We start from the raw sequence: 72,089 nt of genomic DNA, 5'->3' as shown, positions 1-72,089 counted from the left end.
GCATCCAAATCATCCTTCAACAGTGAGCATTTACAGTATGGTGTCCAGAGAAAATATACTAATGGAAAAAAGAAATGCAACATTTCCTGGAATGAGAATACTATAGTTATAGCTTATGTACTTTCACAAAAAGTTGTCAATTTGTTTTAAGCCCTCTGACCAGCAATACAGCTTGTGTAGTGAGGCATTGCAACTTGCCAATCACATGAAAGCTCATTAGTTGCACTTTTACCCAATGAGATCCAAGTGAAACAATTCCTTGATCAAGTCACCTTTAAAAAGGCCTTAATTCAAAGCTTAGGTCACTGCAAAAAATGGCCACACTTAGTCAGTTTTCTGGGCATTCCATAATGCCTCGAATGTCACCAGAAGCAAAAGAGACGGCCATTGGCCTGCTGCAGGAAGACATGTCATGTGCCAGCATTGCCAGACACTATGGAGTAAGCCACTCCACTGTGTCCTGACTGCAGAGAAGGTTTCAGCTGACCGGAAGGACAGATGACCTTCCAAGATCTGGGCACCCTTGAGTGAACACACCAGAGTAGGTCTGTCACATCAGACTGGTCCATCTGAGAGATCTTTTCAGATCTTCCACCCGTACTGCTGCTGAAACTGCCGGCAGACAATGCCCGCATCAGTGACAGGACAGTGAGGCTCCATGCTGCTGGCCTTAGAGCAAGACAACCTGTCAGATAACCTCTGCTCACACTTCCTAGATGTCACATTTTGTTTTACACCTGAGGGCATATAAAATGTTATAAAATGTTATATTATATAAAGTGTTTTAGAACACTTAGGAAAATACATTAGGCAGACAATTCAGACATTCTTTCAAATAACTAGGACTGGAAACATGCTCCATGGACTATTTGAGGTCATTTCTTATTAAACACAAATTATTAACATGAACATAAAATGCATTTTAAGTGGTGAATCTATCTGCTTTTAATAACATGCAAAGTGAAGATGACATTTATCCATGGTCTTATTTTGTATTGAGTAAACCATGTGGCATGAAGCATTACATATTTTCTGTTTATTAAATCTATTTAATAACATAAATCTGTTTTAATTATTGCACACATGGATAAGTGAGTTTCAAACCAGTCATAAATACAGTAATTGTATATGAACCCTTACAACAATAGCTTTATTAAGTGATAATCTTCATTGTATTTAAACTTTAAAACTTTAAACGTTAAACTTTTTCACCTTTTGACAAATCCACCAGGTGTCCCAAGGTTTATATTTTTATACCTTTTAATTTTTGCATTTGTATTGCCTTAAGCAACTGTCTATAGATCTAATTTAAAAAACACTGCGGTTTTTCTCAAACTCTCAATGAGAAAATTAAGTTTTTCCATATATGATTGAAAAAGATTGAGATAGAGGAAAATTTAAAAAGAATGAATTAACTCTGCAGGGGTGAAATACAACGAAATACAAGGTAAAATCAGACACTTTTTTTAATATGCACATCCTATAAACATGTTTCTGCATATAAAAAATAATTTTGATTGCATGCCAATTTGTGTACAAAGTTTTGAAGAAGAATGATGAAATAAAAGTTTACAATGAAAGACATTCAGTGTGCTTTGATTCTGCTTGCCCACATTGTAAAGCTGAGCTCTTCTACTGAACCATGAGAACAAGCATGCTGTGTACATGAGAAGAAGCAAAACATATAATTTGGAATCTAAAATGCTTTCTTTTAAGGAATTACTTCAGTTCCCTGTCATGAACCTATTTGTAATTCATTTTGATTTGTGTTGTCTGATCATTGATTGTATTGCAGAAGTCATTGGGGTTGACGTTATATTAAAAGTTAGGGTAATCAAACCCCACTATAACATGAAATTTAGAAAGTACAGTTTTTCCACATTATTTCTCAACAGATAAAAGTGAAACCTGTCTATGGGCTATGCCTAAAGCTTTTCACCTGACTAGAAAGGCTCTTTCAAAACAAACATTCACATGTTTGTGACCCATCTGTCCTAGAATTATAATCATAATTATCTTTGGGCTACTAAAACATTCAATTAATGAGTCATTGTTTTTGGAATTCATCACTGGCCACTTATTATACAAGCATAATTATATTGTACAGCAGATTGAAACAGGTAGAAATCACACCTACCTTACCAAATTGTGTTCAGTGGTTATACTAATTCCAGAAGGGTGCTTTAAATTTCTGAGCCTACACAGAACTGAGCAGAGCAAAGGAAACTAATCACACCAGTGTATGAATGATTCCTTTTCTTCAGCCACTCAAAGGTAATTTTTACATAATAAGCTTATAAATGTAAATGCAATAATTAATACATAAATGTAATATGGTTTATTACCACACCATTATGTTTACATTAGTGCAGAAGTGCTTTAGAGCATTTCAAATTGTCTTTTCCTCTGTCTCAGTGAACGTTTTCTAATGCATTTTGCTTAGTTGGTAACATGTCTTATTTCTGCTGATGTGCAGGTGTGCTTATTCTAACATGAAGAGCCTCGTTATTTTTCTTTGCTTTTTTGGCATACTCCACAGGGCCAAGGTGAGTGATACATCAAAACTATTTATCACATATAGAGTATATATCTATTATATTATCATATAGAAAATGACTAATTCTAAAAGTAATCATTATAATTCATATTAATTGTTTTGAGAAATATAAGAAATGCCCTTTTGGTGTACATTAAATGTACTAATTATATGATTAACAGGGAAATTTAAGTAAGATGTTTACATTCTACAGTTTTTTTAATTGTTATATTTTAAGAAGTAATAGTACAAGGAAGCATGGAAAAAGGTACATCAATAAAATAATGGAGAAATAATCAATAAAGAGACCTAAAGGGTCTTTAGTTTGAGTATTCCAAATATCAAACGTTGAAATCAACTAGTTCCATTAAAACACGAGAGTGAATTTTGCATTGTAAATGTTAAAAGTTTTTAAACTTTCTTTCACATTATACAATATGCTGTACATTTAAAGTTTTTTAACTTTATTTTATTTGTTTGTTATTTTGAATTACAAAAGTAATTAGTAATTAGTTTTAGTTATTTTATTTTTCATTTTTAATGTTGTTTAAAGGAGTGTAGGGTGTGTATAGGGGTTTCTTCATCTGTAAATAATAGTATGCACGTTAACAAGGCTTAATTACAGAGTACAACTAAAACTAAAATCAAAACTAAAGACTAAATATCATGATTGACTTTAAGGCTTCCTCAATATTCTTGGCATTGATGGTCTTATTGTCATATTGATCTGATAGCAAAAGACCTCCTTCTTGCCTAAAAAATTATTAGGCAAATTGACAAGGAAGATTAAATTCCTAGCTAACAGGAAATTAGATAAAATCTGCACAAATTCAAGGGTTTCAGTCAGATACACCTCTGCATCTATTAATTAATTACTCCATAATTAAGGGCATTGATTAACATATCAAAACTACCTCTAAGTGGGTGACTTTTTTCAGAAAAAAAAAAACAAAATTAAACTTCTGTATGAGTACTGTGGCTAAGTGTACTTTTTGTGTTCTATTAATTTTCTTTTGTTTTTTTTTGTCTCTTTTCCATTTTAAATGTATGTTTATTGCTATATTTACTTTTTTAATTTAGTGTTTGGATGGAAAATATAGAACAGTTCCAGATGTTCAAAGAGTTTTGAGATCCAAGGTGTCAAGCCTCAAGCCCTCTTTTCTAAATGCTCCTCGTGCACCTTATCCTTCAGTGTTTGTGATTCAGCCCAGAAAAGCATCCCCACCTCCACGTGCAGTGACCAAACCACCTGGTGGGAGTTCAGTACCTTCTGCACCAGCAGCCTCCCAGCCTTCTTCCTCCAGACCACTTTTTATCATCCCGTCTGTGGCTTCTCCCTCTTTCCCGTCCCAAACTGGGACAGAGAAGCCTCAGGTCCCTCAAGCACCAGTAAAGCCTGTGGTCAGCACTTCTCTTCCAGCACCTGCTGCAGGACCACCAGTTTTTATTTTCCCCCCTCCCTCCCGACCTTCAAGACGCACATCCGCCCCTGCTCAACGCAACACCGCGACGGCAACTATTTCTTCTCCCCCTGTTCCGCCAGTATTCATATTTCCCCCGCCGGCACCTGTTGTCCATTCACAACCTGCTCTTGTCCCTTCCTATAGTCCTGCTGAGCCACATACATGGGGAGTTCGTGCTCCTTCCCCAGCTCCATCAGTCTTCATCTTCAAACGAAAAACTAAACCACGGACTGTGGCACAACCACCTGCCCCTGTACAACTACCTCCTCTGGCTCCCCCACCTCCAATCTTCCTCTTTCCTCCAGCTTCTCTGCCTCCAGCTCAGCCTGCTCCTCCCCCACCTCCTCCTGCAGAAGCTCCTGCAAAGGTTCCTCCACCACCTCCACCACCTATTTTTATATTTCCCCCACCACCGCCTCAGCCACTACCTCCACAACAACCACCGCCCCAGCCTCAACCACCACTGCTGCCACCACAACAGCCACCGCCCCAGCCTCTGCCACCACCGGTGCCTCCACAACAGCCATCACTACCAAGGCCACAACCAATACCAAAGCCACCAATTGCTGTTCCAAAGCATCCTTCACAAAGCTCTCCTTCTCTTCCAGTTTTTATCCTTTTCCCCCCATCCCCAGAACCTTCCCCTGCCCCGGCTCCTTCCGTCCCAGAGACCACGGAACCATCACCATCTCCTTCTCGTCCCGCATCACCAAATATTTTTATCTTCCCGCCTCCAGCTTCAGCTCCTGATTTGTCAGCTTCTTCACCACCTGCACCCACTTCTGGTGATGCGCAGGGGCCCCCTTTTCCAGCCTCTGTCATACCAGCACCTGCACCTCCCCCACAGATATTCATTTTCCCACCTCCTCCTTCTGTTCCAGAAATCCCAGCCAGAGACCCACTTATGCCTTCAGGAGATCCTATATTTTATGGGGGAATACGTATATTTCCACCTTTTCCTGGATTCTCTGGCACTAAACCTATAAGCCCAACATTGCCAGGAACAATTCCCACAGGCCCAACACTCCCTAGCATGTCTGTACCCACTTCTCCATTTTTAACTGGAACTACTGGACCCACAGGTCCACCTACAGCTCCAATAATTCCTGATCCTGGGAGTTCCACAGGTCCTGTATTAAGTGGTCCTGATCCAATCAGTCCAAAAGTGCCTAATGCTGGACATGTAGGCCCAGTAATTCCTGGAATTCCCATTGGTCCAGCATCCCCAGGTACAGCACCCACAGGTCCATCAACTCCCGGAGGAATACCCACAGGCCCAACACTTCCTGGTACTGTCCCTACATTGCCTAGTACTGTTGGGCCCCCAGGCCCAGTACTCCCTGGAGCACTTCCCATTGGCCCGCTATTCCCCAGTGGAGGACCAACTGGTCCTGCATTCTCTAGTAGGCAAGCTGGTCCTGGCACTCGAAGTGCTCCAGCTGCATCACCTCCAATTATAATATTTTCACCTTTTTATCCCCCTCAGGATGGTTCTGTTGAGCCTGAACCGGCACCAGCTCCTCCTGCCCCTCCAGCTCCAGCTTCTCCAATAATAATATTTTCATCATTTCCATCAGCTCCTGCCCAGGCTCCTTCACCACCTGTTTCTGGTTCTGCTCCTGTCTCGCTCCCTCAAGGATCGAACCAGTCACCTTCACCACTACCATCACCACCTCCAGACAAAGGCCCTTTAACTTCTCCTGGGCAATTACCACCCATCTCTGCAGGCCAGGGTTCACTCCCATCCACAGGTCCATCCATCCATTTAGGGTATAAGCCAGTGAATCCAGAATTAGGCCCTACAGCTGTGGATCCTGCAGAAGCCCCCTGTGAAACAATTCCAGACCAGCCTGGAAACTTTCCTTCATCTGATCCTTCAATATGGGAAGATAATCTTTCCCCAGTCTTTGTGTTTCCGCCTCCGAACAATGGGCAGTCAGGTGATCAGTCGCCCCTCTTCATTTTTCCACCTGCCCCCAGCCCACCCAGTCCGTCACTTGCTCCAGCTCCATAACCCCCTTCTCAGCCCATTTTTCATATTCCCTCCAGCCCCCGATTCATCTTCTGCCTCTCCCTCTGGTGCTTCTTCATCTATAGGTCAGGAAGGCCCACTTTTCATTTTCCCCAAAGCGGCAGTATGAGGTGATACAGCTACAGAGACAGCCTTTGGAGGTCGTCTTGTTTTTAGACCAGGAGCATTTTCTTCTTCAGTGCCTGGTGGTGATCCCAAGCAGCCAGGAGAACAGCCAGTGCCCACCTCTGGAATCACAGGAAATGGAGCAGCAGGTCCAGTTCTCATCTACCCAGGAGCCTTCTCGCCAGTTCCCATGAACAATTTATCTCCAGGTCCCCTGGAATTGACTTTTAAGAATGAAAAAGCAAGGTCTGTCCCCAAGTTTTCCATCAGAAAACCAACTGCCACGGTATCTAGAAGAACAGGTGACATGCTGAACAGAAGACCTTATATCTACCGAAGAACTAAGAGAATGGTTCCAAGTCAACCTGTAATTTAGACAAAATGAAATATATTGTCCATTTTTTCCACATAAATTAGTACCTAATAGGTCTGTGAAGAAGGGACAGAATGTTCTCCTGATTTCCGCTATAGAAATATCCTCATGTACCTTTTTTACACACAGGCAATAATAGAGAAAATTCCAGCATTACAGTTTAAAATAATTTCTAAACAGTTGAAGTGTTTTAAGATGTTTTCCTTTAAAGCCACTAGATACAATCAAGTTTAGAATTGTTGTTATTATTATTTGGAGAATGGTCAAGTAATCCAATTATGTTAGATTACACTACGATCTGTTGCTTGGATGCAGACAACACAATGGAATTTGAAAGAAATGCTGCTATCATTCAATTTGACTTATATAAGATTACTTCCAGTGTATTTTTAAGTTTTCTATTTGAGACATCTACACTATTAAAATTGAGTTTAATGATAGATAAAATAACTGAGTTTAGCATTCCTTGCAGTCCACCTCTGACAAAACATCATGACAAGGCGGTTCGAATGAAGTTGTGTATCTGTTTGTGTATTCCCAGTCTTATGTGAAGCAAAGGTATATTAATGAACAAAACTTTGCACAGAATTTGTACAGTATATGATTGTGTGTCCAAAGACACAACACTATACTTTCAAAACTTTTAAATTAGCAACCTGTGCATTCAGATTAATTTTAATGTTTTTTTTTTGTTCAGTAATATCATACATAATATTAACAAAACAAATGGTAAACTGGAAAAATGTATACATTACAGCAGATATGATCTTCAGCAAATACAAAAGAAGAAAGATAAAAAGCTTTTTCCTTTCTTAAACATTAGAAAAATGTCTTTAGAATGAAATGATTTCATGCTTTTTTATTACTGCAGTGTCCATTTTTGTAAATGAGTTATCCAAAAGTATATTGATTTTAAACTTGTATTTGCCAAATAAATTTCTGAATGTTTTTCACTTAAATATTTTTGAGACCTGACTATTGTTCATTTTCTTTAAATGCAAAAAAATAATTCAATAAAATACTCAAAAAGTTAATTTGCAGGTTTGGTTACTGTGTTTTTGTTATACAAAATAATCAATTTTAAAATAATTCATTTATTATTATATTTTTATATATGACGTTTTGTAATTAATCTGCATCCAAATAAAAGGGAGAATAGCCTAAATTCTTCATAGTAGTGTTATTCATTTAACATGATATATTTACTGGTGCTCATTACCAAACCTTCAGGACTTTCATTCTATTTTTTAATTTTTTCATATCCCCAAATAATCAATGACTGTCAAACGTATTTTCTAATGAAAACCGTTAAGAACATAAAAAATGTTACAAATGAGAGAAGCCCCTTCTGCTCATGCAGAAGACCTGCAGCTATCAAAGATCTGGGGTGCCGATCGCCATTTTATTTCATTGCCATCATCCCCATTGGTGCACTGCTAGGTAAAGGCTTGTCAAAGACATTTGCCTCTGCTGACCTTCCCCTTCGCATCATTTCCACACAACATCTTCATTCCATCTTCCCTTGTTTCCTGAGACCTTGCTGTTAGTCTTTGCCATCTCCTGGGATCTACTTCAGAATTTCCTAATATTAAGTAAATTCAATCCATTCTATTGCTTTGTGTCCAGATCATTGACATCTCATTGCTTTGCTTTTAGAGCTAACTAATTTATTTGGCTGATGCTTTAATCCAGAGTGATTTACATTTTGCCCATTTATACAGCTGGGTATTTTACCGGAACTGTTAAGTTGAAGTGCCTTGCACAAGCAGTCTCTGACCTGGGATTTGACCCCACAGCCTAACAGTCCTAAACCTAAACCTATCCACTGCTCACACTGTTGTCTCATGGCTCTTTCAATAATACCACAAGGTCCTATTCGTTCTATAATGCATTTAATAACTAGCCCATTTCTCCCAAAACACGCCTTTCCATGCTGGTTTCTGTTGCAGTTTACCATATTAGTTTACTTTTTAATGTATAACACTATGTACTGTACACTGCTCATTTTTTCTGAAGTGTTTTACACATTTTTTTAATAGTGGGCATCTTCTTTGTTTATTATTTTAACAACAATAATAATCATTGGCATAATAACAGTATGTATTTGAACTTGAGTTAGTGAAAATTAAGTAAAAAGCTCATTGCTAGATGACAATTAAAACACTTAAAAAATGTTGCTCATTGCTGGTTCACTATACAGTGTATACAAATAAAAGAAACAGCTATAAAACTGAGGCTTCAAATAAAAATAATATGGGACAAAGCAGTGTACATTATATTATGTAATCATTTATGATTATGTTTAGGTCCAAACTGATCTGATGGAAATAAATGATTAAGTATTCTGATACTGTACATAATTCCATAATGCATCAACTATTATACTGTCCATGTCATTATTAAAGCTCATGTAACTTGGAAAAACCAGCAATATCCTGACTTCAACAAGATGCCAGAATGTAAACACCACAACCTTTGTGTGCAGAAGGGAGCCGTCACTCACTCTTCAGGTTAACACAGGAATGCAAGTTCACAAGACAAGTGGCTCTACATCAGGAAAAAACAAAACAAAACAGAATATCTAAAGTCTTTTTTAAAGTAATTGTAGTATGATTAAAATATTACCATTACTTCAAAAACAGAATATCTAAACTTAAAATTGTGTCTGCGTCGGTGTGTACTCTGTGATTGACTCTGTGATCCTCTCCAGGTTGTATTCCACATGGATGGATGAATGGTAGTATAAAAGCATGGCATCCTCTCAAAAAATTAAAATAGGATATCTTTTATTACTACTATCCTATTTAAAGAAATATATGATCAGTAAAATTGTTCTCCATAATTGAAAGACAGAATGAGACAAGATAATTTAAATACACATGAAACTGAGAAGTTTATTTATTTTAACAGTAAAAAACATTTTGTGAAAACGTGTTTTTTATCCAAGAATATCAACTACAACATGTATGTCTTTAACCCAAGCTACTTTTTGGTAATTGGGTGAATTTGCATTCATGTGACAAAGAAGAAAAGGTTTTGAGTAAGGAGTTGAGAAAGGTACTTCAGAAATGTTTTCTGGAGTCATTTAAAGGTGAATATAATGTGTTCATCAACCGTTCTCTGAAGTATTCAATGCAGCATCAGATAGACTAACTATGTAATGTGCTACTTCATATGGCAGGAATTCATATTTGGGTAATTAAAAAAAAAAGGAAGCAAGGAGTTATAGTCACACCTACTGTCCCAGATGTGTTCATTTGCCATACATTACCAGAACGTCTGCTTTCACATTCAAGACATGCATAACTTTGAACTGAAAGAAGCTTGTGAATTTTCACTGTCCTGAAAGACAGTGCCTACTTCTTCTGTCACCAAATAAAGGTAATACTTTAAATGAAAAAGACTTTTTATGTATTAAATAATGTTTATTTAGATTATATTTATTTTATTAACTTAGTACAGTTTCATAAAATAAAAAAAATGTTACTACTGTTTTTGGGCTCTATGTTAGTATTATTGATTAAGTAATTTCTGAATAATATTATTTAATAATGATACCGACAATTTATTTTCATCTTAAATATGTGAAGTACATACACTTATGTAATTATCCTGCTAATCCATGGAATGCATTTATTTGGAAATGAAGAATGCTTTCACACAGCTGATTTGTGATATAATTATTCATGATGTTACAACATTTTCTTGTGTTAATTTATAGACCCAGTAACAGAAGAATGACGAATTTAATTATTTTCTTCTGCCTCTGTGGCATAGCTCCCAGTGTGCTGGTAAGCAAAATATTTTATTATTGCTGTTAGTGTTTTTATGAAATATATACATTACACAATCAATCATATTGCATCATAATCAAATTTTAATCTTATATTTTGATATGAGGGAATGCATTGCATAATTATTTATTCATTTATTAATGGAACTTAGAAATCTGTATATTGTTCATAACACTTTTCCTGTCTTTTTTTGGAAGATCAATCAATACACAAAATTGTATCTGTCTACTAATAGGTAAAGGCATAAGAACGTAGTTATTGTTCATTTCAATTATTTACTCATTTATGATTTAAGCTCAACAGATTTACAGTTAAGGATCTTCACACACAGATGGTATTCTAGACAAAAATAAAAGAAAATTGCAGTGTACACTGTTGATATGAACTGTGAATATGACTGCTTAGCTGCCAAATAATTTGCTCTAATGTACCAGTTTGATTTATGTTCAAATGTTTCTTTCATCTCTCTCCAAACCCGTAAAAACTACATTACTATGATGTGTCTCTGTCATCACTCAGACAGGAGAGAATATGTTGGTGTAGAGAACAAAATATTGGACTGTTAAAGTTGTGTATCAGCATCTTCTAAAGTCAAAGCAGAAGTGCTGCAAATAAGTTGTAAAGAACAATGTGACAAGCCATTCTCGTTTACTTGATGTTATACTAAATGTTTGGGTTTTCTCAGTTAAACTCTTGTCTACACTTGCTGTCAAACTCATTTAGAGGGGATGATACCAAACAGCCACGAGAACACCCTCTACCCACTGCAATCAAGATGTATGAATCAGTCTAGATTGTTTGCCCTAGAGTAATGATTTAAATTATTCAACAAGATTGGACATTGCCATGGTACTTACATACTTATTAATTGAGTTCAAGAATGCCTTGCTGAACAATAGCATACATTAGTAAGTTAAAGCATAAAGATAATCACATGTTGTGTTTAAAGAGTTTGATTCCAGCATTATCAATAGAAATTAGTTTACCCCCAAAAAGTATTATGCCTCTGGTTTTCATATATATTTTCATATATTTTGTAAGAAAGTTTTACTGTAAATAAATAGCTATTGTTCTATTTCACAACATTTTTGTGATAACTGCAGGAACAATTAACAATTAACAATTGACCAATTAATTCAATATAATGCCAAACCCAGGAATGTTCAGTCCTAGAATTTGCCAGCTAATTTAAAATATTTCTGGGTAAATCTAACATTTTCAGAACTGAAAACAATTTATTGACATTTTCAAGAATTTAGGTGAAACACAAAAATAACAGCAGACACTTTAGCCACCAGGACCTAGGCTTGGAAACTCCATCTTATATCTGTTCTTTTTGAAGGTCAAGTGTTAGAACCACAGTGATAGCACTTCATATAGTTACTGTATAATGGCAACTCATCTCAGTTGTCAATATAACTAACAAACTCTGATTCCTTTTGGTTTGCAATTGCTCTTTCCATGATTTTGTAGAGTGAAGTGAATATTCTAAATTTTCTTGAAATTCCATTAAAATAAACTGAAATGTATCATATAATGTTTCTATAGAAATTCCTGAATGTTTTATTATTACACGTCAAAATATGGTATATATTAAGTAGTTCTAAAATGATATCTGTCTTAAGGTGCTTGAAAGATTTAGGGACTTTGCTCCAATGGCTTTAAGAATATTCATTTTGGGGTGCACACACAGACTGCTCTCCTTTTTATGCAGGGCTTGAAGGACCAGCACAACAAAATCTCAAGACTTCAAAAAGCTCTGAGGCATCTTTCATCCAACCGTAAACCCTCCACTCAGACAGCTCCCTTTCCTCCAGTGTTTATCATCAGGAAAAAGAAGCCCACAGGGTCGCCGTCCACTGCCCCTGCCCCTGCCCCCACTCCACCCCCCCCGAAACCAGGTGCCCCTCCCCCAGCAGCACCAGCAACTTCTCCCATCTTTATATTTCCACCCCCTTCCTCGCCCCCTGTAGAGCCGAGGCCAAAGGCTCCACAAGCACCCCAGCCGCCTGCCATGCCAGGCTTTCCACAGATGCCATTCTTCAATGGTCCAAATGCAGGTTTCCGAGGGGCTTCCATTCCTTCGTTTTCAGCAGGTTCCACAGTCCCTCAGTCACCAATGCTTCTGCCTCAATTCCAGCCTCCAGCTGCTGGATCATTTGCAGGTGGTACCACTGGAACCTCTTCTCGTAACTCCCCATATGTTATCATTATTCCCCCACAAAAAGGTCCATCTCCCAGTCCGAGTCCCTCGATGCCAACAGCCACGGCTAAGCCCCCTGCTGTTTCATCAGCTTCGGCTGCTCCTGCACCACCAAACATTTTCATTTTCCCACCCCCTGCCCAAGTGTCATCCCCCTCTCCATCACCGCCTCTTCCATCCAGTTCTTCCAATGTTGCTCAGGGAGCCTCCCTGCCTGCGTCTGTTTCGTCACCACCTGCTTCTGCTCCACAGATTTTCATATTTCAACCTCCAGTTAGGTCTTTTCCCTTTATTCCTGCAACTGCAGGCTTTGGTCAGACATCAATATTGGGTCCTGCTTATGCTCCAACAACATCTGCTTTCTATAGGGGAATGCTCATTGGTCCAGCATTTCCAGGGACAGCAGCCACACTTCCAGCCTTCTCTGCTGGTCCTGCCGGAGCCCCGGCACCTACAGCCCCGACAAACTCAGGAGGCCCTGCACCCACAGCCCCGACAAACTCAGGTGGCCCTGCATCCACAGGCCCAACGTACTCAGGTGGCCCTATACCCACAGGCCCGACGTACTCAGGCGGCCCTGCACCCACAGGCCCAACGTACTCAGGTGGCCCTGCATCCACAGGCCCGAAGTACTCAGGTGGAACTGTACCTACAGGCCCGACGTACTTTGGAGGCCCTGCACCCACAGGCCCAACATACTCAGGTGGCCCTGCACCCACAGGCCCAAAGTACTCAGGTGGCCCTGCACCTACAGGCCCAACGTACTTCGGAGGCCCTGCATTCACAGGCCCAACGTACTCAGGTGGCCCTGCACCCACAGGCCCGACGTACTCAGGTGGCCCTGCACCCACAGGCCCGACGTACTCTGGAGGCCCTGCACCCACAGGCCCGACATACTCAGGTGGCCCTGCACCCACGGGCCCGACGTACTCCGGAGGCCCTGCACCCACAGGCCCGACGTACTCAGGTGGCCCTGCACCCACAGGCCCGACGTACTCCGGAGGCCCTGCACCCACAGGCCCGACATACTTAGGTGGCCCTGCACCCACGGGCCCGACGTACTCCGGAGGCCCTGCACCCACAGGCCCAACGTACTCTGGAAGCCCTGCATCCACAGGCCCCACATACTCTGGTGGTACTGTAAGACAAGATGTTTCTGGCAATAGTGCAGGAGCTCCATCACCTCCAATTATTATTTTTCCTCTTTTTCCTCCCGCACAAGCCTCTCCCCCTAAGCCTCAACCACCAGTCCCAGCAGCTCCTCCTCCAGCTCCTCCAATAATAATATTTTCACCATTTCCAACAGCTCCTGGCTCAGGTACAGTTCCTGCCCCAGCTGCTTCCACTTCTGCTTCTGAATCTAGCAGTCTTGTACCCCTTCAACCTTCAATTTCTTCACAATCCAGACAACCATCAGTATCACTCCCCACTCCTGAGATAAGGTTTCCCACACCTGCTGAGCAACCTCCACCACCCCCCATTGCACCTTCTGCAGACACCCCTTGTCCCTCGGGGGCAGATAGTGATTCTCCTTCAAGTATCCCATCTCCACCTAGAGGAGATGATATCCCCCCAATATATGTCTTTTCATCATCCAACAATGGAGAGACAAGTGACCGGGCACCAATCTTTATTTTCCCACCTGCTTCCAGCCCACCTAGTCCACCACCAACACCAAGCCCTCCTTCACAACCCATTTTCATCTTCCCTCAAGAAAGCACCTTGCCTTCTGGATTCCAGACTGGTGAGGTGATATCTGGTGGACAGAGAATGGCAACCTTCTTCCTCTCTCAAGGAGCAGCAGCTCCAGGAACAGAAGTGGAAACAGGAGTAGGCACAGGAGGAATGGGTGAAACCAAACCTACACCTCTTGTGCCAGCCACAGCTGCCACTCCGACAAAAGAAAGTACTCAGCCTGTATCTGGATCCAAAGCAGAGTCAGGACCTCCTAATATTCTTATTTTTCCTGGGATATTTTTACCAATTCCTGAAAAGACAAATACACCAGAGAATATGGTTGCAGCTCTGAAGAAAGATACATTTCCTCAGGTTCCAAAACAGGCTTATGTCAGAAACCCACTGGCCATTTCTGTAGGAAGAAAGAAGACTAAATAATATTAGGGAAAAGAACATGCACACAAGCAAGAGAACTAAATGAAGGGCAAAAACACTGTATGTTGTGTAAGAAACAGCATCTGGGCTCTTGAATATGTTGGAGGATTCTTCACTAAAACTGCTTCATACTTGCTTTCTTTGTATTACGTCTATATTACTAAGTTATATACAGCTATAAGAACACAGCTATAAATACATGACAACACAAAAGATTTACTGAAAAACTAAAGGACTTTTTAAAGGTTACTTTGCTGAATGAATTTTTTTGTAAACTGAAGCTGACCTTATTAAATGTGCTAGTTACTTATAGGCAAATACAGAAACACAATAACATGATGATCTTAATAATTTCCAATCTATAATTCACAAGAATTTTTTCATTACTTATGTTATTCATTTTTACTTCTAAAATGCTGTAAAAATGGTGTTGTACAATTATGAATCCATAATTTAATACATTTGAATTTACAATTTGAAAAAAACTAAATTGCATTTAATCACTCAAAGATCACAAAGAACAGCAATAAATAGTTTGCAAATCTTCACTGGTCAGGGCTTCTTTTCCCCACCTTTAAACCTGATTACACTTATATGAAAATGCATTAATGAATACTGAACTGTTGTGCCTGCTTTCTATAATAACTAATAAATATTTGAAACAAGCCAAATGTCTCAGGAGGCCAGTGTGTGCTCTTTTTCTTCTCACAGTTAAAACCAGAATCTCCAGAGCTCTACACCTTATTGTGTGCATTAAGTGTGACTTCTTTAATTTAGTCTTTACTGGGCAAAAGCTGAAAAAATACAAAATTACCATGTTCTCATACAAAATAATGACACCTATGTTGAGCAGACACATGACAGGTTAGTACTTAGGTACTGACACATACATATTATATAGATGTATACACATTTTATAGTGAATATATTAAGACACTTTTATGGATAAAGATAATATAAATGGATATATTATTTTATGGATTAAATAATATAAATGTTAGCATTTACTTATTTGACCCCATCCTGTCTGCTTGCCTGTTCTCCAGTTCCCCGGGCAGATGCCTCAACAGCCTCTCCAGGTGGTTGTCTCACTCTGGATTCTGAAACCTGTCTGCACCCCTGTCTTTGGTTCTCAACACCAGGATTCTGCTCCAAAGTTGAATTCCCGTTCTCCTTCGGGGCTCGGCAACAGGATCCTGTTCCAAGGCCTAGATACCTAAGCGTCCTCCTTTTATTCGTGAGAGCGTGTCACAAGATCCCTCTCCGAAGTTGAGGTTGCCCATTTCCTGTCTAAGGACTGATTCACCATGGTTGAGATCCCTGGGCTGGAAGCTGACCACCCTCATCTTTTGTCTACTCAGACTCTGTTCCAGTATGCTCCAGTTCCAGGACCTCACTTAACACTGCTTCCTCTGAACCTGATGGCATGGCAACCCCAGACCTCTGCCCTGGATTCCTGGATGTTTTTTTTCTGCTGACCACCCTTCCCTGTGGTTCAGTCCCACTTCCAGGAGGCAGTTTCTGTTGCCTAGGATCCCAGGGCTCTGTCTGTATAGCCCCCACACCTCCTTAACCATGGCTCGGTTTTGTCCTGTCGAGTCCTGTCCCTTGCACTTTATCTTTTCTCTGTCCTCTTTCCAGTCACCCTTCTGGCTCCTCTTTGGTTACTGTGGTTGCTTTCTTGGGTCAGGACTCTTTTTTATTCCTCATCCTCATGTCTCTTGGGCTGTCTGGGTTCTATTCTTTCTTTTTCCTTTTTACCTTGTTACCTTCAAGTGTCCCAGCGAAACCTTCTTTTCCTTCAAGGCATCATGTTAGCCTAACCTCCTTGAGGATTCTTTTTCCTGGACTCTGACTGGGACCAATCCCTGCAGCTGTGGCCCAGGGCTTTGGTGAGAGGTGAGATGGATCAGCAAAACCAAAGAGCTGATCGTTGACTTTAGGAGACAAGGAAAAGTCCACTCCCCCATCTACATTGAAGGGTCTGCAGTGGAGATGGTGAATAACTTCAAATTCCTAGGTGTTCACATCTCTAAGGACCTCACATGGGCACTCAACATTTCCAGTCTTATCAAGAAGGCACAACAGCAGCTGTACTTCCTGAGAAGGCTGATGAAAATATGCCTGCATCAACGGATCCTCAGCAACTTCTATAAATGTATAGTGGAGAGCATACTGACCAGCTGCATCACAGTCTGGTACGGCAACTGCACCGCATCTGACCGTAAGGCACTGCAGCAGGTGGTCAAAACTGCCCAACACATCATCGGCAGTGCCTTACCATCCATCCAGCAAATCTACAACAGCAGGAGTCTGAAAAAAGCCACCAAAATTATGTCTGACCCCACTCAACCCAGTCATAACTTGTTTGTGCTTCTACCGTCTGGTAGAAGGTTCCGGACGCTCCAGTTGCACACTACAAGACTCCAAAATAGCTTCTTCTCTCGAGCCGCCAAGCTGGTGACGCCCCCACTTCCTCCCATCATACTGTACTCTCCTCACTTCTTCCTGTACCCAAAATGACTGTACTCCTACACCTCTACATACACGAAAACTGAATGTAAGCCGAAATTGTACTTAAAACTGTATTAGTTGTACTATAATTAATAATAATTAATAATTGCTTACACTTATATAGCGCTTTTCTGGACACTCCACTCAAAGCTCTTTACAGGTAATGGGGACTCCCCTCCACCACCACCAATGTGCAGCATCCACCTGGATGATGCGACGGCACCCATAGTGCGCCAGAACGCTCACCACACACCAGCTATCAGTGGGGAGGAGAGCAGAGTAATGAAGCCAATTCATAGATGGGGATTATTAGGAGGCCATGATTGGTAAGGGCCAATGGGAAATTTGGCCAGGACACCAGGGTTACACCCCTACTCTTTTTGAGAAACGCCCTGGGATTTTTAATGACCACAGAGAGTCAGGACCTCGGTTTTACGTCTCATCCGAAGGACGGCGCCTGTTTACAGTATAGTGTCCCTGTCACTATACTGGGGCATTAGGACCCACATGGACTGCAGGTGAGCGCCCCCTGCTGACTCCACTAACACCTCTTCCAGCAGCAACCTTAGTTTTTCCCAGGAGGTCTCCTATCCAGATACAGACCAGGCTCACACCTGCTTAGCTTCAGTGGGTTGCCAGTTGTGAGTTGCAGGGTGATATGGTTGCTGCACACACACTACTGACTATGCCAGTCAGTAATCAATTAATTGATTACCACCTTTCTGTTTCCATTTCCTTTAACTTTCCCTTTCTCCTGGCGCATCCTAGGTCTCAATCAGGGGTCTACTTGGGTGTTCCGCCAGTCTCCGGTCTCTAGCACTTGGGTTCTGATGCATTACCATCATCACGCAGCTGTAACCGGATGCAGCATTAAATAAATAAGTTAAAGTAATGTAGATACATTTGATATGCAGAATGTGGAACATTTTTCCCCTTTTTGATTTTGCATGGTAGTGAATATAATATTCAGGAGTACAGCGATACAGGTTTCTTACAAGAATGTGCTCTGCACACACACATACAGATGTAGAGAGTATAGTATGCTTTCTGTTTATTGCATACTTTCCGTGCTACTCTTATGTCTGTCTCAACATGCGCTGCAGTGCACCAGGAGCCACAAAGAATAATAAGAATAACAAAGACACTAAAATAAGCTTGCTGCAGGTGAAAATTGCTATACTTTAGGATTGCAGATGAACTCATCCAGATTCTTAAACTGAACAATGAATACTCATTCATGAAGTGTTAACATTCTGAAAAAAAAAACATATTCTCTGAAATACAGTGAATGAACATAACCCTGTGGAACACCCTAAATATGTGGGATAACTTCAAATTTAAAAGTTTTATGGTTTGCCTCCAGGTTGCCAAATTAGAGCCAAACCAGTGACAGGAAGTACCAGGGTCTCTGATAATTATCCTTGTGATCCAGTAGGATGCTGATTGACAGTATCAAAAGCAACATCTTAGTCCAGAAGCAGGGAACTATTCCAGAATCCAGAAGTCATCAAGCAAAAATAATTTTCCAAGAAAGAGAAATAAACTAAAATCTGGCTAAATAAACCAAAATCAGCATAAATACAGCAATAGACATAAAAAAAATTCTGAGCTGATGGGATAGAATGAGTCCCACTGTGGATGAACATTTTTTATTGTTCATCCTGAGTCAACCAATACATGTCCCTGCAGATGTACTGCACTTCCACAGAACCACTGGTTATTTCATTAATGATAGAAATGGTAGGTTTTAGTACATCTCACATCAAATAAGATGATGGAAAAACTAAAACATACAGCCTGGAGAATACAGTTTATCACCATTTTACTATATAGATATGTAGATCCATTTTTTATAATTTATTTTAGAATACATTAATTTAATTTGAAACTTCATTTGGTGTTAAGTGATAATACAAATGCATATATATTTAAGCAAAACATGCATCAAGTTATCATTATGGCTCTGTACTTCCCCTATTTAAAATCAGCCATGTAAAACAATAAGCAGATTCCAGCAATACTTTGTGGTAACTGTGGGATTCAGGCTTGGTTCCAAACTAGTATTTCAGAAAACTAATGATAGCCTGATAGAGACATGCAAACCAAAGAGATAAATGTGTAAAGCTAAGAGTCATCTTGTTTTACGAGTTACATATATTCAGATTAATAAACCTTATTCTGTAAAATCTTCTAGTATATTTATTTTAAATGATTACTTAATTTGCCTCCACTGTTTTTTTCCCCAGTACATTAATGTTGAAGTTCATAATAAATTTAATGTATTGTTAAATTAAGTTGTGCTGATTGGGAATCCTTTTGGAAGTTATAGTACTATCCTAGAGTCTTTGTTGTATCAGGACAGTTTACTGTTTATGTGTAAACATATAGCTTTCTAGCTATGCAATGTTGGAATATCTATCTACTGTAGATTAAAAATCTGTTGTTGAGATACTATATTGCCTAGCCCAGTTGCCTTAAAAATACAATTTCAAAGAGAATTATTTTGGACTCCATTTTTTTTATGATATTTTGAACCTGTAGTGGTCTTCAGAGTTAACTTGTTCATATTTTACTTTTTTTAAGTTTTACATGCTGTCATCAAGAACCCTCAGAGTAAACACACTGATAAATAATTGAATAAACTTAAAAATATCTAGACAAAAGGCAATGATGTATATTGTAATTAGCAACACATTCCACAAAGATGAGAAGAAATCATAAAGTTAAGGGAAACTCTGGGAGAACAATTGTGTGAAAGTATAGGAGAAGGCAGATATGCTGGTCAGTTTTACTAAGAAAGAACCAAATTAATAATTTGATCTTTATTATATTATATTATATTATGTACAGATTTCCATTGGTTAAAATGCACATTATTATACAGTAATTCACCAGCTATTCTGTGCTGAAATTTTGTATTCCATAGTGGTATGAAAAGGAATATTACAGTTCTCGTAACTACAGGCCACATCATGACCTGGCACAATAATGTCTTTTATTTTTTTAAGTCTAGTGTATCACGTCTTAATAAACAAGAAATCATGGTTATTGAAAATTGCAGACCACATAAAAACATGTTCAGATCAGCTCTATAGCAATTACAACAGAGCACATTTATGATCTTTGGCAACATCTTTAAAAAATAACATTATTTAGTAGTGGTTCCAAACCCTGGTCCTGGGGCAATTCTTTGTCTTCTGGCTTTTACCCGTGCCAAGCTCTTAATCTAATTGATTTCTATCTGAGGCATATTGGTATATTTGTTTCCAGCACCCAAAAAGTCAAATGGGATTTGAAATTGGTATCACCACTGTACCTGTTTCTGAGTTTCAGTACTGAGCTCATTTAATTCTGTTCCCTGAAATGTAAGCAAGATAGTGTCATTCCCACCTGTGTCTATTCATTATCAACTGGTCACCTGATAAAAGCTGTTTAGTCAGAAATAATGGCCAACATGCTGAGGAGAGGCTGTGTAAAGTTCTTTGTGTAGATAGTGTTGAAAACAATACCCTTGAACCTGGACATATTCGACATTCAGGACTAAACAAAGGAACAATTTAAATAAAAGTCTAAACACCAAGCAGCTCAATTAAGTCATCGTTCAGCACAGTGTTTCTATTCTTACAGACTTAGCAAATATAAAGAAAAATATATTAGAGTATTTAATAATAATAATAATGGAAAGTAAGAAAGATTTATTTTGATTGTTTAGGTCTTTACTTCAGTTTGGAGACTTTTTTTTACTTAGAGGACATATTAATATTTACTTTCAATGCAAACTCATGTTTTGCATACAAAAAAGAAAGTTAGTTTAGATGGTTACCCTTCTGGTTTGATTTAAATTTTGACTGATAATTAGCAAAAACATTGTACCTTCATACATAGCACTAACATGAATTGATTCATTAACCAAGAATGTGACATTGCAAGATATATACTTATGGGTAATAGTATTCAGATAAGATACAATATGTTGTATCATAATTATATTTATGTTTGTGATTTCAGTACTGTTCTGAGATTGCCAGTGGTTCAAAACTACCATTCATTTTTTCTACTGTTAGATGGATGCCCACACCATCAAAACAGTCAAAATACATAAATATGCTATAAAGAGGACTATGGTCATTTTTGATGTTGTTGTCCCTTTCTGGTAATAGGATACAGTGATGAAAGTCTTTTCAATTCAAATATTACAAATGCAAAAAAAAGTAGGTTTATAAAGTGCATGCACCAGAAACCAGTTGTTTCAAAGTGATGGCTTCAGTAAATACAGTACAGTGTAAACTTTATTTGTTTGCTTTTAAGATAAATTATTTTATCTAAAACCATAATAATATTTTTTAGAACTAGGTAAGAGCATGTATTACCTCTTTTACTACTACTTCTTATAGTTACTATTACATAATGGTAATTCATTGTTTTGATTTACCTTTAAACTGCAGTTTAAACTGCAACAAAGATGTTGCACATGATGGTGTCAATTATGAGGCTTTCTGTGCAATGTAAATTGGATTGTTATGTCTCTGGGCAGCCTTTACTGGAATTCATAAATTAGACACAGAGGGCAAACTCTCATCAACAACCAAGTTCATTTGAGACATTCTGAAGCCCATGTAGGATGACTGCATAATCTGATATTTGATTTGATTGTGAATGAACCCATTTTAAATTGTCAAAAGGGTAAAACAGGAATCTTATACAATCTTACAACTTTAGACTGAACAGGGGTACTGCTTTTGCTATGTCTCCCTGTGAGTTTTAAACATGGAGGAGATGGGCACAGAATATTTTTATAAATATTTTTATAAAATCCCATATCAATACTTTTTCCTCTTTTAGGATCTGCTGGATATCATGAAGGAGGCTGTGATACTTCTATACCTTTATGGTGCAAGCTTGAGTCTTCCCGTGAGTAATTTCTACTTTATTTCTACCTTATTTCTCTTGAAGTCCAGTTTTCTTTCTACTGCAGTGACAACAATTTTAACCTGATTAAGAAGAAAAAACAACCTCATTTTGATAAAATGTTAATTTTCTTAATTACATACTAACTTTATTTTTACTTCCCAGACTCAAATAAAAAAATAACCAGTTTTCTGTTGAGTTTAAATGATCATACGATGGTGTGATAATGATGCTGCTTTGAGAAGTATTTAATTTTGGAAATTTGTAAATGAAGATAACTTTAGTATTTGTAATACTTCTTTTGAAATGCAACAAAAAAACACATTTGAGGGAAAATTATGTAAAATAAATAAATTATCTGGTAATTGTAGTTTTTTGTAATAGATGGTCAAATGATCCCAATAAATATGGTGGTTTGCTGGAAAATTAATTACATTTTGTTCAGAGACAGCACTACAAATCTAAATGTTGAGTGTTGCATTTCAATATTTTTGTGTTTTCTTCCTTTTATGGGACACAACTCAAAAGTTGTATTATCCATTTAAATGCTAATGTAAGATTAGGTGGCATTACACCAAGCTAATCTCAATGATCTGGAGTTGAATGAACAACTGGAGTTGAGAAGAACTGATTTATATATTTGTCATGAAAGATAAACCAAATGCCTTTTTACTGTGTTCGATGTCTGTTTTCCTGCATCCACTAGATGGGGCTTTGGTAACCTTTTACCAGACTTCATTCCAAATATTGTACATACCAAGGCACAATGAAAATGCATTGGTCTAAGGTTTACATTGATAGCTCACTGAACACACACATGTGTGTAAAATAATTTATATTCTAAATAGCAAGCAGATACATTTGTGGATTGCTTGAGTAGTATTGTTCCTATGGATAATAAAATGCATTTGAAATGATTAAAAAGAGTTAATTAAAAATCTCTATAAACGGACAAATTTAAATTAACGAAAGAGATATTACTCAAGAGTAAAATTGGGCAGGGTTAAAAAAGTGTCTGACAGAGTGTAGTTCTTACTTGTACAATATCTCTAGATCAGTATTTGAAAACCTACTAAGGGTTTTTTAAGAATAGGTACTGTAGGACAATAACTGTTCATTCAATTAAAACTGAAAACTTCCTTTCCATTAGTTATCTTCCTTGGAAGAAATAAGCCAAAGCAGGATATTAGCAATACAGTATGGTAAAGCAACATATTTCTCATTTTGTTAGCTGATGCATTAATCCAAGGCAATATACTATTATATATTCCAAATATTCCAAATATTTGAATCAGAAAGAAATCCTTAAACTGCAGAACTGTAAACCAGAAGAAACCACTATGAATAAGATAATTCAACATTACTACTACTAACATTACATAATTCAACATAAATTAATCAAAACAGCATAAAACAGGATAGAGAACTTGAAATACTGAGAAAAATTATAGATACCACTAATTGAATCAAAAACAATAACAGGGAACTGCTTGGGCGCCTATGGCTGGAAGGTTCATATCCTGTGGCCAGCAGAGGAATCCTACTCTGTTGGGCCCCTGAGCAAGGCCCTTAACCCCAACTGCTCCAGGGGCACCATATAAATGGCTGACCCTGCACTCTGACCCCAAGCTTCTTTCCCTGTCTGTGTGTCTCATGGATAGCAAGCTGGGGTATGTGAAAAGACAAATTCAAAATACGAGAAATTGTATATGGCCAATAAAGTAATCTTAATCTTTTATTTTTTAATGCAGATATAGGTGAATATATAAAATATCTATATATATATAACTTTTTATTTTTGACTTTTCTTGTTTAATTGTATTCATACCTTTGACTGGGAACAAACACAGTATATCACACTGAAACTTTATTGAAACTCGGGCTGTGGTAAAAAGTAAGGACATATTCATCAGTTACTTGCTCATCATTCTTTTTCACAGAAGGAAGTTACAATCACTCATGTTTTCATCTACAGAATCCAACACAGATGTCAGAACAAAGCCCACTCATGTTTCGGTTAAGATGTGGTGTACAGTACGTCAGTGAGCAGAGATGTCTGAATACTTTGGTATTGCGATGGTGTAATGTTTTTTTAAGTAGATGACATCATCTCTGATGCACTGGTGCACCAAATAAATCTTTGGTATCTTAATTTGATGGTGTCATCTGACTGTCTGGGCTCTGTTAATGAAATTACATGGATTCTCATACAGTGCACCTTATTAGATTTCCTCTTCAATATTAAGGTTAGCTTTAATAATAAATCATTATATGTTGCTTGTTTCCCATTCAGCAACAGAGAACCGAAAATACATAAACAAAAATTTTAAATTTCTTTGAACACTTGTGCCATTTTGTCATACAACTGTTTGGTTTTTAACATCTTAATGTCTAATGCACCTTGCAATATGTACATATTTGTATACTATATATACTGTACATATGATGTACACAATACGTATGTCATAAATACCTAATTGAAAGGACAGTAAAGTGCTCTTTTTAGTTCGATGTCTTGTAGATTTCATTCATAGAATTTATAGATTTATTACAAATGTATTTTTGATGGTAGAATAATAGGGGAGTTGATTCCAATTAAAAAGTCCAATTATGGGAGTTATTCTAATTACTAGGGGAGTTGGACACATCCCCTGTGTAAGATGTCTTTCCTGTTTTTTTTTCTTTTGAATTCTCCAAACTTACGATAAGTCACACTTGTATCTGTGGGTCCTTACATTGCAGCTGATCCTAAAGGATCAACACAAATTGTAAGTCTCAGTTTCATTACATAACAACAAACTGTGGTCCCATTACACTTTATCTTAAACAGTAGAAACAAGCATGGAGTACTCATACCTGGTGTGTATCTCCATAGGTGTACAAGTCTGACTCATTGTCTCCCTGGAAGGGACTAATTCCTACAGCCTTGCCCAGGAAAAGTCCAAAGGTAAAAGACAGACTCTGCCATTTCTTTTACTGGGGCAGATTTATTTTGAAAGCAACCATTTGCACTGAAAAATTCATCTTGCATGAAGATTAAAATGAAGAAAACGGTGTGAACTATACAGTATAATGTTGATTTTAAGATTTACATTTTAACTAAATGTTTAATTTAAGTTGAATTAATTGATCTTTGTAACTTGCCTCCAATGGATATATGTATTTCTAAATGTAGTTTTAGAGTACTCTGCAAACTACAGGACTTGAACTCAACTGAAAGGTTTGCTGTCAGATCTAGTATATATAATCTTTCTGTTTTATGTTTTGTAGGATATCCAATCTGACTCAAAGCTTCCATCTTTTCAAAAGGTCTTATTTGTTCCTCTGAAGATGTCCACAACACAGAATGTAACAGGAAAACCTGCATTCTCTGTGTCCACAATCTTGTTCCATCTCTCAAAATCCCTAGCATTTCAGCCAGACAAAAAAAACAAACCCTCATTCCTTTCACAAGCCTCTAAGCTATCTGTTGCTGCTGCTGAGCCAGAGGCATCACTCAGCACAACAATCCCAGTGCCTCAAGTATTTATAATGCTTCCTAATTTTGAGGGTGAATCTGTACCCGAGACCTACAACATTCCACTAGTGATTGTGTTTGATCCAATCTCAGGCCCAATTAAATTCACCCCTCATCCAATTCCACCAATTTTTGGAGAATCACCTTCGGATCCTCCAGTATTTAAAATCCCCTCCATTTTCCCTTATGGTGAAATACCAGAGGATATTCCAATCCAGGCCCTTCGGATCTCAGTTCCAAGTTCAAACACCCCCTGATTTTCTGTTCACAATCTGCACTCATGTAATTGGCATTAGCTGCAACAATACAGATCATCTGAAAGGTTTCATTCTAGTAAGTTTTAATTTGTTAAGTGCAAAACAGCATATACAGCCAGTACACCAAAACGTAAAACTACTATGACACATTTGATTCTTTTTGAATGAATCCATAAATAAATAGCGAAGACAAGGGGAAGATTCCAAATTGTACTTAATAAAATATACTGAGAAACAACATAAAAATGCATTTGAACCAATATTTGTTGTATTGTAATACAGTGTACTGTATGTTATGTAAATCCTCTAAATAAAGTGTTAGTGTTAGTTCAGTGTTAGTTCAGAAAAGTCTGAAATATTCCCAACCAGGAAACGTAGGAGGAAAGAATCTTACATACACTATACATTCATTCAGCCTGTTACATCCATGTTACCTTAACATACAGGTATTTGCTCAGTAGTATCTCCTGCTATTGTTAATCCATATAGAGCTTGTTTGTTTCAACATACATGTTTAAACATTTGATCATACAGCAAGTATTTTGATCTCCTTCCAGTGAATCATTACCATCCTAAAAACCACTCACTTTGCGTGCCTTTTCATGCTTCTTCTATCAAATCCTTGGCAGAACAGATTAAATACTATTTTCAAATACTGATGCAATTTTGTTAAACAATTTTGAAAAAATAAGCAAACTGACACAATTATTATCTAACACTGCATCCAAACTGGATACCTAAGACTCAAGAAAACTGCAGTGCATATCCAAGCAGGGATCATGTTTTTGGCAGGAAATAATTTTTGGAGTTAAATTCAAATCTTATGCTGATGTCTTTTTTTTTGCTATTGCTGTTGGTACTAATAATGATAATGTAATGGTCACTTATTTTCTTTAAGCCATAGAAGATATTAATTATATCTGTGACACCAGTTCTATGTTAATAAGTCTTCAAGTTATAAACACATCTAGTTCCATCTATAAGACACACTGTTAGAGTGAATGACGCTTTGGAGAAAGATGGAAAAAGTATACCAATGGCCATTCTGGTTGTCATTTTAGAGCATGGAGTGTATTTTTACCCTGATGTTGGACATCATTTACTTTACAGACTCATGCTGAAATGTATACTTTGGGCTACTTATGTCTTTTGTGGTTGTCAAGAGAGCAAGAGTTCCAAGTCATTCTTAAATAAGAACTCCCCTCAAATAACAAGAATGACTGGAAATCATGACTGTAGAGGAAAGGAAGTGTATTCTGGCTTTATTGTACAAAATACATTGAGACATTCATGGATGTGGTACATCAAGGCAATTGACTAATAGCATTACCATTAAAAATTCAAAGTTAAGCAATTTCTTTGATGACATTCTTTGCCCATCCTTAAATTTCCCAATATTTGTAAAATGTTGATTAAATGTATATACTGTACTTGCCATTTGCAACAATTTGAAGATAAGAACATTCAAGGGCCTTTTTTGTTTGTGTTTTGTAGATTAAAACATCTAAGAACAATGGAAAAGGGGAAGTCACTTATGAATAAAAACAATTTGCAATAGTGACAAATGGAACAATAACAGCAAATATATCTAAAATGCAGGTGTTTTACATACAATTCTCATACAGTACATCTTATCTGTTGAAGCTGACCTTACTTATGATTTATAAGGTCACTATTTATTAAAGTAATACAAATCCTAAAACAACTTCATTATAACTTTTACACTGGTAAAAACAAAAAATAATGTTTTGAGGTGTAAATTCCAATGTAATGTGACAATCTTCAAACCTGGACACAATGCTAAAGTGAAAAGACTCCTTAAAATTTCACGGATAAAGGAGTGCCGGATTTAAAGACATGTTAGAAATTATAAACATCATGTTTTCTAGCAAAAGGGCAATGACCCACTCTTGTCTGTAACCCTTCCATATTATCTCATATACTGTATAAACATGACAACCAGGGTCCTGAAGCATCTTCCCTGCTTTCTGTTTTATGCATTTTCAATGTGTTTACTGTACCTTTTAACTATTTAAACACCATCATATAACCATCATGGCTGTGGCTCCAAAACAGCTAGGGTTACACATGTCTGCAAAAGGCCTTAAACAGGGTACCATGGGTGACTGGTTTGCTGTACCCAGTAAAGGATAATGGGTTGTAAAAATGTCATTTTGAAGGCAAAGAACCCAAAAGACAAACAGTAGCTGATCATTATTACCTACATGAACCTGCCAAACTGGCTCTATCCTTAAAAATCATGGAATTAATACATCTTATGAATGTTTACAAAAATATACAATGGACACAGAAACTTTAAAGACTGCGGTTGGAAAGCTGTAATAATGGGTTTCTTGTCAAATTAGTCATATAATATGAGAAAGGCAAAACATAGGGGAGATTGCAAAATCAGTAGAATAAAAAGCAACATCCGGCATAACAATTCACAGGGAATCATTACAGCTTCAGGTTGACTCACAGATGGGTATATTAATGTGCCAGAGGAGGTCTATTTTCAATGCAGATCACTTTGTTTTTGTGTCTTTTTGGTTGAGAAGATACATCAAGGTAATGATTTTAATTTATTGTGGATACCAGAATAGAGAAGGGTTGATAGAGATAATAAAGTCACTGTCACTGGACAAATCTGCATGTACTATATAAACATTCAATTTAATTAACTAGCCTAGAAGAGAGGAATGTATTTTGCATATCTGTGACAGTTTCTTTAACTTAAAAACTTTAAACTTCCTAATTAGAAATGCATTCTTTTTAGAATCCTTCATTTTCACCATTATGAATTAATTATTGATATTTTATTATGAATCATCATTATTTCTCTCTTGCCTTTTCTTATCATTGTCATTAACACATTGTTTAGACTGGCCTAGTAATTGACTTGATTGCTTGTCTGGTAATACTAATTTTACTGTTGGTTGTGTTTCCTTACAGTTCAGTACAGTTCAAACATGGAGATTATGAAGACCCTGCTTTTTATTTCCCTCTTAGTGGCAACAGCCTCTTCGCTTTCAGTAAGAATTCTTCAGTTTATATAAGTGTTTATAGATGTCATAATAAAATACAGACCGAAATTATGATTTTATTGTCTTTCACTAGCAAATTTTCTCCTGCTCTTAACACAAGATATTTTTTGATAGAATCAGATTCAAAACAAATGGAGCTACTCATCAGCAAATAATTTAATTGTGATTAACAGTGTTAGAATGCAGTATAAAATATCCAGAAAAGTGGGGTAAAGTAATTACCATCTGACACAAATAAGGGAAGCCCAACAGAGTGTTCTCATTCACCATACTGGTTTGAAAATCCCCATTGGTTTTGATTGAGATCTAAAGACATCTGTCTACAAGGAGGCAAGTGTGTTTTGTAAATCGTGTTTCCTTTCTAACAACAGATGTACAAGTGGCAGGCAGAAAGGCTACTAAGGCAAGCAGCACGTTCTCAAAGAAGTTCAGAATCTGGATCAGAATCTGAAGACAGCTCCTCCTCTGAAGAAATCCTGCTGAGGAGGACAACCACCAAAGCTACAACTACAACTACCACTACAGCCACGACCACCACCACACCAAGCGTCACAAGTTGTTTCACTACAGACATTGGACTTGGAAGCCAGACCACAGGCGTGGTCCAGACAACAGACAACAGAGGAGATAGTTAATGTTTTGGCTTAGATGAAAAGATTTTTTGAAACTACAACTGGCTGTTGTTAATGTTTTCATTTTCATCTCTTTGTCTTAATAACTTGATTGTGTTTACTTAATCAGTTCTAGCTTCTAAATATCTAAATTAATCAGATATGATTCACAAACGCAAACTCACAGAGAGGACAGGTGGACAAGCTCTTAGTAAAGAAGTTGGTATCCTCTTAAAGCATGAAATGAGTCGGTTTTAAGCAGCAGCTCCTCTAAACTGCTGATCAAGCAGAGAAGTGAGAAGTACTGTAAGTAACTGTGAGTTTGCTTCTGTCTGGTACCTAAATTTAATTTCCATTTTATATTGAAAAAAGACCTTAATCCGATTTTTACCCGTACTCTTCTTTATTGAAATTTCCATGTAACCAAAAATAATAAAAAGCATTTATTTAACTATATGCCTAAATACAGACTTATTTTTTCTGCATGCATACAACTGTGATACACAGGACATACTGTATGAAAAGGAAGATACAGTATGGTTGGATTATATTTCAGGCTTTTGTTGCAAATCAGAGTGATCACAACGTTTTGGAAAAGGTTTTATAAACCTTGAAAAATCAAAGTGTGATTTATATAAAACATCAATAGGTTAACAGTTGATTTTATGGGCAGTAATGGAATCCCCTAAGCACCGCTGTCATTTGTATGAATATTAATCATCTCTCTAGAAGTCTGAACAGAAAACAATTTCACAGTATTCAGCATTCATTATCTATCTGCAGTTTTTTAGGGTCTTTGAGACCCAAACTGCATTGCATTATTCTACAATATTTACATATTGATCAATAATTTTTCAAGACATAAAATAAATTCCCTTTGTTTTATTAACAAAATCAAAGCAACACATGAAATGTTTTGGTTATATTTAGCAATGGGCCAAATGGTATTGAATAGCGTAGTATAGTAAAGTGTAGTAAGGTGGCTGACTATGTTAAGGACATGCTTGACCAAGCAGCTTTGTTTATTCTTTCAATGTTTTCAGTTTTCACAATTGCCATACTTATTAAGGTCATGTCTTAAGCTCTTCAAAGGACAGCAACATAGCACAAGGAAGAAACATGGCTGTCTGCCTGAGTATGTAAAGTTTCCTACTCTGTTATAATCCAGATGTACGTGCTTTACTCATCCTGATGTTGCGGTTGTTTCCATGACTTAAAATGGGATTTTGAAGGAGGTGGAGCTCATTGGCTTAACAAACTGCTCTGCTATGCTGACAGCAGACTGAGGTGGACTGGGAAGATGGGGTGTTGTCTCTATTGCAGGTTTGCTTGCTTCCTTGTGGTTTCCTCCACCCACAGTTACTATGAATACTTAATAGCAGTTACTTGATGTATTAGAAATGGGTTATTCTGTATATACAGTATGTACTGTATATATAAGGTGCCGTATGCTTTGTTGTATTTATTCTTTTCTTTTGATGTTTTATCAGTCAAATCTAAGGTTATTTGGAGGCTTGTCTTTTGCATTTTTAACATCCCAACCATTAATAAGAGAAATTCAAAATGTCTCATTAATTATATTCCACAATTATAAAACAATTACAGCAGAAACAACAGGAGCATTTCTGCAGCAGCTCCCCACTGTTTCTTCTTGTTGTGCACTGCAGGGGTTGGAGACTGTGACACAGGCGTTCTGAGAAAGAACTGAATTAAACTAAAAAGATCAAATTTAGAAAGATAAAAGTGCACACAGCTCTTTATAATTCTCCAGGAAATGTAGTCACCATTGTTTCTTTGATTTCATCAGTGGTTTGTATAAAAGGAAATGCATTTCACTGAACATAGATAACCTGAATGCTACTGTAGCATTCCCAAAACACTGCCAAAGGTTTATTTCTAGTACTTTTCTGTCCAATAATAAGCACTTACATTATTTTATAATAAATAAGGAAATATCTTTTGCAATACAATGCAAATCACATTTCTGTTTGTCCAAAATATCTTGTTCTCCCTTCACCATCAAGTAGGACTTGACCTTTCATGACAGGTGAAGAGGTTTTCATTCAGTCTAGGCCTTAGTCAGATCAATGTGGACTGGGTTCATAGACCCAGATTAACACCAACCCTGCATGTACAGTACTGTGAATTTAGCAGTAGGTAATTCATTATGTATGCTAATTGGGGTCTGTGAAACTACTGATAACATTGCCTGAGTTCTTGTTGATGGAGTAGCCCCTAGAGGCCTGGTAAGATCACAGCCTTTTCTCCTGGATTTTTCCATGTACTCCTGCACACTGGACTCTTTTTGTACTCAAGCACACCTTTTTGCCAGTTGATTGCATCCTCTGCTGAAAATAATGTAAATGGTACAGCACACGGAGCATTTTTTAAATGAAAATGTGTGTGTAAAGGCTGTATTACAGACCTTATCCTTGCTGTGTTTAGTATAAAAGATGCCATTATATATAGATTGTAGTGTCACCTTTAACATGTTTTAATAACAAGCACCTCAATTATGTAATGTCTAGTTTTATAATGACAGTGGAGCCTCAGGAACAATTACAGTTACTTTGTGACTTGAGGACAAGAGCAGGTTTGGTTTTCCTGCAAAAACAAACCTTTGTCCACTTAGTTAAAGTATTACAGAATTACAATACTTTGTAATAGTGTGTCTTGCATTGTTGTAATAACTTATTTACTTTATCTTTGTTCTATGCCATTGTCTTATCCTATTAAATTCAGTGTGGTTTATACAAACTATGTACCACATTGTCCAGAAGTACCTACAAGATATCTTAAATTTACTCTTCAGATTTCACTCATGCAGAACACACAGTACACAGTATGTAACCTGTGTGCCTGAGACACAATATACTGTACACACTATATTTGTACAGTCTATCTTTATGTAATATTTGTAGCTTTCAAGCACTGTGCAAGACAGGTAAAATATATCTTGTTTTCCATTATTTTCATTTTATGAAACTAATACAGTGTTAGGAATGTATATGGAAAAATATACTGTAAATACATTTTTTTATCAATTCTGTTCTGTCCAAAAAAAATTGAGTTAAGTCTTCCCAAATTATATCCCTGTACACTACATGACAAATCTAATTTATTTAATACATTTCCTTACTGGAAACATGTCAGTGGATTTTTATGTGGATATTCTTTGTAGATATATCAAAACAGGGCTTCATACATCTAGAATAAAAGATTCAGTTTTTTGCTTTGTTTACACTGCATTTATTACATACCACTTTGAAAAAAGTCATGCTCCAAAGAAAATAAGAACTGGTTTGTCCTTAGTATTTAAATGTGTTCATGCAGGGGTTTTCATGTGAATTTTGACTTGGATTGCTGAACTTTTACTGCACCTCCTGGGGCAATTCTAAATGCCTATTTGTGAAATGAAAAAAAACAAGCGTCAATTTTAATTAAAATGTGGTATCTCATCAGAAATGTTCCTTTTGCTACAGCCACAACCTTCTTAGCAACTCTGGGATTCTGCCCTGACAAATACTGTGGTAATTTAATCCAATTATGAAGTTTGTTTTCTTAACAAGGAAAACATTCACCTTCATCAGACTGATGTCTGGAACACAAACAATAGAGTTCCTGGTTGTGGTTACAGTTATGTCATTGGGTTAAGCCTACAACTCTTCTGATCTCCAAAAATTCCAAATTCCATTCCCTCAAAAATGCCTGACAGATATCAATCATATTCTGACAGCAGGATGGAATTGTTTACACTGAGGTTTAAAGACGTTCAGGAGGATAAGATAGGTACAGATATAAAATAAAAGCCAATGGCTAAATAGGTAGAATACTTGGCCTGTATTCCACATACAATCCACTCCACTGTCAATTAACAGGCAAAAACAGTGGCAGCAGGCCAGCTTAAATCATAAAGGTGTTCTTGAATGTAAGACATGAAATAAACTGTTTTGCAAATTAGTTTTTATTTTCACTGGTAGCATCATGCAAAAGTGATTTTATAGTTAAAACATTTATTAATGTGCGCTGTGGTATTCAGTGATAAGAGCCCAGCAGAGTAAGGCAAAGCACAGTGAAGGTATTTATAAGTGAAATACAGTATTTATGAAGCATTTACTGTACTGGTCAATTCAAACCATGGGGAGCCATGCTAGAGTAAACCCCAAATAAATGTATTGTATAATAAGAAATATAAAAAAGAATATCTTTAATAAAGGATATCATAATACACATGCAGGAATGTGCTTTTTGTCCTTCCCCCAGCCAGTTACATGTACAGTATCATACAGGCTTAAAATGTTTACATTTTAAACTGGCTTTTTGATCACTTCTCAGTTTCTTTTTTCCTAGGTATACTTTATTACAATTGGCTGTGTAAGCTATAGCACCTGGAATATTTACACATTTACAAAGGAAAGTCAAATCTATCTTGCTTTCACTGGTTTCCGTTTCCTTTTCTAACAAAATTAGATAATTGCTATCATTTCATCAAGAAAGCTTTTTTAATACATTTTCATAAGATAAATTAAAGGGAGTGTGTATATTGTAAGGTAAGTGCTAGAAATTTAAGTATTTCGGAATTGTATTTCTGAAAAGACAAGTTGCTTTCTTGTCTTGCTTGTCTTTTGTCCTAATACAATTTTATAATGCTTTATAAAGAGTTGTTGCTTAGAAAAAGGTAGTCAACAAAAGAATACATAATGGCTGACTGAGTCATGAAAGAGTATTATAGTATTTTTAATTTATAATAGAAAATGTTATCATCTGAGCAGTAATTAAAAAAAACAGATTACAAGAAACCTGCAGGTGAAAAGAGAATTACTGACTTGTCTTTATTGAACAGCTTTTAATAGTTCACACTACATTCATTTTTAACAGTCTTATAATACACAGCATACCTTATTCCTATCATACTTGGATCAATGACCAGCCTGTCTCACAGTAGAACACAAAATTAACTGAAAATACACATCTCCCAAGACTAAATGGTCTTTTTGGACACTTTGTTTCAGGTCGCATTTAGGGGAAAATATTTAATTTTCCTTTAATCCACAGCTCTATAATTCAGGACCTAATAATTGACTTTGCATCCATCGCTTCTAAGGAAAATCTTAAAATAGATACCCCTAACGAATCTGTCTTAATTTCTTACTTAATTTATACCTGAAAATACATACACAAATAAATGCTGCGTAATACCTTTAAAGATTTCTGCATGCCTAGAGTAAAAAAATCATGTACATGGTCTATAGGACACTTTCAGGAATGCATCTTGCTTGTTAAAAAGTATTCTGCAACATTATTCACTGTGATGTTCTGCAGAAAATTCAATCAATCCATAAATATTCAAGCTCAGAATCTAAGAAATTCTGTTTGGAATTTCAAGGAATCCAACTTATATCTTTGCTATCTTGTTTATTTTGTACTTATTCTTGTGTGTGAGTGTGACAGTAACAGAACTCTTTCTGTTAATCCTCAAAAATAAGGATATTGTACACTGATGTGGCTTCCTAAAACTTTATCACATAGAGTCCTTTGCCTTAAAAATCAAACACCATTTATATTTACACACAGAGTAGGGCTGAATGAAAATTAGTCTATTGACAAGTATTTATTTATACCTCAGAAACTGAAGCCACGCATTCAACAATTTACACAGATACTACCTGAAAAAAATCAAAAAACAAAATATATTCAATAGATCATAAACATGGACAGCTGTGTGACATAATTGTGATGGAATCCGCTTTGAAAACCCACTACATGATAAATGCTGTGTGTAAAATTACACCTACTTTTATGTCTTTGCATTCATTGGATATCTCAGCCATAAGCTAATCTTTAAATGGCAGAGATGAAATTGCAATTATGCTACTGAAAGGTGAAAAAAATATCATAAATAGCATTCCAACTTCAGCATCTGTTGGATAAGGTAAGGCTGTCTTTCTTACATTATATATAAATCAACATATTCCTTTAAATGGCACGCATGGTTTAGGTTATGCTGTGAATAATTTACAAAGTATAGCATTCATTTTTTGAAAAAGGATAAATTGTGCTTATAAAAACAAATGAATAAAAACATGGGGAAAAAGGCTCAGACAAACCCTCTGTACTGCAACATTATAAGCTTAAACCTTGTTTATATTTGAATGTATCTCTTAAATCTATTGTTGGATCATCAAACCGATGTACCACTAGTCCACTAAAACACAGATATTTAATGCTAAGGAAGTAATCCCCATTCTTGTTTGAACACGAGGATCATAAAGAGATCCTATAATCATGTGTATAAACTGTAGAAATCCCTCCTTGCATCTTTCACTGTTTTGCAAGACATGTTTTAAGTTTTGAGGTGAACGTACTGTTACAGTATGTGATGAGAGCAAGTCCCATTCCTATATAAAGAAACCGCGAGTTGTTGCAAAATCCGTAAACTCCTTGTTTAATTATATTTGCCTTACCTGCCAATGTAGTGCCAGTACTGCAGGTGTTGTCTATAAATATAAACAAACTTTTCTCTTTTACAATTCAGTGTTAATTGGAAAGAAAATGTATTTAATGACACATACATTGTAAGAAGATCTGAATATACAGTAAATTGGTATAAATTCGTTAGAACACAATAGTCATTTACCGAGCCGAATTCCTAACAAACACAAACACCTACCTAAAGGTGGAGCTGTCTAATGGTGAAATACAGTATACTGTACCTCGCATTTGTAATCCAGTTAGAGGTAAACAGGCCCTGTAGCTACCTGTAATGCTTTTAGTATCTCCCCAAACATATTGTATATGACGCAAACTATGTAAGATCTGGCTAATTTAAACTAAGTTAGTTCTATAGCTCCTACAGTATATAGGCCATATAGGTTAGTTCTGTAATTGTTATTTTATGCGTGCATCGTTTCGGGCAATCGGATTTTCACTAATTATGCAGATTATTCTAAAAAAATGTAAGATCAAATAGAAACAAAGGGGTTATTAACACCTAAAGAGACCCAATTGTAAATTTAGGCCTGATTTTTCGATTTAAAACCGAAGGAAAAGAAGACATACTCGTATATATTATCATGGCACAGAATTGTAATGCACACCCAGATAAAAATACAAATATTCTAGAGTTTGTTGGTGAACTTAAATCATGTACTGCAAAAAGTGTGCAACACTAGAATTAAAGCGGACAGATACAGTATAAGGGGCAATGGGACAGGTAGTCTCTCGACTTTACACACCAGAGGGCACTGTAGCAGCTAAATATCACCTTACAGCATCGTCTGCTCTGTTCAACACTGATGATGTTAGCGCCCTCTGGTGTCTAAAGTTACTGTCCATGTGAATGTGTCCTCCATGATCTTATTCAAACACTTTCAACAGTAGGACGCTGCACGGCAGTTGGTTAACAGGTTAACGATTAGGTCGATCGATTAGGACTATTTCATTAGGCCGATGAACGTATATGCGATAGTGGATGGGACTTAATAAGCATTGATCACGCCAAGATTTTTTTTTTAATTGGCTTGGGTTTCAAGATGATAACACGCTAATTCATCTTTTTCTCTGTTTTCTTCAATTTATTTAAATTAAAACAATTTCACACTGCCAATATGATAACAAAAGTCATCTGGCAGATACTCTTTCTGCATAGTTGTACTACATGAGTAGGTGTAAAACAACTTTGCAACTCTTTTCATTTGGAAGAAAAGTATCTAAATTGCTATTTAAGTGTTTTATTGAAATAGGGTCATAATATGTTAATAAATTCAGAGTGTTATATTATTAATCTATTTCCTAAGAAAAGTTGTGTATTCTACGGTGCCTGAAAGAAAAATAAGTATATGTTTTTCTATTTATGTATTAATTATGCATTGCTTTGACAGGATTTCAAAATGAAGTCTTTTCTTCTGTTATGCTGGGCATTGGGGACATGCTTGTGTTCACCAGTGAGTAGATGTTTCTTGAAGCTTGTTTCTTATAAAACTGGGGAAAAAAAAATGAAATCTATTCTGAACAATAATTATGAAGGTCCCAAATGTGCTACACTCAAAAATCTGTGTTTAAAGGCTACATGTTACTTGTAAGCATATGGACCTACAATATATACTTACTGTTGATTATACAGTATATGTACTGGTATAGAAACAATACTTCAAATACAAATACTTCACCACAACAATATGCATTTTCAGCAAGGATGTTATTTCTTAATTTGAGTGCCAATTACTGTGTACTGTATATATGTCTTTATGTTTTTTTCTTCACAGGTTGGTCGCACATGGCTACCACAATCCATGACTAAGAGGTGGCCTCCTAAGAACCCTCAGCCCTCTAATATGTCTTCTCCCCAAGTCCTTGTTCTACCAGGTGGTCAAGCACAATCTGGAGGCCCAAATATCTTTGTGATACGCCCACCTGCCCCGGCAGCGACAGGAGGAGGGGGAGCACCAGCAACTCCAGCACCAGCTCCTGCAGCCTCTGCTTCCTCACAAGCTGGTGGGGGTTCCTCTCAGCCATTTATATATGTGATCAATCCTTGTCCCCCTGCTGGTGCAGGAGGTGAATCTGGAGGAGGCGGTGGGGTTGTTGTACTGGGTGGTGGAGGTGAGAGAACAGGAGGATTCGGAGCAGCAGGTGCAGGTAGTGGGGGAGGAAGAGCAGGTTTTGAGGGAGGTGGTGGCCTTGCTCCTATTTTTAGTGCAGGGTTTGGAGGAGTAGGAACAGAAAGTGGAGGATATGGAGGAACAGGGGCAGCAGGTGGAAGGTATGGAGAAACAGGGGCAGCAGGTGGAGGATATAGAGGAACAGGGGTAGCAGGTGGAGGATATGGAGGAACAGGGGCAGCAGGTGGAGGATATGGGACAGCTGGTGCAGGATATGGAGGATCAGGAGCAGCTGGTGAAGGATATGGAGGATATGGGACAGCAGGTGGAGGATATGGGACAGCAGGTGCAGGATATGGAGGAACAGGTGCAGCAGGTGGAGGATATGGAGGCACAGGGGTAGCAGGTGCAGGATATGGAGGAACAGGGGCAGCAGGTGGAGGAAATGGAGGAACAGGGGCAGCAGGTGGAGGATACGGAGGGACAGGGGCAGCAGGTGGAGGATATGGAGTAACAGGGGCAGCTGGTGTAGGTTATGGAGGGACAGGGGCAGCAGGTGGAGGATATGGAGGGACAGGGGCAGCAAATGCAGGATATGGAGGGACAGGGGCAGCAGGTGCAGGATATGGAGGGACAGAGGCAGCAGATGGAGGAAATGGGGGGACAGGGGTAGCTGGTGGAGGAGAAGATGGGGCAGTTGGAACAAGTGGAGAGCAAGGGGGAGGGACAGCTACTCTAGGAATCCCAGGAGCCCCAATAGTAATATATCCACCAGGACCCTCCGGTACAAACATGCCCATCGTTCATTCAGCTGGCCCTGGAATGCCGATTTTTGTCTTTCCCCCATCAGGAGGAGGGACAGCTGGAGCATTTAGTGGTGGCACTGGGGGGGGAGAAGGGTTTTCAATAGGGTCTCCTGGGTTTGCAATAACAGCAGGCGGAGGGGCAGGAGGAGGGAAAACGGGGGCAGGTAGTCCGCAGATTTTTGTAATTCCTCTTGATGGGTCTCCACCTGGCATGTCATTCCAGGGAGGCTTGCTCTCAGCTGGAGGTAGCATTGGTGGTAAATCCTCCAGCGGCCCTGCCAGCCCACCCATAGTCATATATCCCCCCCTCTCTCAAACTGCGGAGGAGGACCAGATAGAAAAGAAGCACTGGTCCTTCAAAGCTCCAGGTCTGAGATTTGCTTCAAAGCCAAGACCTTTGAGTGTCCCCAAAGTAATGCTGGCATCGTCAGCACTGAAAATAGTGAAGAGCCCTTCCTGAAGAGAACAAAGGTGTAAGAAAACAGAAAAGGTAACTACACGTTCATGGCCTTAGGAAGAACTAACCTCAAATAATGAGTTTTTATGTTTTTGAAACTTGCAAACTGTAAACAAAAAGACCACATTTTAAGATGTCTTAATCAATAATCACTAAATAACATTTGAGGTCTGAATGTTAATTTACGGATTCCTTTGTTGAGTTTGGATTTTTCTGTGCTCATAGGACTGCATAATATATGTTGCCAGTATAAAACATGCACAAACCATACAAACCATTAACCAAAAAAGAAGGAGGAATATGTTTTCAAAACAATTCACATGCCAATGCAGTATATACAAAATTGAATGATGTACATTCAGATAGGTCTACTCTCAATTATAGAACAAATATATTAACTTTAAAAAGAAGAATTATAGTTAAATTTTAAAAATATTTTTCTTTCAGATTGCAGTGGATGGCACTGATGTCTGATGTACAACTCTTTATGATCTACGTATGTCACAACCACAATTTGATTATGTTTCAAGTTTCTGGTACATACTGTATACTGTATGTGTGTCTGAAGACTGTGAAAAGAAAATATTAAAAAAAAAATAAAAAAATCGAAATGCCTGTGTACAGTTTCAGTTTTATTAAGTAATACATTTCTTTTTTATAGCCATTTAACCTTATTACATTACATTCTATTACAGAAACGTGATCAAGATTTGCATGTCTTTCATCAGTAATATGCTTACCTGGCTCAACTGAAACATGAAACCAATAAATCCCACAGATATTTGACAGTCCTGTTTGTTTCTCAGAAGGTTCCTTGGGAACTTGTTATACTACAAATATAATTTCATAAATTTCAAATATTTCACATCACACAGTGTCCCAACAGACACATTCATACTGGTAAGTGAATACAAGTGACTTGCTTACTTCTAAGTGAGTACATATTCATTTTTTAAAAGAAAGTCATGAACAAACATTTTTTCAGATGAAGTTATATACAGAAATACTGGCATCATAATACACATTTTGTAAAGAATCATGGTAAGATACAGCATGTTTTATTTTTGAAATGCACTACATTTGGCATGGGACCAGTCTCTTACCTCTGTTGCAACCTGTGTAATCTGGTGACGCTTTATTAAGCCTTAAGACTCTTAAGTCTTAAGCCTTACGAACACTGGGATGTGGGGTCTAGGAAGAGGTATGTGATACTGGGAGACGCCTCCCAAAAGAAAGCGTAAAAGTGTGTTTTGCATCTACAAGTGATGCTAAGAAAACAAATGTTCAATACTGGTTTCCTCCTCAACCATTCTTGAACAATACTGAAAGCAGCTCTTCTGACATATGATGACATTTCTGGATTTGTCATCAGCCCAAATCAGTGGATTCAACACCTGCCCAGTTAATCTGTACTTGCAGAATAACCATCTATTTCACCCAATCCATAAACTGCAGGAACAACCCGTTTTCCCTCTTTTCCAGCCATGCTTGGTATTATTCTGAAGAGGGAGACAGGTGGATTGGAGAGCAGGGAGGGTGGTATGGTGGGAGTGGATGGAGGCAGAAACAGTATGTTATCACAGCCATAATCACACAGTGAAAACAGCATCTGAATTGTCACATAAACACACAAATTATGGCTGATCTTGACCACATTTTCATTCTCTTCTGTACTTTATATCAGGCCTAAAAAAGCATTAAGAGATACAAAAGAATTTCATAAAAAGTGCTTAGAAATTCTAGATTTTCTGGCCCTCATAAACACCTGTGCTGATTCCACTGGGCATAAATCTTTGCTGCTTCACACAAAAAGGACTGCCAGTTAAAGAATATCATTTTACTGGATGAAGTTAAAAAATGTCTTTTATGAAAGTAAATCCTACGGTAAGTATTGAGTGAAACCAGGACAATTGCCATTTCTTAAGCACTTTGATATTTGATTTGCAATATAGTTTGTGAACTAAAGTATAATACAATCTTATTACAGTTCATCAATTCAATGTATTTTATCTTGGAGTGATTCATTATCAATTGAGCTGAGAAACTTCCAAGGTGTGGTTTATGTGCAGTTTTATTAAATATGAGTTACAACATAAAGGGTTTATTAGTTTCAGGTGAGAAAATGTTGCACCATGTATTTTAGTGTGCGTCACTGTTGCAAAACAACTACATTTCCACCCATCCAAGAAAGATATAAATCACGATAACCTGAAACTTCACTTATTAGCCATTGTCAAGAGACAAAAAGGTAAGATATTGCATCAGTGTACTGTATGTCTACGTTTTTAGCATAAGTTTACTAGAGTGTATTTGTTGTGATAGATTGAGCAGTTTTGGTTTGTATTAATTGATATCACACAGCTTTAAATGTAATATGTAGCATATAATTTAATGGCTGTCTTTTTTAAGTCTGGTTTGCTTTCAAGGATGGATTGTTAAATAAAATATCTGTGGGAATAATACTGTACATAACAAGCAAGGAAGGCTTATAAATCTCTGTTGTGACTGGACATAAGAATGTAGAAGATGGTGGAGGCAAAGGAAATAAAACCTGTGTACAATAAAACAGTTTCTGAATAAAATAAATATCTTATCCAGTTTGAAATCCTTTGAGATGCCAAAGTCAAGTATATAATATTATCATTACATCTACTAGGCAAAGGGGATGTAAAGTAGTAAAGTAATATAAAGTATAAAAATAGCCATAATTGCTATTGTTTTGTCCAAGGGTGAAACTTTTTGTACTGAGCATATGCAATGAATCCACTCACAAACGTCTGATACTTTAGGCAAAAAGACCTAAATTAAGTTCTGAATAATATTTCAAGATTTGAATGACTCACACCATAGATGTTTGTATTTACAGTAAATGTACATCAAAACTAATGCTGACTTTTTATTTTCAGGCACTTTTGTCCAACATGAAACACTTTGTGCTTGTGGTTTTGTTTTTGGTTGCAGTCTCCGATATTTCTGTAAGTACTCTGTCTACTCTTCCTGCCATTCTGAGTGTAACCATACACATATATTTGTATTTACTGTTGGCCATAAATGAGATATATTCCATTATCTGTGTTGTTATTCTTTTGATAATATTAAATTAGTTTTCGTAGCAAAACATTTAAAGTATTCAAAGCTGAATACGTTTTTATCTCCCCCTTTCTCTTCCATCTCTCTTCTTAAGAAGTCTAAAATTGCATTTTCTTCTAAACAATTTGACTGGTGTGCTATACTGTATGAGAATTAAAATGGTTGTTATTTCAATAGGCATTCCCAAGATGGTTGCCTCTGCCGGGTTCAGGGAGACATGATGATAGGATGCCTCATCACCATGGGGAGCACCCTAAGTTCCCAGGAAGAGACCCACACTGCAAGGGAAAGACAACAGCTGCGCCAACTTCAACCACCACTGTCACTACTAGAACAATCCCTGTTAAAACAAGTACGACTGTACAATCTATAACCTCCAGCACAACTGTGTCGTCTGCGTCTACTACTGTGTCCAGCACTGCTGGGACGACTGCACCTAACAGAGGGGATATTATGATAGTCTGACCTAACATAGAAAAATAAAGCTGTGTCTGCCCTTTCCTTTATGGAAGTTAATCCATTTGTTTTACTGCAATGTTCTACAGTACAATTCTATGCAGAATAATTAAAACAACAAATACAAACTTTGAAAAACATTCAATATTTTAGGTAAGATCAGATCAAAAAGAGCTTTTTAGTCCCTGCATCTTCAAAATAATTGTAAATTTTACAATTGCTGTTTGCAAAAAAAATTGTTGGAGACTTCTCTCTCTTTTATGTCTTTTGTTTTATTAACACATCTGAAAAATCTCAACAGCTAACTGCAAAACAAAGAACAATATCCTTCATTTATCTATTATACCCTAGATGCCAGCTATCTTAATTTGTAAGGCATCACATCATATTAGAAAAAAAAAATTATATTTTATATTCCTTTCACTTTTTCTGAAAGGTATGGGGATTCAGGATTGTTAACTATGCATTGTTAACATTGTTAAGTAGCTATGTTTTCCTCTTTAGTTCTGGTGTTTTAAGTTGTTACAAAACTAAATTAGGTTAGTAAGTTAAAGTTATTAGTTTGTAAGTACGTAGTCCTTCAGCCTCAATGTATTTTTTAGCCAGCTGTTTGTGTCTTTTACACAATTTTTATTAATCTATGCTATGCTATAAATCTGAAATAAAATCTGTTCTGTCAGCAGCAATGAGTTTGGTTCTTATCTACTATAGGTTTACCATTGATTGGAATACGATTTAATAAATGAAGTATAGGTGGCTCCAAATGTGCTTGCATCCATCCATTCATTGTCATTATTCCTATTTCACATAAAATAAAATAAATGTACTCTGAGATGTTAAACAATCTGACAGCTCCTCATGCTCCCTATCATTGCAAAATCAAGTTTAATTATTGGCTGTTAGAAGCTTGTTCACATTGTTTGTTGAACATTCTCTTTCCACATTCATTATCTTGTGCCATTTTGTTGAACAGAAATTGTGACAGAGTTAAAAGCCTTAATTATGATGTCTGAATAGCAGTATTTGTTCATCTCTATGTGTAACTTCATTATTGAGCAATTTTTATGTGGGAGTTATTGAACATTACTTTACCCAATACCCTGTAAAATTTACTTTTGGTGTATATGTTTGTTAAAAAGTGCAAAGGTTTCTCTGACACCCTGAAATAAAATCAAGCTGGCAGCTTATGCAAACCCTATACAGTAGCACAGTAGCAGCAATAACACTTTTTTTTTATCATACAAGAAGCAAGAGGGGTGTTCTTTGATATTCAACATCACACAAATAGGACATATAGAATTTTTATTCTAAAATTAATAGCTAGCTATTCTATTGTGCCGATGCGTTTATTCTTTCAGCGCTAGCATAGAGCATCCAGCAATAATATGTCTGATATGCTCCTCTTGTTGGTGACACAGCCTGCATTTGCCATCCACATCTTGAGGTTATTCCTCTGATGATAGTGAGTGTTCAGTGCCTGATGTTCAGCTGCCGTGATAAGACTCTCTGTCTGTCCTTTTAGTCCAGAGCTTTGTAGCCATCCAATTATAATAATAATAATAATTATTATTATTATTATATTATTATTATAGTCCTCAAAGGGGAGCATTACAATAGTCCAGACAAGATGTAATGAAGATATGACTTAAATTGCAAAATTGAGAAAACCTTTTATTATTGAACAGAAATTGTGACAGAGTTAAAAGCCCTAATTATGATGTCTGAATATTGTGAGCAGTATTTGTTCATCTCTATGTTTAACTTCATTATTGAGCAATTTTGATGTGGGAGTTTTTTAACATTACATTACCCAATAGCCTGTAAAATTTACTTTCAGTGTACTGTATATGTTTGTTAAAAAGTGCAAAGGTTTCTCTGACACCCTGAAAAAAAATCAAGCTGGCAGCTTATGCAGACCCTATACAGTAGCAGCAATAACACTTTTGTTTTATCATACTAGAAGCAAGAGGGGTGTTCTTTGATATTCAACATCACACAAATAGGACATATAGAATTTTTATTCTAAAATTCTTCCAGGATGGAGGAATCATACTATCAACAAAGATCATACTATCTTGATGTAGAACATTATTCAGGTTTTAATGTGTAATGTTTTAATGTTTTAGTGAGACTGTGCGTAGTGAGACAAATAAATGTACAAATATTTAGAATCTTATTTGGCTGAGGCATAAATGAAAAACATCTTACATTTGTACTTGCCTAAGCACCTGGGTAATTTACTGAAGTCAGCTTAACAATAACCGAGAAGGAAAAAAATTGTCAATAAAACAGTTTATGGTACAGAAAGTTGATAAGGTAGAAAAGGATTTTATGTTTTTTTCTAACAGTCAAAGTTGAAGCTGTTTGTCTGAGATGATTAGAAGGTTATCAAACAAGGGGCATAGGTGGAGAAGGCATGGTCATTCATGCATTAGTTTGGTTCTGGGGATTCAATTTTCAAATTAAATTTTCAAGATTTTAACAACCGGGGTGAAATTTGAAATAGTAGAAGGTCCGTGAGGTAGGCAGGACCATTACAATACATTAAAATCCTCTCTCTGGTGGATGGGAAGCTAATGGAGCTTTGCTAGAATAAGGATGATATGGCCTGACTGCCTTGCTCAAGTGAGTACCCTGACAGTGCTGTTCTCAAGCAGTTTAATTAATCTAATTGTCAGCAGCCATTTCAGGCTGCAGCTCACCACTGGCAGCCCACTGAAGCTAAGTAAATGTGATCCTGGTCAGAACCTTGATGGGAGACCTCCTGGAAAAAACTAAGGTTGCTGTTGGAAGTGGTGCCTTTGTGTTCCACATGTGTGATATCTCAATCTCAGGGTCCTTGTATTGGCTTAATTTTTCAACCTCCTTAAGACAGACATTGGCATCATCTGGAACATCTAAATCGATGAGAAAACATTGCTTCTTGCTCTGATCATGGAGGATTATGTCCGATCGGTTTGCTCCAATGGTAAGATCGGTGTTAACAGCCATGTCATGCATGATGGTGATGTTCTCCGTCTCCACAGCTTTTTCAGGCTGGTGATCATACCAGTGACCAGGCACTGGTAGGCCAAGCTCCTGAAGCTTGATGAAGCTAATGAAGGTATGACTTAAATTGCAAAATTGAGAAAACCTTAGCCAGGAGGTATTTTCCAAATGCAATTATGAGAACTTACAGATGTTTTACACATGATCCAAAAAAATGAGGAAGCATCAAATTTTTGACCATTGAGGACATGGAGATAACATTTCGATGATGACTGCAGTTACTAGTTTTGGCGAAATTATCATGGCTTATGTTGTGGTGCTATTAAGTATGAGAAAATTGTGGCTCATCCGTATCCTGATAATTTTCCAATGCAGTGGACACATCAGGTTTGGTGTTAATATACAGCTGTGTGTCATCTGCATATATGTGAAAGTTAATGCCCCAATGTTGCATAATCTTACCCAGAGGGAGCATGTACAGTAAATGAGAAACAAGATGGGTTCCAGAACTGACCCTATTGGGACACCACAAGTCACTGGCAACAACTCTGATCTTGTTTCTCCAGTAGAAAAGATAGGAGAAAAACCAGGTCAGAGATGTGCCTTGTAGTCCAACATTGCTCTCTGCAGAAGAATATTTTCATCCACAGTGTTGAAGGCTGCTGAGAGAAAAAGTAAGACAAGACATTCGGAGATTGTTGGAAACTTTCACAAGGACGGTCCCTGTGCTGTTAAAGGGTTGGAAACCTGACTGGAATTTTTGAAAGAGTTGGAGGGAACTCATGTGAAACTGTAGCTGAGTATCTACTGCCTTCTAGAGAACCTTTGAGATGAAGTGGAGGTCAGAGATAGGTCTGTAACTGGAGAGTAGGTTGGGGTCAAGTTTAGATTTCTTCAAGAGGGGTTAACAGCATCCGTTTTGAACAGGAATGGCACTTCTCCAGTCTCAAGGGATTAATTAATCAGGTCTGTGGTAAACTGAATCAGAACAGAAGCAGGCTTTAAACACAGGCATAGGAATAGGATCCAAGGAACATGTAGTTGTTTTAATTTTAAGAATAATGTCCGACATTGCAATAGAAAAGACTAACTGAAGGCGGGGCTGGAAGAGTAACTGTGCAGATTGCACTAGTTGAGGAATTGTGCTTGGTTACTAACCTACCAACCAAATTAATGAGAAAACTGGGCAAAATAGTCTCCTTTTGTTTGTGTATGTTCTTATAAGTCCTACATTGTTTGTGCAATATTATAACTAAGCCATTTTAACATGAAGGGATAATTATTCCTATTACGCTCAAGATTTTTCTCCAATTAAAGCTTTCCATTACAAATCCCTGTGGCCCACACAAGTAGATTTACACGCACATAGGTAACTATATAAAGAGCAATACATTTGAACTTCACTAATCTGCTCTCTCAACAAACCAACAGGTAAAATATTTATTACAATTGACAGGTAAAAAATTGTATTAACTTTAACATCAGAAAAAAACAGAAAGGCTGTTTTTTCTGCTATGGTGTGCTTGGCTGAATTGCATGCATGATTATTTTCATACTGTTTTAGGTAAAATATCTACTTATAACACCAGAGCTTAAAGCCTTTGTTTCTCATTTGTTCAATTTCCTGCATTTCCAATAGCAGATTTTATTCTTTATAATATATAGTAACAGTAGATGGAATGGTATTATTCTATGAATTTTGTTTTATCATCATAAATCAGAGAGGTTACCATGATTAAAATGTCTGAGTGAAAATATTAAGAGCCTGTGATGCTGCTTTTTTCATTCTACAGACCTTCATTACATTGTAAGACTTTGCGACAGAAAGAATTGGAAATCCACTCATAACCAAACAGAGGGTTACAGTCAAAGCTACAGGTAAGAGTGATGTTTAAAATATTTTCAAAGTATCCGTTCACAGCTTCTTACCTCTTAATACCTGTTAATATTAATATTAATATCTCTGCACGGAATATCTTCAAAATACCTGCTCAGTTGTATTGTAATGCTGCAAATAGGTTACTTGTGAAATCTTACTATTTCATTTACCTTTTAGCTCAGCTTGAACATTATAGATAATTAAAATGAACAAATGTTTTTATTGATTAGCTGTGAAAGAGAATAGTAGACAGTTCCAGCCCTGTCTGTAAAATGTACTGTAACTCAAAGAACAGTCAGACCAGTGACAGTCTGTCCCAAGACTCCAACAGCACAACCACATATTAGTTTGCCAAACTTATAGATAGAATTTATTATTCAATTTGTAATTTTTAATTATACAGTTAATACTATGAGTATGTATTTTTAATAATTTATATATTATATGTACATATTTCTAATATATATATAATTTACATATAATTTGTAATAATTTCCAGTATATATATATAATACTGTCATAGTTTAGCATGTTGCACACAATAGATTTCCATTAACACTGTACTGTGTTTCTAAGTGTGTTGCCCCGAGGTGACAGAGCTGCAATGAACAAGATGAGCAACACCCATTGCAATCCCACAAAACAAGCTTGTAGAACCAAAACATAATTTAAATGACACATCTCAGAACAGTGAAATTCCATTCAAAGCAACATAAGATTGTCTACTGTAAATATGTATTTTGAGTAGCACATTATGGAAGGAGGCACAGTGGCTGTAGATTTACTTGTGGTGCTTTTGCTGCTCTTTCTGGAGCAGAAGACAATAAGCTAAACTGTAGTCCTTCTTAAATGACACTGCTCCTTTATACTCTGCCATTTTCTCCATAGCAGATTCATGCATAATATGACAAAGGCACAAACAGACAGGGTGAAAAAAGCCTTCCTGCACCCCAGAACAGCCTTAGTCATTTGGTGTTCAGTCATTAATGTGTAAACAAACTGACCTTTCCTCAGAAATCTGTGAGCCCACCCATAAGATAAGATCACTTTATTAGCCATATACAATTTCTTGCATTAGGAATTCGTCTTTTAGCATACCCCAGCTTGCTCTCCATGAGATACAGACACACAGACAGGGAGAGAAGCTTGGAGTCAGAGCGCAGGGTCAGCCATTGTACAGCACCCCTGGAGCAGTTGGGGTTAAGAGGCCTTGCTCAGGGACCCAACAGAGTAGGATTCTTCTGCCAGCCGCAGGATTTGAACCAGTAACCTTCCAGCCACAGGCACAGATCCTAAGCCACAGTGCCACCGCTCTGCCTCAAGATGGCATATGTATAGTATTCTGCTTTTTCAGGCATAATTATAGTCTCTTTCCACCCTGACAGTAGAATAAAATTAACCTTGGTGCAAAGAAACTAAAGAAGGTGCATGTTTACTCTCAGCACTATGCTGGGGTGTGGTGATTGTTCATGGGCACTGCAGAATCCTGTCATAGAATTACTGTATAAGACACTAGCTTCTTTGGCACAGCTCTCTAAGCCAAAATCCCTGCTAACAAATATAATGTATTAATAAAGTCACCTATTTTTCAGGTGATTGCATCAACCATGAAGTTTTTTGTGCTTACTTTACTCTGCGTGGTTGCAGTTGTCAGTGCTTCTGTAAGTATCTTTTAAATAAATACGTTTGCTCAGTTCAGTATAAAACAGCAATGTTTAAATTAGAAAAGGTAATATAAATCATCACATTTTAATTATCCTTTTTATCTGTTTTTTTCCTGCTGCCATTCTTTATTCCTAAATCATTAAAATTTACTCTTTTAATATTTTACAAGTCATGTTTTTATGTATCATTTAGATGTGATAAATCATATTGCTGTTTGTTACAATATTTCCTAAATGCTGTATATTAAACTTTTGTATACAGGAAGAAAATGAGCTTATAGTGTAAAAAATTAATCACTTGAACTTTGAAGAACTTTGCCTAACAGAACCAAAATGATTCTTCTCTTGCTTTGGCGTGATCTGTATTGCTGTAAATCACTGGTATTTGGGGATATTTGAGTTATACTGTTTCTACATTATATTCTGTATATAGAAATTATTATTATATCATTATAATCATAATTGAAATACATACTAAGATACTTGGCAGAAATATATACTTTAACACTCAAACGTCCCCCTTTTTTAAATTAGGAATAATGTAGCATAGTAGATTTTCTGTAGCTTTTGATACACCTTGGCTGTTGTGCTACATGAGAATTAAAAGGGCTTTTACTTCAACAGGCATTCCCAAGAGGGCCACCTCCGCCGGGACCAAGGAGACATGATGATAGGAGGCCTCCCCCCCCCCATGGGGAGCACCCTAAGTTCCACGGAAGAGATCCACACTGCAAGGGAAAAACTACAACCGCGCCAACTTCAACCACCACTGTCACTACTAGAACAACTCCTGTTACAACAAGTACTACTGTACAGTCTACAACTACCCTCACTAGTACTACTGCTACAACATTACCTTCTACTGCCACTACACTTAAGTGATTACTACAGCTAGTAGACTGGTCAACACTTCCCTGTGCTGAGGAATAACACTGTCTCATACCTGCCAAAATTTGTAGATTGAAACCTCTAGTCCATTAGTTCAACCACAATTCCACTCTTCACTATGTGTGAAGCAAGATGTGCAGCATGATTTTTCAGGAATTTCCTTTTCTGAACTCCAGACTTTTTCACAGAAATTGATATTTGACCATGGTCTGTTGGAGCTACATACCCGTTTAATGATTTTACTGTATACAGTATATTAGAAAATTGTATTAAAAAATTATGAGTAAAAGCTGTCTAAGGAATAAACACCATATCTGTGCTTATTAGCTTAAAAAGCTTAAAAAACACAAAAAAACAAGACCCTTTACTAATAGAATATAAAATAATTATCTAGACTTTACTTTTGCATATATATTCTATACTGTATGTCAATTAAAGCTTTGTTGAACACCACTCAGAACTACCACAATATGATGTTTACTGTTTTGCATTGTACAAAATATCATTGGAAGGGAACACAGAGATTGCTGAAAGAAGTCTCAGCATTGTCAATTATGGTTTTTATCAATTTTAGTCTTTCCTTAATTAGAAGACTTATAATTTTTCTTAAATCTGACAGCAGTATGATAGTGGTTGTATTAGTAATATAGTAATAGTATGACTGCTGTATATTGTTTGATATCAAATCTGTAATTTAGTTTAATAGTGTAGTGAGCAAAGTTGTGAAAATGATCAAATATTTACAGTAAACATCTTGCATATGTACAGTATACATGCTTTTCTTGGTGTCCAACAGCAAACAGTGCAAGATCACAGGGAACGGTGGTTATTATTTAGTTTTGCTTGAAAATAATTTTTATTTCTTTTAAATGGTAATGTTATCTCCAGTTTTAGTCTTTGTTCTGTTAAATTGAAAGCTTTGTTTTGTCATCTTTTCAATGCTATGTTTTACAGTAAACAGTCCACTTTCTGTACTGTGAATGTGCATTAAAGGTCTTTCAGCATCAGCAAAGGCTCGGTTGATTTATTTACTTTAAACATCTTGGAATGATAATTCAGAATTGTATTAATGAAGCCCAAGCAATTGAAATGTTTGCATAATCAAGCTAAATCTTAAAAGAAGATTAACTGTAGATTAAGCTCTCCAAAGCTTTCTCACACTGAAGACGTCTGCTTGACATCTTCAACATTTTCATTTTTAATCACATTTACTGTATATTGTGGTGATTAGCAATGACCAAAAGCAAAAGAGAATACAATTTTAAGTGTGTTAAATGAGTGTTTAAATATCTTTGCAGGCCTTACCTTTATATATGCATAGTATATACAGCATACAGTATATATGCCAATTAGTAAAATTTCTCAACTCATTATATGTTTTGAATTATACTGTTACGGAAGCCGGTACTGACTCCCGTGATGTGCGTTATTAAAGACCCTATGCAGACGGCATAATCCGAAAGTAGGTGGAAAAGGACAACGGGGAGGACACGAGGATCAGGGCAGGTTGAAAAAATCAGGGGGTGTGGCCATGGCAAACAAGTCCAATGGAGTCCAAGGGAAAATCCAGGATGAAGTCCAATAGTCCAGAACCGGGTGATCCATCCAAGACAAGACAAAGTTAAAAACCGGAACGGGATCCGGTGCAGGGAGAGGGAATAAAAATGGGATGACGGGGCCAAGCGCTCTGAGCCCCAGACTCAGCTGGGTCAGGACGCCGATAGGAGGCCTATGCCCTCAAGTCGCGGATGTAGGGCAACTTGATGGTAGGCGGGCCTCCGGGCATCCGTCTTCCAATGCAGAGCCAGGAGTAGTGAGAGCTCCTGACTTAAATAAGGAGGGGCAGGATTGGAAACATGATCAACTGAAATGTGAAAGAGCCGGAGCGCCCTTAAGAGGAGGGATTACAATCGTGACATATACAAAGTCTTAATCATGGACATTTCACATCTCAAATTTTTTTTTATTAGAGCTGAGTTTTTGTTTGTTATTTGGTAAAGGTTATCAAGCCAGTCAATTCATTTAGGATATCATAATAACATCATACTTCATACATCATAAGACAAACACACTATTTTCCATATGCCTCTTTTACCACTTTAGATTTCAGTTTTCTCCTCTTAACAGGGAATCTCATACAAAGATGTCAGTTCAGTAGGTGACACTAGAGAGCTAGCAGTGCATAGGAGTGCATACAAAAATTGAGAATTAAATAGCAATCAGAAAGTGCAAAAGTGTAGTTAATGCATAATTCAGTCACACTTTTGTGGTAGTAATGTTCCAGGGAAAGGTCATTAAAGCATGTATACAATATATCTATGCTTGATTTGATTTTCTTAAATTGGTATCCATTGAATTCGTATTTAAAAAACTTCTGTGAGAAATAATAGAATTATAGAATAATTCTCTGGAATTTTCCAAAAATACCATTCAAGATATCCTTTCCATAGTATCCTAGCACTGTTATCAAATAAACATTTCTAATTAAGGCAGAAATGAGTTCTATAATATAGAAAGTTCTTCAGAAGCAAGATAATTCCATTTTACAGATGTCACTAATTCTGAATTTAATCATCTGTTTTTAATTCTATATGGTACTGAAATGCACAAGAAGCATGGAAAAATAGATTTACTGTGGATTCCATATTTTTAGTCATTCTAACTTTAAATGATATACAATGTAGAGTACTATTTTTTTACGTTATAAACAGTGTTATTTTTGAATATTTAAATTAAAATGTTTTAAATGCAGTACTTAGCCATTTACAAATCCCACAAATTCTTATCAGAACAATTTAAGAAAACATTGACAGGCTGTGAGTACATAATCAAACCAGTAGCCAGTGGGGAAAATTGTGTTTGCCTTGAAGTGTGAAACAGGTTCAGTCTTGTCAGCATAAAATAGTGTGGTCTGCAAATCCCGGATCTTTGCATTGTGCAAATGTTCCCTTTCAGATATAAATGTTGGGAGATTATATTGTCTTAAAAATAAACTAAAAATATACAGATTGATATCATTGTTTTAAGCAAATGAAATCAAATACTAAGAAAACATACATTACAAAATACATTTTAATATCAGTAATTTTTGTGATAACTTTCTTTTTACTTTGTGCTTCCTAAAATTGTAGAAATACAGTAGCATACATTTAGCTGAAATAATCTGAAAAGGGAAGGACCTTCATAAAGTCAACATCAAGAGAAAGTCCACATAATTGCACTTGTTAGTCATTTTTATTTTTACTTTCACTACTGCTCTTCCAAATGGCTGCTTTATGTAGATTCTTTTTCACTTTTTATGTCACTTAAAGACATTGGTGTTCCCATTCAAAAATGAATGAACTGTAGTTTCTAAGGCCATATGATAGATTAGTATTTGAACTGTTAAGAAAAATCGAACAAACAGGGAGGGCTCCCTCAATAACATTGCAGCTGGTGAAAAGACAATAACCTGATATTAAGGACTGAAATTAAAGTGAATGCACTGGGGTTTGTGTAAGATCTTCTCTCTCCTGGTTTCTACAGTAATCTCAGACCACAGGACTCTGAAGAGGTGTATACTGTAGGACAGAACACAGTGCACATTCCTATTATAAACCCCCATTTAGTGCATTACATGAAAACATATAGAATAAGAACATATGGTAAATGCTCAAATTATTTAATTTTTATAAAAATGTTAGCAGACAGAAAAAAATAAAAAGCTAGGTTTTAGATAAACCTTTTTTCTCTAATAATGGGTGGTATATCATATTCTTTTATGAAATGTACACGCATTAAATGTTTGCATGCAAAGATATAATATAAGGAAAAAAATAAAACAAAAGGTACTGCAAACTAGATATGGCACTATAATTCTTGTCTTTGTATCCCTGAGGAATGTTTTTTTTTCTTATCTTCACATACTGCCTTTACCTGCTGTGGTCAATATAATCACATACTATACCATACCTGGTGGTTTCACATTGCACAACAACATGACCACATAGGGCCACATAGAACAGAAGGAAAAATAAAGCTAGTGAACTATAATGGCTCTTTCATTTCAACATAGAGATAATGATCTTGGAGAAGAAGCAGGCATGTTCTCTGTTTATGGTTAGCTTGCTGCTTTAAGTAGCACTTCCACAGCATTTACAAGGAGACCAATTCTAAACAGTCAAATCCTCTAAGTTGAAGCCTTCTGATATGAGCAAGTAATTCTCTCCCTGTTTGTTTTGATACTTCAAACAAAGATGTTAATTTGTTAATTGGTGCTTTTCCTCCTTTTGAGCAGTTATGGCTGTTGTCAGCCCTGTGCAATCTGTTTTTTGTCTTTATTGTCCGGCTGCTGGCTCAGTAACAGTATTCTATCTCTGTTCTTTTGGTCTGCTGCTCTCTTATGTCCTCCTGTTTAACACTTTAACACTCTTTATGCTGTTGTAACTTCATATTGATCCTGAAATCCCAAAAAGAACTGTTTCAGGGACATAAGTTGGCCAGAAACTGGTTGAAACTGGTTAAAAGCATCCTCTGTCAATTTTTGTACTATTTTGTACTTATCAAAATGTAGTATTGTCAGCAGATGTGTCTCTTACAACATGGGTATACTGAGGCAGATCTGCCTCACTCCTGCTTCACTCTTGACTGACCTCTTTGGCAGAGTAATATGACCTCTTCTCAGTTTTAAATACACTCCATATACAGTAGTTATCACGTTCAGTTTTTGGTTTGTTTCACTGTTTCACCTTGTGGAAACAGCCTAAGAACAAATCCAAATAAGAGATCAAATGAGACATATTTACAACAAATTCCGTAAAAATGTCTCTTACATTCTGTTCTTGAAATGTATAAAAGTAGTGTTTGGAGATTTATGTTTTTTTATATTAACATACCTGATGGGTAAGACACTGGTTTTTAAATTCAACACCACAGACTTCTTTATGGCTCCAATTAAATTTACACCTTGGGACTATTGGTAAGTGAAGTATGTTGGCTTTGTCATCTTTACAAACATTTGTAACATCACACATGTGAGCAATTTCTGTAAATAGTTGCTGGATCACACTAATTGCCTGCAGCATTAACAAGTAGCCACTGGAACACATGGTTTCTGTTGATTAGGTGTAGAATGCCAGAACTGCTTTTATTATTAAATTTAATGTTGAGATAAAGGCAGACCAGAAGATGGATGAGAACTCATTACAGCCTCAGTATTAAATTAATAACACACACAAATTATTCATACCTTTATGTTTTGATCGTTACAAGAAATAGAGAGGATTTCAGAAAAATATATTTCACTTAGAAAGTCTTGAGACATAAAATAATTTTACTACAGTGTACTAGAAAGTCAGGAAATGTACTGCATATTTCCTTGGTGCCAATAATTTAACCCAGAGCTTTGTGAGTACTTATTGGTATTGATATTACAAATAAGAGGAGGCTTGCATAACCAAAATATAATACAAATATTTTTATAATAACTTTAAGAAATTTCACAATACAACCTGTATAAATACTTTTTATAATGTATTATTATGTATAATACCCTAAATATAACTTACATTTATTTCCACAGATGTTGGCATTTTACTATTAGACAATTGACACATTTTATTTTATTTCAATAGCATTAATTCAAGTGTCTCTCTGGGTCATTTGCCACTAAGGCATGCATAATAACTGATTAGTTAAATATCTAATCTAACCATTATTCAATTATTGGGCAGGCTGAACTTTGCAAAATAGCACAAGTGATTTCTATATGTACTGAAGCAGACTAGCAATACATACTGTAATAATGAAAGAATGCATGATTCAAGTCCATTGGAATCCTTTATTTTATGATCTATACTTAACATACATTCATTGATTCATAATATAATGGGGTTTAAAACAATCTTAGTTGGCTGCAGGCAGATGAAGATGTTTTGAAGTGTGGGGGGGGTAAAGGTGTTTTAGTGATTTAAGGCAAGCACACATCAAGAAACTGAACTGGTGCACTGAAAACTCACTTTGCACAAACACTGCTGAACATGTTTTTGTTATATTTATTAGAACTATTGATTTTCTATCAGTCAGTGAAGAAGATGAAAGTCTACATTTGTTTTCTGATTGTTTTAGACAGCAAAGCCTTTGTTGTAGTAAGTATTATTATTATTATTACTATTATTCAAATAGATTTTTAGCTTTTGATATGGTAACATTGGTAGTTTTAATTATATTTCAAATGTCATTAAACCACGATTTATGCAAAACTTTAAATATGGATAGCATATACCATTGTACCTAAATGTTCTTAAATTTGTCTTATACAGTAGTTATGTTGTTGCTTTGGAGCCAATTGGAGATTTGATCATCTAATGCCTGTGTTTCTTTCTTCAGTAGTAATAAAAAAATATGAACATTCTTTGGTTTTTGAAAAAACATAAACGTATTAGGAGGCACCATATCAAGCTGAGTTTTCCACTAGTTTGAAACACCCTAAGCAACAAACTTTTGAGAAGGGTCTATCATACTTCTACTCTCTCATTCATTAAAGGGACAGAGCTATGTAAGTTTTATTTAGCATGAAACCATACCTAACATATCACTTTTTGTACTGTACATGAATAGAAATGTACTATAGGCTTATGAAAGATTTGCTATGTGAAAAACTCTGTGTACTTACATGAGCACAACACTGTCTTACACGTTTTATGGGGTGTTAATGAATCATGTGAGCTAGTAAACATAGAAACCAGCTGTGTGTTTATGGAGTGTATTTATACAGTACACTTATTTATAATTGTTGATAATCTGACAGTTCTGAGTTGATAAGGACTAATGAGTTCAAAAGGATCATACTTAAGGCTAATTTGTTAATTCAAACTGTTATCTTTCAGAATAAATTTATACTCACAACCTATGTTTGAGAACTAAAGTGAAGCAAAGTCCTCTGCTGTTGGTAAATTTCATTTTGGTTTTCCTTTATACCTGTAATTATACCATTTTTTCTTTGTCCCCTCAACGCAGCCCACAGAAAAAAGGATGCCACTCTCCTCTAAACTGCACATGTCTCCTGGAGGTTTCTTCAAAGCGTCCCCACTGAACAAGCCTCAGTCCCAAAAAGAAACAATACTCTTCCCACTCCAAAGAACAATACCTGTGGTACCCAGATTTTCAGGCACATACCGGAGACACTCTACAGTGTTTGTCATGGGACCTCAAATGAGCAAGAATTCACCTGTTTCAAGGTCTATTCCTCTACGAGGTCCATCTCTGGCTCTGCCGCCAGCAGGCCCTGCACATCTTTACAGACCACAAGTTTATGTATTCCGACCACCTGCACCCGCACCCTTGCCACCTGTTGAGAACAGAGGTTCTCAGCTGCATGCCCGTTCTACCGCGCCAGACCCGGCACAACCGTGTAGCACTCGAGTCGCTGTGAGATCGCCTCCATTGGCGCCCCAGGCCCAAAGGCCAGTGTCTCCGCTCTTCGTTTTCCTGCGCCGTGCTGTTCCCGCTGTGGCGCCTCCTCCGGTGTCGCGTTCAGGTCCACGCTTTGTGTTTGCAACAGACCGCGCAGCCTTTCCTGGTGTATTGTTTGTGCCTGGTCAGAAGACCCTGTCAGCACACTTAACATCTCCAAGACTTCCGCCAGGCCCACAGCCCAGTCTTACAATACGTCAGCCCCAGCCACCATCTCCAACTCTTCCCCCTGCAATAATTCCAACCTCAATGCCCAGGATCCCATCCCTCCCAAGCATTGTAAATCTGCAAGGTCGAATTATTGTCATTCCATATGTCTTTGCTCCTCATAATTGTTTACACAAGCAAAAGCTTATGGCTCACCCTAGCCTCACAACGGGTTCCCCAACTACAAGCTCTGCTGTATCCACTGTTGGTAAAACAAGCGCTCTTGCCACAACTGTAGCTACCACCACCAAAGGAGACATGACTACAGTCGACACAACAACAGCTAGTACAACTATAACAACTGTATCTGTTGATAAAACAACTTTAGCTGAAACCACTATATCTGAAAAAAACATATCTGGCACCACTTTAGCTGCCACTACAACAGCAACTACAGCTGAAACAACAGTAGCAGAGACAACTGTGGCAGATATAACACTTATTACTGCTGTTATTTTAGATGACACAACTACAGCTGAAACAACAGCAGCAGAGACGACTGTGGCCGAGATGACAGTAGCTGAAACAGCTGCGGCAGATATAACACTTATTACTGCTGCTATTTCAGACGACACAACTACAGCTGAAACAACAGTAGCTGAGACGACTGTGGCCGAGACAACTACAGCTGAAACAACTATAGCAGAGACGACGGTGGCCGAGACAACTACAGCCAAGACAATGGTGGCCGAGACAGTAGCTGAGACGACAGTGGCCGAGACAACTACAGCTGAAACAACAATAGCCGAGACTACAGTGGCCGAGACAACTACAGCCGAGACCACTACGGCTAAAAAAACAGTATAATAATGACTTATGTTAGATAGGATTTCCCTCTTCTGGAAATAAGTGACAATACAAAGAATTGCAATTTATTCATGGTTAAGGTAAAAATATGTGGTGCCATTCTAAAAGGCGATTCATTTAAAATATCCTGTTGTTTGTCATTTATTCACTAATTGTGCTTTAACAACTCTGTTGAGACTTTTGGACTTAAAAAGTTATCTCACTGATCCCTCTTGTGACCAATCTTGGTAATGTACACAAATTGAGCTGGAGAAACTTTATTCTAAACTGGGTTAATTTAGGGTCTGCTAGAATGCCATATTTTCATTGCAATCTTTTTGTTAAAAGGATACATACAGTACTCAATATACATAAAACTGACCCACAAATCTACTGTATTTCTGTTTAAAAAATAAAGCCATGACTAGAGGAAAACTAGTCACTGCCAAAATTGCTGCATATTAATAACTTACCCATATGTGACATGAGAAAAGGATTGATGAGACTTTTGAAACAACTAAATACAAAAGGCAGAATGTTGTTGTTTAGATGCAGAATAGTATGTTTTGCGGTGAAAATGTTTTATCTGTCACATGTATAAGCAATGGCACTTTTCTGTTTTGTTTTACCTTGTAAAGAAGCATATAAAGATTCTCTTAATCCCATGTAACACAGTCAGTCATTGTTAGCAAATGTTTTACCGGGCTAAAGAATAATTCAACACTGAGCATAAACGTTTACGGTCTTAAAAATGTACTATTATAAGTGCTACCTGAGTTTGTCTTCCAGAAATCCAATTCTTACATTTACTGTAGTTGACATCTTTATCTTGTATTTTATATTAACTTCCTGTCATCAATGTTTTACAAACCACGTGCTTTGGCAATTTTCCCTCCACTTTTGTTTCATACATTTAAATCAATCAAAGTTTAATAGTAATTCATTAAACAGAAGTTCTTGCTGTTTTGGGATACTAGGCCATAAACATCACCATATGCCTCACCAGTAACACATGGAAACCTAATCGAATCCATCATTAACATTAGTTTTAAAAAAACTTGCTAATTGTAGTTGTGTGAATACTCAGGTGACATTACAAAATATTAATGCTTCAGTAATCTAGAATGGATGTGTTGTTCTTATATACTTTGTAGAAAACTTTTCAGAAAAACAATGCTTTTAATTTTAATACAAACACAGAGGCATACCAACAGTGCAAAAGATGTGTAAATAACAGGACAAAGCTGAAGAAGGGCTTATTTTTAATGTATTTTCAAACAGCAGAAACTAATGGAAACACAGCAACGTATTTCACAGGAGCAATGCACCATTCATTCACATTTTTGTCTTCATAAATTAATGAAGCAGAATAACTGCCCAATTAATCTACTGTAAGTTACTAATCCTATTTTAATAAGCATAAAAATAAGGCCTTAATGATGTACAGTATAATACTGGAAAAAGCGAAACTAGGTTTTCTACACAATATACATTTCATAAATAAGAAACCAAGGGTGTCAATTCTTTAATGGAAGGTCAACATTGTGTGTTGTTCTAGAAGTATGACTTTCTCACATAGTCTTGATCTGCTGCAGTTTAAGAACAATAATATCTCCATTTAAAACCTGCATTTGGACAATATACCAAGTTGAACAATTAAGAGTCAGTAAACCTGAGATTTGATGAGTTTAGGAATTAAGAGTAGAAAACATGACATTAATAAAAAAAATTACAGTTAAAACACGTGGAATTTCATGTTTTATAAGATTTAAATGCATTACAAGAAATGGCGGCTGACAAGAAGTAATGGAAAATGTGGCTAAACAGTTGATGAATTAGGGAAATCTAATCTAAGTGCCTTTCAATACAGTATAATGATTACACTATTTTTCTATTTTTACCACTTTTACTTTTATGTATTTTAGAGACCAAGTGACTGGATTTGTCTTGAAACTGCTTAAAGGAGTTACATCACAAAATGCTAAAACAGGTATTATCACTTTTGCATAGTGTCTGCCTTCAGTTGTTTCATCAAGACAGACTGGGTGGCCAATTTTCAACGCAAAGCTCTATTTTCTCAGGGCTGAACTAACACCACAGGACTTGTTCTACATTGTGACGTGATTTGAAGCACATCAGGAGTACAAAAGGGTATTCTGCTGAACAACTGGAAAAATACATTTCAGAAAACATGCATTTCTGGTTTCCTGTCCCAACATGTATTTGCTCGATGAAAACAAAAGCAACTTCTAACGAGCTGGAGAAAGAAAAATATTTCAGAGTATCGCATAGTAGAATATCCAGGTTTTCCAATATAACTGGTTCTGTACTGCCACTGCACAGGTCATTCAATGCAACGCTAACTGCATAAATCGACTTATTAGATTACTTGAATAAGTATAGGAACATCATACTAAAACAAATGGTAAATTAAAGTTTATAGTACCAGCCAAATATTCTTGTACAAAGCAGGGCTTAACCAAATTGATTGTGCACACTGCAGACCAAATTCAAACACATTCAATGAACATGATTGAAATAATCAATTAATGAATCTCTACAAGATTATGAACACTTTTCCAAATTAGGCTAGCTGTGGGATTGTGGGACTGTGGGATTTTGCTAGCTTCTAGGCAGCAATACAGTGGGCCCATCACTGTGTGTCCTCCTGAGGCATGAGCCCTCCATCCTGCGCTGTGTTGTAGGATCCACACCCACTGCACTTCATTCCCAGCACATGAAAAGGCACTGTGCAGTGAGTCTGGCAGTCGTTACACAATATCTAAAGGAAAAAAAAAGAGGTCAAGTGAACTTCTGCCAATACTATAGCAGAAGACCAGAAATAAATTACTTAATTGAGAGAACACAGTTGGAGAGCCATAGCACTATGGCTAAATTACATACGTGCAATGTCCCACTCAATCATATACTGTAGTCGCATGTAACTCATAAACCAGGGATACAAATCCAGAGGTTACATACAGCATCTCCATGATTAAGATCACTTAACATCTTTTATCTTTTAGCTCGTAATAGAACAATGTGAGTGCATGCAACTAGATAAAGAGTATCTAGAAAAGAGATGCACTACACAGAACTTTATATTTTAAAAGGTAATCTAAGGTAATGTTGATTAATGGTGTCAATACATTTCGAGGGCACAAGTCCCTACCTGAGCAGCTGGTGTGCAATTCACAATGTGACAATGGCCGAATTGGTTCCAATGCTTGTATTTTAGCAAAAAATATTGTACAGTCAAATGCCCATAGAAGACACGGTGGTGTTAATTTTATTCTCTTACAATTTGAGGCAGTCTGAAAATATCAACCTCATATTGAAAAAGGTCTCAAAGCTTTAATCATCCACTTATTAAAAAAGTCACAAATACTATTGTAAAAAATAGCAATGACAATCCACATTTAAGTAATTTGTAACAGCACCCACTGAAGAAACTTGTTATGCATCTGTATATGGGTCCCAGACATTTTACAATGTTCACAGTCTCAATGTCCTGAAGTTATACCCGTATGTCACAATGTTCTCTCAGCGGGGTAAGCATCAGCTGCTCTCAATACAAGTTCTTCCTTATTTTCTCAAGTCTCATCTTTTGTTGTCCCTACCTATGCCATTGGATCCTTTTACATCAACCAGCTCAAGTGTGTTGCTATTGTACAACAGGATTTAGGAAACAAAACATTCCCGCACAAGGCAGAAACAGCAAATTCTGCCTGACATACAGTAGCTGAAATACTTCACACAATGTAAGCAGAACCTATGCTATTGCCTTTTAAACATGACAAAAGACACATGCTAGTATAAATGGCATGGTATATATTTAACAGGACAACAAGGTTTATACCAAAAAAATGATCTTGGAGATAAATATGGACTAATTTACTTGTCTGGTAACTGTTTTCTGACACTCCTAACTAAATGAAAAATTGTTAAGTGAGGATTTATTCACACTAAGACGCAAACACACTAAGATTACCTTTTAAAGCTAAAGATTTTTATTTTCGCAATTTATTTTTCAATGTCAAACGAGCTCTAGACAGTTTCTGGAGAAATAAAACACCAGCTTGTGTTTACTTTTAATATTACCTTTACAGTAACATTCCGATATTCAGTTGGCATTGGAGTCTGCGAGATTTCTTTGTCCAGTTCATCCCAATAGTCTTCCATATTCCAGGCAGAATGCATGCACAGTGGGCACCTGTATGCACTGAGTTAAATTTACTTTGTTAGAAAATTGATTTTAGTTTTTAATGAGGATCGGGACCTTTTAGAGAAAGGAAAGAGTGAGAAGCTGTTACTAAACCAATATTGCATAGAGCATTACATTCACCAAAAGGATTATAAAGGGTATAAAGGATAATGCATACTGTTAAATCACATTGCGTAGTGTTATGCATGAATTTGTGCTCATTTTGTAGGCTAATTAAAGTGATGCATTACCGCTACATCAACTAGGTACAGTGTGTGTTTTACCAAGTGCAAGTCTTGGTTTCTCACATCACGAACTTAAGTAAAGTTTTATAGAGCATAGAAAATGAAGTATTGCATACTATAGAAGCAAAATATGCAAGGAGCAAAACAAAAGGAAGCAACTACAAAAACAAAAGGAAATCTGTTTATTAAGTCAAAGCAAATCAGAAAAGCCAACAATCCTTACAATCTGCTAACTTACCCTGTTTTAGACATGTCTTCGAAACAGGTTCTGGAAAACAGAACAAATGCAGTTGCCACATTACTTAGCGAACAAGTGAAGTTGGTATCTGGCATCTTAACTTGAAGTGCCACCACAAACTAAAGCATTACAAACCAGCTCACAAGTCCTGATGCAGGATATATATTCAAAACCTCGGAAATCCCTACACAACAACATGTACCAAAATCAAAAGCACTTAAAAGTCCAATGCGATAGATGCTTACTATCCTTACAGAAATGAAAACTACTTCATATTATTTCAAAGCTGCCCTTGTGATCCAAGGTTACTGGATCATAGATGGATTATCAAACAGTTCAGACATGAAGCCGTGATACCTGAAGCTCAGACTGGACTCCAAGTGTCATTGATGCTCGAACTAACCAGGAGTCAGTTTTTAACTGAGGGACTGGAGCTTACTTGTGAAGAAGGTGACCGCACGGCAAAACATGTGCGCCAATCCTCGACGTATGAATATCCTAAGGAATAAAAGGAGGTGGGAATCAGACATTTATATCTGTTTTGACAGAAAATAACTTATAAAGGGTTCATTTAAAGGGGAACTGCAAAACACATTTTTTGTATTCCGGGGTTAGAAAGAATCAGAATTGATGAGTGCGCTTTAAACTGCAATAAAAGCTAGAAGCACACAGTAACTTGTACAACCTCCAATTTACATAACAACATAGAAACATTTCCAGGTATTTGCAGCACCATATTCTGCAATTCAGAACGAGGCAACAAAACTTCCAGTGACGCATGCAGCCCTATGACATTGTAACCAAGCAGGCTTGTGAATACACTGCTTTTAATACAACGGACATATTGCTTTCGATTTCCAGACAGTTTTGCCGTCAGATACCACTTACTTGTTAACTCTGCATGCAAATGAAATTGCAACATTTCTGCAGTTAAAATATACAAGCAAATAAATACAGGTTGTGCTGCAGACATCACATTACATTAGTCAATACGGTGACTAGTGAGCAGGAAGGGCCACATCATGTCGCAATTCATGGGAACTTGAGTTTGCGACAACATGGCGACTTACAGTGCTTTCACAAAGTCCACGGTTTTGTGCTTAATTCAAAATGTGTTAATTGTTTCTATAACATCAATTAATTTATTTTTTACAGAGATTTAATAACTGGTCTAAGGAATTGGGACTGTAGTTCCCCTTTAAATGCATTTACACAGTTAGACATAACATGTACTGAAAATGTGATTTTTTACAGATTTTAGTTATAAGTACAAATTGACCACTGAGTAATTGACCAATGAAACTGAAGTGATAATCTAGATTTTAAAAAATCAAACCTTAAGTTATCAAGCATACTATATAGGTGTTATTTATATGCAGTGTCTCTGAAACACTATTACTCGGGATTTGTGTTCTGCATTACTAGATTTGTTTTTTAAAAAGCACACTTACATTTGTTTAGTCTCCAAGTACCAAATGGGTGCTTTACAAATACTGCATATACCTGAGGGATTTTTTTTCTTCCTTACTCATACGACTCATGACGTGTGAACTCAATTTAAAAATGAGTAAATATATTTCAAAGAACAAGAGGCCTAGGGACAGGCTTGGGTGCATGAATATTAAATATATGCATGATTACAGTACACTTCCTTTAGCATGAGCTCAATATTACAAACACTCCATGCCTTTCACAATTAATAATTCTGTTATTTGAATGTGCATCCGAATTTTTTTTTTTAACACAGAAATAGAAATGGTAAATGGCACTACTGCCCTTGCCTTTAATGCTGTAAGGTAGTCTTTCCATCTGTGTACGACACCCAGACAGCTACCGATTAACTTTGCAGGGTTTTAGGATGTATGCCTTTGATAATTTGATATAAATCTGATAAAAAATGTGTAAGATTTTTTTTAATATTAAGTTTTAATAAGTGTTCACATTTTTAAATCGTGATTTATAGGCTTACCTCCATACAAACTGGGCAGTTTTGTCTTGATACATTTTCGACACACTGAAAAAAGCAATAAAGTATGAAATAAGAAAATCAAAGGTGCAAATAAGCATAGCAGAATCACTCAGGAGTCTCTTGCAGCACTTCACAAAATTAATAGTTCAATTTAAAAAAAAAACAACACGGAAACATTCCTGCAACTCAAAGTTGCATAAGTTTGTTAAACTCAAAGTTTAACAAAGTTAATTAATGGGGCTCATGTGTGGTTATTGGTCAGGCAGTAGCCAAGCTGTGATGCCCTTAGATAACTGATGCTATTAACTTAAGCCTTAAACTTAAAATACATCACTGTCAAGAAAATGAAAACAAATTAGATATTGCTACAAAACAAAAAAGTGTGAAGATACCTTATGATTTCCTTGCAGGTCGCTGATTAAACACAGATTACATTTCAGGCAGTGAAAATACTTTTCTCTGGGACCAATTCTAAAAAAGAAAAACATCATATTACCATACTGTAAAATAATCAACGAAAGAATACTACAACGTATTTAAAAAAAAAAACACCTAAACGTAACCTAAGTGAAACACATATTAATGCCGAAAGTGGGACATCAAAGTGGTGAGCTTTATCATAGAGATTATTTTGTGCAATTTGAAAAAAGATTAAACCAAATAAAAATTTAACTGGATCTTAACTTTGCTATGCCATTTACAGATAGGTCAAGAAGACAAGTTTTGCTTAAAATGAAACACCTCTTCTATGTAAATAGTTTACATATTTAGATAGGAAAATAAACAAGGTCACATATCTAGCTAAGGAAGTGCACAAGTCAGAACAAGTGAATGAAATTGTTTTGCAGACACACTTGTGTACACATGAAATGTGATCTAACCAGAACACACAGGCACCTATGACCATATCACACCCTTAATAATTATCACTAAAGGAAGTATACCTCCCACCCAACCAATTTAGCCGTGTTGATGGTCAGCAAAAGTCCAAACACTAATGTCAATCTTATTAATCATGTGTAACATGGTTAAAAAATCCAAATATTTCTTTCTTGATTTAATTTGCACTAAATATTTTTAGTAATTTTCTTTAATATGCATGTTCTTTGATGTAATGACTTATAACGGTGAGGTTGCTTTGTAAAAAAGATCTTGATGAGGGAAGAACTGAACCTGTCCAAGGGAAGGGAAGATATGCATTGAGGCACTAAAGACGTTAAAGATCTTCAGGTGCTGTTCAGAAAGCTTCTCTACTAGTACTCAGAGGGAGTGTAAGAGTCAGTGTAATATCAGGTCTATTTTAAAGGCACTAAACACAACAAATGCAATAATTCACAATGATGTGCAATATATGGTCATAAAAAAAGTCTTCCCTTCCTTCCAACCAGATGGTTTGTGACTGTGGGCCTGTGTGGGCTTTTTTGGATAACTGGATAACATATAACTGTTGGTGATCTTGGAATTAACCAAAATCAGACAACAGACAACCGTCTACAGTTGTAACAATCTATAGTACCAAAGAGATATTATACTCATTAAATAACCATTTTGCATTTACACAAGTTGCAAAATAATTTTTCAGCAAGATGATGTGATGGTCTTTTGTTACACTACTGCAGTTATTGCTTTTGCATTTATAGCATTACACGTGAAAAAGCTTTTGATACAACCGGCTCTTGGGTGTCCTTCCATTATTTGCTCCACCTGCATTAGAAAGAACCTGTGCTTGAGGGTTTCTTTGAAAGAGTACTTAAAACTATTAAAAGGTTTTGTGCAGTACAACTTTGTAGATCTTAAATGAGACTAATAATTCCTTAAAAGGGTTTGATCCTACTTTTCCTTTTATCAATGAAAATCTTTCTGATGTACATTGTATATCCTTGTAGTTGGGGTAAGGCGATTTACATTGTGACATTTTACTCCCACAGTTTGTTAAGCCATTTTCAATTCACTCCTGCCCTGAACAAATATGGTGTTACAACTCCCCCCAAAATCAGGCCAAAAATTGATAAAGGGCAAAAACAAAAACTTTCATTACTTAACCTGCACAGGTAACTACTCTTTACCAAGAAAGATGTGTGCAGAACAAAGATACAGTATAACCGAGAGACATAAATGAGTTTTTGCATTAAAGGGGCACTGACAATTAAAAGGTACTGTGAAAACAAACATGTCAGAAACTAGTCACAGGTGACCAATCAGTGGAAACATACAGACTAATGCACTTTTGAACAGTGGTATTTGTTCTCTAAGATGAGGCAATTAAACAAAGATGTTTGTCTGGCTTGAATCTTAATACCACTCATTTCTTAGTGATTCAACAGTAACTTAAAACACCAAGTCCATCTCTGTGTGATGCTGAGCTCAAAATTACTTTTTACTTTAACACTGCTTTAATGACAATATTAAAAATGGAGTAAAACCTTTAAGAACAAAATGGGTCTTTTCTGGGCTCTTTTTTATGTCTTGCAAAAAAGCAGAATAAAAAACAATTCAGACTACTATTGGTACATAATGTAGACTCAGGATTTGTTCCTACCTACATATTCCACATTGTTCACAATGATACTGTTTCTTGTCTTTATCAAACAAGTGGCACGTGTCACAGTAATAATCACCAAATTTCACTCGGCACTCTTCACATGTCTGCTGAGCCTAAGACAAAGAAAATTAAAACATGTTTTTGTTAAAATATTACTGCATAATTAACCACAGAATCTTTAACGCAACTAGCTTAACCAGTATGACAAATCACATGGAGACGAAGTCAAAAAATTATATAAATGGCAAAGAACCAGGGATATAAGAATTTAAAAATTGTATTCAGATCATAAGCAAAGTTCTGAAGGCTGAATTTTTCAAGTCAGCAAATGTGAGTTATAGTTTTCTGCTCCTCATGCTTTTACTGCTCTCCTTACTTGGTGAAGCCGACACACTGAACAACATCATCTGTATATACTGTAAGAATGTATTAATTGCAATTAGGAGAAGAATGTGACAAAACTTTGTGAAATCAGCTAGAATAACAACAAACTACATGAATCAATCATTGCTAGCAAAATCCTGAACTTGTGCTGCAAACATCACAAAACAGAAAATTTCTAGGTAGGTGCAATGCCATATTCTGGGATTCAGAACGAGGCAACACATCTCTGGAGATGTGAAGTGGCCCTATTGCATTGTAATAAGCAGCTTGTAAATAATGTATTTAATCCAATAGAAATATTGCTCTTGACTTCAAGACAGTTTTGCCGACAAATGGAACTTACTTGTTAACTCTGCACACAGATCACATTGGAAACTTTCTACAGTGCACAACCTGTATTTATTTGCTCGTACATTGCATCACATTAATTATGACAGTGACTAGTGAGCAGGAAGGGCCACATCATGCCACAATTCGTAGGAACTATCACTCTCTCCCCGTGGTGAGACCAGGGGTTTATGGCAACATGGCGACTTGAAGTACTTTCAAAAAGTTCACAATGATTTTGTGAATAATTTAAAATTTGTCAATTTTTTCTATACTGTCAATGAATTTATTTTGTTACCAAGATTTAATAACCAGTCTGAGAAATTGGGACTGCAGTTCCCTTTTAACAGGTTACTACTTCATGACAAGTCAAGGACATAAAACCAACTCAACCTCAGAAAGTGAGTGTGGTTAAGTATAAGCCTTTAAGCAGCTGAGCCAGACCTCTATAACCCTGCATTTGTGAAAGGAGAACTTGATCATTGCAAGTCACATTAATCAAGTCTCCTCTACAAGCAACAAATAAAACAAAACCACCACTTGATTTTAGTTGTCCTAAGGCACAGGGAGGAATTCAATTTTGTGAGTTCTGTGGAATTAGAATTCCAAAACAATTGCTGCATGTAAATTGTAAACATTCCTAACCGGAGCTTGAACACCAAGACTTTACCTTTTGGATTGTGTTGCACACAGAGCATTTGACATCTTTCACCTGAAAGCGATCCATCTGATGGTTCTCTTTTGCGTCGTGGCACAGACGGCACACATAAAATTTACCGCAGCATGGAGCCTGAGTGGAGAGACACCAGATTTTCAATGACAAGCTTACCATGATTGCAGCATCGTGTACAGGACCTCAACACCACATTACAGAGTATGGAAAAAAATCTAGTTGCAAGAATTGTGATGGTGACAGCACATTTTTGTTGCGTTTCACAATTTTCAAGCCCAGCAGAGTGACAAAAGTGGAAATAAGCTTAATAGGAACAAGAAACACACCATGGACACATCATTAGGCATTCTCTTAATGTTTAACATCAATAACACAGTAGCTTTGTCCACTGAAACGAGATTGAAAACAACTTACACTCAGGTGAGAGACAAGTCTGAACTGGGGTATTGAAAACTATAATTAAACTAATATCATATACAATCATGGTGCAGTACATACCTAATCTACCAACTAAAAGTTCCAGACAAAATCACAATTTTAATGTTTCCCATAGGACCATGCTTCTTATACAGTATGTGTAATTCCAGCCATTCAACATTCTCCACAGCTACAGGTCCACTCCCTTCTTCTGTTTTGTTTGTGCCTACATTATCTTTAATCATGAGTGCAGAGCCAAAACATGGCAGTTTTGATCAGCACGATTATTTAGACAAAACAAAAAAAAATCCAGCTCCATTTCCCTTTTGAGTGTCGTCTTAAAATTCCAACTGCAGGAAAAGCGGGTTTATATTGTGCATTAAATTTACAACAAAACGAATGTTTGATGGGGCGAATGACCTCCATTCTTATACAATAATGTGCACAAAGTGCTGATCTGACGTTTCATCAGGAGGAAAGATTACAATGCTACGCATGCAGGAAGCATAACACTTTCACCTCTATGTCTAACTCGGCTCTCATTATTTGATAATTTTTATAATCATGTTATTTAGTTGGCCTACTGACTCGAAGGGCAGTGCACCTAATTAAGTACCGGTACACGATATGCTCCACCGGTAAATTATGAAAATCAATGACTACAGGTGTATGGTCCTTAACCGGCCTAGTCCTTTAAGTCCTCCTTCACAAGGGTAGCAAAAACATTCACCTGCCCAGAAAAAAATGATTTTTCTTTCTAGAAATCAAACAACATACTAAACATTCCAAAGAATATTCCAGGAGGGTATGACCCCAGGCCTGTTAAGTTTGTCCAAAATGCAAACACCACTGTGTCCTGCTGTATATTGGACGTGCTGAAGGTGCCCCGATTTCCAGTTTAAGCAATTTTCATTTACCCTTCTTTAAATTATTTCGAACCCGACTTGTACAGAATACAACGAAATGAGTGCTTACATGCACCTCTTACACTTCTTCGTAGTTGTAGTTATTCCCTGTATAAAAAGTACGTGTTTTAAGCAGATCCACAATCCACAAGTCAGCTAACCATCAATGTGTATGCAATGAAATGAAAATCATGCTTACTTTTAATGAACAGCTACGCTCATAATGCTCACATCCCATCGCAGAAGCAGCCATTTTTGCTGGAGTTTCATATAAATGTTCCCCCCGTGTTCAGCTGTCCTAAATAAGACTAAGAGGTGAAAAATTTTCAGTGAAACACCGCAACAAAACGGAAGAGGGCGTATACCATCCATAAAATGCACTCGATACAGCCCTGCACTGTTTGTATTTTAGCCGTAAACCAACATGTGCTGTTTGCGACGCCATCTTCCTACGGTCAAGCACACCGTATTTCATATAGTACTGTATTTATATTATGTATGTTAATATTATATTCAAAATTAGCAACGAACTGTAGAAAACATCATACATAACCTGTGCTTGTGCTCTTTTAGATTTTTAAACATTGAATTACAGTGTACAGTGTATATAAAAAATAACAGACGCAGTAAAATATGCTATCATTATTTGTATTATTATTTCTAATAAACTTAGTTGATTTATTCGAGCGCATATGTTGTTGAGTTAATAAGCAATATTTATTATACCTCGGCATATAACTAACACCCTGTGATAACATAACATCAACAAACAACCATTGCAGATAGACAAACACTAAACAATTCATAGCAAAAAAAATATTGCAATATAATACACATCAAAAGTAGGTGTTAAGTAAATATTACATTGCATATTACAGCAACAACGATACAGTACATGTACAGTATACTGTATTACAGGCTAATAATGAATTATTATTCTTTTCCCAAAATAGAAAATATAATCAGTATAGATATTCGGGTACGTGTTATATAATACAAAATTATACAGTTTCGTTACATAGAAAATTACATGTAAAATAGATGCAATAGCGTAATTTCAGTGGTGATAGTCATTTTCAGTTACGTCCGAGGTTAAATATCAATTTTGCATCAACTCTAGAAATTGTTTTTGCTTATGTAGTTTCTATACTGCACATGCGCTTCCGTACTATTCAATATAACATCGTCACAATTAGCAAACGTTTGTGTTTTTTTCACTGAAGCACTGTTCACTAACGTTACAGTACTTGGTGGAATGTCACGGGTTAGTTTCTGTACTCCGAAGATAATGATGATTTAATGACGTTTATAACAACAGCCCGCTTTTAGCCACTAGATGGAAGCAAGACTCTAATGTTGGGACACATGGAGAAATGACGTTGAGGTTGGATTATAAATTTCTTAATGGATAGATAATAGGAGATATATATAATGGGAGAATTC

General features: G+C 36.7%; 5 protein-coding genes and 1 long non-coding RNA gene across 6 annotated transcripts; 5 read left to right on the top strand and 1 right to left on the bottom strand.

Moving 5' to 3' along the window:
- The first annotated feature begins 21,989 nt into the window (after window positions 1–21,989).
- Window positions 21,990–25,814, top strand: LOC148838071 (uncharacterized). The gene is made up of 3 exons (XM_088910621.1): window positions 21,990–22,043; window positions 24,916–24,987; window positions 25,311–25,814. Exons 1-3 carry the CDS (start codon window positions 21,990–21,992, stop codon window positions 25,812–25,814), a joined length of 630 nt encoding a protein of 209 aa, XP_088766747.1.
- Window positions 25,815–37,358: 11,544 nt separating this feature from the next.
- On the top strand, window positions 37,359–39,906 carry LOC148838070 (uncharacterized). The gene is made up of 4 exons (XM_088910612.1): window positions 37,359–37,412; window positions 37,734–38,223; window positions 38,284–39,365; window positions 39,780–39,906. The coding sequence occupies exons 1-3, from the start codon at window positions 37,359–37,361 to the stop codon at window positions 39,333–39,335; spliced, it is 1,596 nt and encodes a 531-aa protein (XP_088766738.1). The 3' UTR covers window positions 39,336–39,365; window positions 39,780–39,906.
- Window positions 39,907–41,572: 1,666 nt separating this feature from the next.
- LOC148838069 (uncharacterized) lies at window positions 41,573–43,087 on the top strand. The gene is made up of 3 exons (XM_088910622.1): window positions 41,573–41,580; window positions 42,239–42,307; window positions 42,600–43,087. Exons 2-3 carry the CDS (start codon window positions 42,254–42,256, stop codon window positions 42,885–42,887), a joined length of 342 nt encoding a protein of 113 aa, XP_088766748.1. The 5' UTR covers window positions 41,573–41,580; window positions 42,239–42,253; the 3' UTR covers window positions 42,888–43,087.
- Window positions 43,088–47,671: 4,584 nt separating this feature from the next.
- LOC148838068 (uncharacterized) lies at window positions 47,672–50,269 on the top strand. The gene is made up of 3 exons (XR_016090810.1): window positions 47,672–47,744; window positions 49,338–49,406; window positions 50,034–50,269. It is a non-coding gene; the product is annotated as an uncharacterized LOC148838068 (long non-coding RNA).
- A 6,045-nt stretch (window positions 50,270–56,314) lies between these two features.
- On the top strand, window positions 56,315–58,763 carry LOC148838067 (uncharacterized). The gene is made up of 2 exons (XM_088910611.1): window positions 56,315–56,422; window positions 57,294–58,763. Exons 1-2 carry the CDS (start codon window positions 56,315–56,317, stop codon window positions 58,761–58,763), a joined length of 1,578 nt encoding a protein of 525 aa, XP_088766737.1.
- Window positions 58,764–59,987: 1,224 nt separating this feature from the next.
- On the bottom strand, window positions 59,988–70,986 carry rchy1 (ring finger and CHY zinc finger domain containing 1). The gene is made up of 9 exons (XM_088910619.1): window positions 70,846–70,986; window positions 69,322–69,441; window positions 67,938–68,053; window positions 65,791–65,869; window positions 65,399–65,443; window positions 63,869–63,927; window positions 63,430–63,459; window positions 62,844–62,964; window positions 59,988–61,524 (listed from the first exon to the last, which is right to left on the bottom strand). Exons 1-9 carry the CDS (start codon window positions 70,897–70,899, stop codon window positions 61,396–61,398), a joined length of 753 nt encoding a protein of 250 aa, XP_088766745.1. The 5' UTR covers window positions 70,900–70,986; the 3' UTR covers window positions 59,988–61,395.
- Window positions 70,987–72,089: the final 1,103 nt, after the last annotated feature.

The sequence above is a fragment of the Atractosteus spatula genome, chromosome 3 (genome assembly GCF_055471065.1).
Source record: "Atractosteus spatula isolate fAtrSpa1 chromosome 3, fAtrSpa1.hap1, whole genome shotgun sequence".
NCBI lineage: Eukaryota > Metazoa > Chordata > Actinopteri > Semionotiformes > Lepisosteidae > Atractosteus > Atractosteus spatula.
The sequence above is the reverse complement of the archived record's forward strand: the minus strand, read 5'-3'. Positions and strand labels throughout refer to the sequence as shown.

Coding starts and splice junctions, on each gene's coding strand:
- LOC148838071 (XM_088910621.1), top strand. CDS start 21,990: ATGAAGGAGGCTGTGATACTTCTATACCTTTATGGTGCAAGCTTGAGT. Junction 22,044..24,915: donor GTGCAAGCTTGAGTCTTCCC/GTGAGTAATTTC, acceptor GTATCTCCATAG/GTGTACAAGTCTGACTCATT. Junction 24,988..25,310: donor TGCCCAGGAAAAGTCCAAAG/GTAAAAGACAGA, acceptor TATGTTTTGTAG/GATATCCAATCTGACTCAAA.
- LOC148838070 (XM_088910612.1), top strand. CDS start 37,359: ATGAAGTCTTTTCTTCTGTTATGCTGGGCATTGGGGACATGCTTGTGT. Junction 37,413..37,733: donor GGACATGCTTGTGTTCACCA/GTGAGTAGATGT, acceptor TTTTCTTCACAG/GTTGGTCGCACATGGCTACC. Junction 38,224..38,283: donor TGGAGGAACAGGGGCAGCAG/GTGGAAGGTATG, acceptor CAGGGGTAGCAG/GTGGAGGATATGGAGGAACA.
- LOC148838069 (XM_088910622.1), top strand. CDS start 42,254: ATGAAACACTTTGTGCTTGTGGTTTTGTTTTTGGTTGCAGTCTCCGAT. Junction 42,308..42,599: donor TTGCAGTCTCCGATATTTCT/GTAAGTACTCTG, acceptor TTATTTCAATAG/GCATTCCCAAGATGGTTGCC.
- LOC148838067 (XM_088910611.1), top strand. CDS start 56,315: ATGTTTTTGTTATATTTATTAGAACTATTGATTTTCTATCAGTCAGTG. Junction 56,423..57,293: donor ACAGCAAAGCCTTTGTTGTA/GTAAGTATTATT, acceptor CCCTCAACGCAG/CCCACAGAAAAAAGGATGCC.
- rchy1 (XM_088910619.1), bottom strand. CDS start 70,899: ATGGCTGCTTCTGCGATGGGATGTGAGCATTATGAGCGTAGCTGTTCA. Junction 65,870..67,937: donor GAACAATGTGGAATATGTAG/GTAGGAACAAAT, acceptor TTTCTTTTTTAG/AATTGGTCCCAGAGAAAAGT. Junction 62,965..63,429: donor GAAGACATGTCTAAAACAGG/GTAAGTTAGCAG, acceptor AATTTAACTCAG/TGCATACAGGTGCCCACTGT.